Below are 70,344 nucleotides of genomic sequence, written 5' to 3'. Positions count from 1 at the left end.
CCAAGGGACCCCGGGTTTTATGAACCCGGCAGCTGCGAACAAATGTTTGTTCATGGACTGACAATTCCCATCTAGGGTATTCATCAAACCAAACACATCTCTAGTTAAGTGACTATCATCTCCCAGGATATTCACCAAACCAAATATATCCCTAGTTAACTTCTGTGATGTTGTGAGTTGTGATTACTTCTATGTTCTAAGATTCTGGATTGCTTTTTCTTCCAATTACTTTCAGTTTTCACCCCACCTCCGTATAATGACGTGTGAGGTGCAGCTTGGTGAAATATTCGGGCCGTACAATCTCCAAACGTAAAAACCCTTTTGAAATGCGTATCCATATTTTGTCATAGATGTGCCTTTTTATCGTGTTAAAGTTAACATACATACTTGTTTGATAAAAAAAAATGCGTACGGAAATAATAAATTTTAGGAGTGTGTGCTCACGTGCACCTGAAGTTTATCATTCTGTCTGGGTTTTTCTCTATTATTATGCTTGAATCTTAACTTTTGTGGCAAAGTATGTCTACTGTGTTGGGCATCTTCGGTCTGGTTTTTTCACTTTTTCTGTATGTTACAGAGGGTTTATGTTTGCACCGAATTGATAGTTTGCACTGAATATTTTTGCAACTAATTGATACTTTGTGCCGAATATTTTCTCGTATATATCTCTGGCCACCACTATGATTGCCCTGTTCGCTTGACTTATAAGCCGTACTGTTTCAGCTAATGAATAATATTTTTCTCTTACAATAAATCAGTCAACAATACTTTCAGCCATAGTTTATCAGCCAAACGAACAGAACAGATATTTTTCGTATGAGCTCTGTCCATACTCTCGCCATTATAGATATTTACAAGATGAATAAAACGAGGTATATTTACAGGAGTATAGTATAATAATCGGATGATGGTGAACTGAGAAAGCAAACAGCGAAACCTTTGCTTAATTCCGGAGATTGGAGAGGAAACAACGGCTCTGTTCGGGCTGGACTTATTATTGTTGCAGCTGATTCGTAGAGCTGATTTGTTGTGAGAGAAAACACTGTTCCACGGCTAAAAAAAGTAGGTCTGATTCTGGTTTATAAGCTCAAGCGAACAGAGCCAACGACAGTGCGACGACATCAAAAGAGAATAAAATTTTTGCATTTTACTCTTTTTTAAAAACTTTTTTTATAAATAGACCTTCATAAAACTTTTTCTAAAAATAGACCCAATGCAAAGCTTTGACGTATCATCACTCTACGCTGAGATTAGCCACGTCGGCCTTTAATTGATTAACACCGAGGTTGCACCTGCACAGTACAAACTAATAGCTGAGCGCAAGTGCATGTACTTGTCCATTCGAAATTTTGTGAACATTCATAAAAAATTAAATATAAATCGCCTTGACATGAGATCAATTTTATTAGATCAGCAATATTACCCTCTACGTGATAAAAATATTGTTTGCCTAAACGGTTGTTTAGGCCATTTACACACCGTTTAAGCGCTACACGGTGGTACATCATTTTCGTTTAATCGGTTGCTTTGACCGTTTAAATAGCCGTTTTGTTCGTTTAAACATCCGTTTTGTTCGAATAATGAGTTAAACGGCAGGTGACCGACTGTTTACCGTTTAGCGTTTAGAATAACACATCGATTGATAAAATGTTTGCCAGAATTTCTAGAAATAATTTTGGAATAAATCTTGTGCATGAATTTTCAAGTACTCCATCCATTCTAATAAATTATAAGTTGTTTAGATTTTAGATGGGTTGCTTGAATAAACTATGGAACAATGCTCCCAGCACTTTATTGACGGATCTTATAAAACCCAAAAATACAGAGAGGGAGACCCAAGCTAGCAAAGTGCTAACCAAAATTCCTAAGAGAAGAAACCTACCAGTTACAACGTATTATGGATCTTCAAAAGATATTGAATGGACAAGTACATGCATTTGGGCTCAACTATTAGCTTGTACTGTGTGGGTGGTAATCTCCTATCTCCTATATTATACCTAAATATATACCTAAATAAAAAAACCCCACTAGCATATTTTCCTGGCTTCTCAGCATAGCCACGTCACCCCTGTTATTTTCCCTTCCGTTCCCCTATCGTAATTGCAAGAGCTTATTGTTTTCGTGTTGGATCACGTACAAATGCGGTTGGGTTGGACATCAAACGAACAGCCACACATCGATTCATATGCCACCATAAATGCACCTACTGGGTAACTGTGGTTGGCATGCAAAAGGTCATTGCGTAGAGGCATGGTACTGCTCCACACCAGTAATCAAGAAGGCCAACGATCAATGTAAAATCAATGTGTAAACGAGGAGTCTCAAGGCCGGCCAACAGTGAATTAATGCAAGAAAACGATGAGAAATCAACACCACACGGGGACATGAGGCAAACGCCGCTGCGCAGGGATATGAGACCGCTCCTTTGATCCTCAGGCCGCTGCCTGACGTTGATGGCGCCTGCCGCGGGAGGTCGACGATACTACGTGGGCAACGGCCGCGATCGGGACCAGGAGACGCGCGTGATAGGCGTGGGCCGCCATCGACACACAGCCGGAGTTAGGATGGAGGGCGCGTTGGTGTACTGGAGGAGAGGATGCGGTAGAGGGCTAGAGGCGCACCGCCTGGCGCTCGCCGTCCATCTCTGCACGCCGCCCTGCGCTACGCCTCTTTCGCGGAAGACTTCGACCCCATCATGCGCGCTACTACGACTGCAGCCATCGCGTGGTGAGGCCGCTCTTGAGCTCCGTTTCAAGATGTTGAAGAAAGAAGCTTCTGCAGGATAGAATCTGGGGAGCGGTGAAGGATACGAGGGAGACAAAAAAGCGAGTGGAGGAGACGTCATCCGCATGTCTGCGCGTGGAGCTACTGCCTACCGCTGATATCCTTTTTTTAAGGTACGATGACCTTTTTTTTACGAGAGATCAGAGATGGAGGGGGCCTTCACTAACTACCCATGGCCTACTCAATGTTGAAAGTATAGACGGTGCTGTTTCTAACGAAAGCAAATGACAGGACCTAAATAATGTCATTTTAATACGTTATTTTTATTTTCTCCTGTCCTATTTTCTCCTCCTTATTATTATTACTAGGTAGCGTGCCCGTGCGTTGCTACGGGACAACAAAACTTTTATACTAAAAACACACGGATCGCACAACAAATTATATTGCATTTCTACTATTTACAATTCCAAAAATATATATATTCTAACCTCTAAATTTCTTTTTGATAAAATTAATCTGTAGTTTGTTGAAAGATTAAAAAGATGTTGGCCACCATGTACCCTCTAGCTATCAGATTCCGCCGTCCCTTGCCACAGCGTACTTCTAGTTTCATGAGTGTGCATGTGCTGACTCGTGGAGTCTATTTCGCATGTCCAGTTCTTAGCTTAAGTTGTGCCTTGCACTCAGGTCCATCTCCGTCACTCATCTGTCAATACGCATTGGAAACTGGGAACAAATCCAACTATCAAAACGATTCAATAATACTAAAGAAAATGGGAACAAAATATCAACATGCTATGCAATATAACTTCTGTTTTGCCAACATAAAAGAAACTTATCCGTGCTAAAGGATCACAGGTTCATAGTGTACAATGCCAGAAGAGCATCCCACCAGGTTTCAAGTTTCTATATATTATGCCATTGGCATGTAAACAGTCCATTGCACAGTTAATTGCAGTGTGTGATGTGTGTATCTAGTTGGCTAGGCCAATTGCTGTTCAGATAAGTTTTCAATGACATTCCTGGTAGTAGCTCAATAACAATCACTATCAATGGTCCCTTCCCAGTTCCAATGAACTGTATGAGTGCATAAACAGTTGTGAGGTCCCAAAAAATGACAATCTATGTAGCCACAAAAACATGTTATTCAGACCAGGAAGTACCTTGACAAGATTCTCATGTTTCACTTTACACATTATATTTACTTCTCGACTGAAACATGTTTCAAGTGTTGCTTTTTCTTCGGGAGTTTTTCCACGGTTAAGAACCTATTGCTACAATTTGATCACCATACCTATTCAGAGATACAAGGAATACAGGACTACTGAATATGACTTAAACATACTAAAAAACAAATGAAAATAAACTAAAACAACAACTAATGCAGATACTTGAAATTCAGTCCAATAAAATATACACATACATGTGAAAAATTAGGTGCGAGTACGCATGCCTCAAAAGTATCGTTACTTCCCCTTGTGGATCTTCCTAGTTTGTTCCCAACGAACATCAACTTAGGATCAACAAACAGCTCCCTATCTTCAGGATGCCGGAGATCAAAGTAATTAGATTCTACAAAGAATTGGGCATTAGAAGATACAGAGCAATATTATTATTATAATATAATCTATAAATAAAAAGGCAAACCATAAGGCAGCTGTACAATAAACGCTATGTTCAGTTCATATTCAGATCAGAGGAAAACCAAAAAATATTTACCAAGCATGGTTGCTTCAGACATATATTAGTGGAGAAAACTGAACTTGAACCACAACTTACCTTTGAGAGTCAATGCCAATATATTTTGATGGTTGGCTTTAGGACATTAGTAGTTTAAGCAGTACTGGAGCACTACTGTAAAGAATATCGCAAATATCGGCGAAGTCATCATCGTGTGAAGGGTCGAGATGGCGACTAGAGGGGGGGTGAATAGTCTTTTCTAAAACTTAATCGCGTCGGCTAACCGATACAAATGCGGAATTAAAACTATCGGTCTAGCCAAGACTATACCCCACTATATATGTTCACTAGCACCTTGCAAAGATAACAATTATGCAACAAAGGTGCCGGGCTAGCTAGAGCTCTCCTAAACAATTCTAAGAGCAAGGTTACACAAACCTATGCCACTAGTATTTTAAGCAACAAGAGAGCTCCTACACATGCTAGTAAGCCAAAGCACAAAGCCAACTAAGCTCACTAGCAATGCTCAATAACAAGGCAACCAATGCCTAATTAGAGAGCGCAAATACTTAGCTACACAAACTAAGCAATGTGACTAACAAGGTTACTAAAACCAAATTAGCCACGCAAGGGAGCTACTTCTATGCTACACAAGTAAGAAGGTAATTAGCAAGCTACACAAGCTATCTAATTACAAGAGCAACTATACAAGCTTAATATGTATAAAAGTAATTGCAAGCTTGTGTAACAGGGATGCAAACCAACGGGAAGAATAAGGTTGACACAATGATTTTTCTTCTGAGGTTCACGTGTTTGCCAACACGCTAGTCCCCGTTGTGTCGACCACTCACTTGGTGGTTCGGCGGCTAATTAGCATCACCCGCTAAGCCCGCATGTCGGGCGCCGCAAGAACCTACCCCTTGAGTGAGGGTAGCTCAATGACACGCTTTACTAAAGTTGCTCTTCGCGACTCCCGCGGGGCGAGCACAAGTACCCCTCACAAGCACTTCTCCGGAGCGCCGCACAAGCTTCTTGCGGGCTTCGACGGAGACCACCACCAAGCCATCTAGGAGGTGGCAACCTCCAAGAGTAACAAGCACCACCGGCTTGCAACACGACCACCTAGTGCCACTCGATGCAACCTCACGATGCAATCGCACTAGAATCGCTCACTCACACAATCGGATGATCGCTATCAAGTATGTGTGAGATGGAGGGCTCCTAAGCACTCTCAAGCATGGACACAAAGTCCCCCAAGGTGCTCAGCACCAGCCATGGCCGAGGGCCACTTCTATTTATAGCCCCTAGGGCTAAACTAGCCGTTACCCCTTCACTGGGCAACGGTCGGGCCGACCGGACGCTCCGGTCGTGTTGACCAGACGCTGGACCTCAGCGTCCGGTCGCCCGCAGACGACCACGTGTCCCGATTCCAACGGTCACTTGACCTGACCAGACGCAGTAGCTTCAACTGACCGGACGCTGGACCCTCAGCGTCCGGTCGTTTCCAATAAGCTCCCGAGCATGACCGGACGCGTCCGGTCGAACGCAGCACCAGCGTCCGGTCACTCTCTAGCTACTGCTACACTCCACGTCAGCGCGACCGGACGCAGGCAGGCAGCGTCCGGTGCATTCAGATCCAGCGTCCGGTCAGTTGACCGACGCCAGCATCTTTGCGACCAACTCGTTTTCACTTCTAACTTCTTCACCCTTGCTCCAATGAGCTAACCACCAAGAATTTGCATCCGGCGCAGTAGAAAATAGGCATTCCATTTTCCCGAAATCGCCGAATCCCGCCTCGCAAGCTCGGCGAGAGGGACCCAAACCCATCTCACCCCTGCGAACACCACCTCCTTTGTAAATGTGCCAACACCACCAAGTGTACACCACCATGTATAAGTGTGTTAGCGTTTTCACAATCATTTCCCAAAGGATGTTAGCCACTCAACTTGCCACGCCACTCGATCCTAGCGACAATGCAAAGTTAGATCACTCGAGTGGCACTAGATGACCGATATGCAAACAAGTTTGCCCCTCTTGATAGTATGGCCATCTATCCTAAACCCGGTCATAAACTTCTCTACACACCTATGACCGGTGAAATGAAATGCCCTAGGTTATACCTTTGCCTTGCGCATTCCATTCCATCTCCTCCAATGTCGATGCAACACATGCACCAACACGATCAACAATGATATGATCCACTTCATATCATCACGTGATCATATTGGTTCATCGATCTTGACTTTACTTGCTCTTCACCGTTGCCATCGTCCATCGGCGCCAAGTCTTGCTCAAGCTTCACCGCCACGCGGTCCATCACTCCAAAGCTTTCGACTTGCCCTTCACGCTTGCAACCGGTCCATCAAGCCAAGTCTTGTCTTGATCTTCTCCACCTTGATCACATGACTCAATGTCATGTCTCATGTGCATTTAAGCTCCTTCATCATCACATGTGTGAGCTTTGCAACATCTCCAAGCCATTTTCACCTTCATGGCATATGTTGCTCACACATATGTACCTGTGGACTAATCACCTGTGTATCTCACATAAACACAATTAGTCCACCTAGGTTGTCACTCAATTACCAAAACCAACAAGGACCTTTCATCGTGCCATCCAAACCAAGCATCCATCCTAGCATATTCACATGTAGTCGTTACTGATCTACCAGCAAGTAGCAAAATTTATTGAGCACAAGAACTTGTTATACATTCGATTATTTTTTTCATAGTTGCTTTGACAGCCGGTTGTGCTAAGCATCAAGCATCACTATATGAATGACAACCATTGATTCATTGTTATGACCGGCTTAGCCTACAGCCGGAGGAGGCCCATTAGTGGCTGATAGCAGCCGCAGGGGTTAGGGGCCTAAAGGCCCATAGTATTATTTTAGTTATTTCCATTAGCTATAAATATCAATTGTAAGACACTTGGACAATTAAGCAAAGAGTAATCACATTACTCAGCTTCCCTCAAGGAGCCGGGAGTTCTAAAACCCTAACCCTAGCTGTCATCTCTCTCTCTCTCTCTCGTCGTGCGATCACGACACCTCGCCGCCGTACGATGTTCAAGCCCCGACTACCGATCTCTCATAGCTACAACCTCCGATCGACAAGGCACAAAGAGTTGCTGCCTATCAACCTGGTATCAGAGATCACTGGTTCGATGTCGCTCCCTCTGCCCACCTCTTCCACGCCGCCGATCGTGGCCTCCACCTCCGTTCCGCTGCCGTCCACCTCCATGCCGCTGCCACCCCCTACCACCAGCGCCATGATCCCATCGTCATCGATGCCGCTAGGCTCCGCAGGGGCACCCGCTGCCACCGGCGGACCGGCCGTCCTCACCCCCACGGAAGTCATGCAGGCCATCCTCGATCTGGGCCGCGCGGTGGGTGAGATTCGTGCCTTCCTGGGCGGATCAAATCACGTGCAGCCGTCTCCCCAACCGCAACTCCTGCCACGGCCGCCGTAGCATCAACTGCCGCCGCAGCCGTCCCCCGCAATCGCTATGTCAGGGATGGTGCCCCAGTACGGCATGCCGCCCGAAGTGCACGGATCATCGCCACGCCCGTCCATGCCGAACCCATCGGGTGGGGTGCCGATCCAACACATTCAGTTCCCGTACTCCCCGTCCCCGCTGCCGCCCTGGCTGTTCGCGGCACCGCCGGCCTATTCATCCTCCACGACGCAGCCATGACTTCCACCACCAGAGTAGACGATTTAGCAAACTTAAGCCCGTATAACCCGGTAGTCTTTGAAATCACGAAGGATTTCAAACCAACTTCCATTCCAACCAAGATCGTAATAAGTTTAGCGGTCACCATCACATATTACATAAAAGTTCGCAATCTCAGATACATTAGAGTTTTAACATAGTTATTACAAAACAAGTTCGAATAAAAGTAGCGGAAGTCATTTGTTCAAACCACACACACACTCACACGGAGTTTAATATACAGTGCCAGCGAATGATCATCTCCAACAAAAGCATCAGACGAGACGTAAGGAATGACCATGCCCATGGTCCTAAGCATCACCCATCGCAGGATAAAGGCAGTTGATACAGTAGCCGTAATACATCTGCCCATCTGCAACAAGTGGGAATAAAACCCTGAGTACGAGAAGGTACTCAGCTAGACTTACCCGACATAACCGAAAATAAGTGACACCAAGGATTATGAAGGGCTTTATAGTAGGGTAGCTGACTCATTTGCAAAAAGAAGCATTTTTAGCATTTCAAGACCCCTTTTTAAAGCATTATTGTCAAGTTAATTGTTATTAACCTATCGACTAGATTTGCACCTATACTAGAGTAAACATGTGATTAAGTAGATAATGATAACCAATGATCATTAAACAACTTTCATACTGTCATATTCATTATAACTATCCAAGTGTTCCATAAACATTTACTACGATGAAGTAACTCAAGTCAAGTGCTCACTATCCAGGAGCGATGGCGATTCGAATCGATTCCTAACCAGCTGGTGATTTATTCCTTACACAAACCTCACTCACCCGCTAAAGTGAGATATTGATCACCGAGTCAACTATCTAGGAATCTCGAGTTTGCCAGGAACCACATGTACCCGGGGGCCGACCGACTGCACTTTGGTCTTATCATCTCGCCCCCGTGTCCTACCACACCTGCTCCGGCACAGTGCGCTGCGGGCAATCTACTCGGCCCGAATAATCTCCCAGCTTCGCGGTCGGAAGGTACTTTATCCAGCTAGCTAAATATAAGGCATGCGTTCAACATGACTCGAGGCCCAACAACGGTCGGTCCTTAATCGACACAGATGGAAACACTACAGTCCAAAACTCTGCAAGTCTCCGTCCGGTCTCAATTTCATTTAACACTTAGTTATACCATGACTTCATAGTCATCCAAGCAGATCCAGGTAACCACCTATAGCTCACAGGTGACAGGAAATCATCCGACTTCTACCGGTCTAAGCCAGCTAAGCATTGACTCGACTGTGGATACCCGGGTAACAAGGATATAGTATAACAAAGGTAGACAAGGTATAATGCAGCAACGGTTGCAAACAAGTCCTGAACGTAATGCATCAATTAAAGTAAAGCATTGAATTAAAAATTGCAAATCGGGAAAAAATGCTCCGGGGCTTGCCTCTCTCGAAGGAGCTCGGACGGTGATCGGGGCACTCCGAAAGTTCCTCAATGTCCTCCTCGTCGGCTTCGGGCACTTCCTGCAGCTGCACCTCGAACTGCTCCTCGGGCTCCTCGGGTATGACGACTAAGTTCTTGGTTTGCGATCTTATATGATGCAATGTGCGTAAGTGCTTATGCAATCGGTGCATCGGATGAGATGAATACAATGGATATGTTTGAATGCAAGGTAGTCAACATCATCCAAGAAAATATACTACAAGCACATGTCATCTACTGCATTCTCTTCTATTACTAATATGTTAATTCAACCCATTTTATTAAATGCTTCAAAGATACACCAAAGCTTTACTCATTTCTTAATCCCACAAAAAGCAACACTTAATTAAAACCTAATTAATAATAGGTTTGAATAGCAATATCTATTTTTCTTGCTTAGAAAAATCTTAGAAAATTACTACAGCAAAGTACTACCCTAAGTAGTCTACTATCAGATTTTCATGGTATTTGAATGAGTGGATTAGCCTACACAAAAAATAACAGGCTATGGCATGATTATGAACATAAAAATACTTTGAACTGTGAAAAGTGTCCAACAGCAGAGTTAGTATTTTTCCTAGGTTCTTCATAGCATACAATGACTGTACAAAAATTATCACATGCATGTTTTATACAAAGTTTGCTCTCTAGCAAAAATAACAAAAATCAGCCATTAAAGGTACTTGAACTACACCTCAAAATTTTCCCACAGCACATGCATAAAACATATTTTTCCTAGGAAGTACATTACATAAGAAGATTAACAAACTTAGAAATCATATTTTTCTGAAGCCTATAGATTTTTCTACATATTTTTCAAGTTATCAGCAATATACATGATTAAATAAAATTCTACAGCAAAGTATCTCAAAAATAACATGCAATAATTTTTCCAAGTAGATCTGATGATAAGGAACCTAGACAAATTTATTTCAACAGATTTGGAGCAACTTTGAGTATCCAAACATTTTTTAAACCATTTCTATTTTCAAATAATAAAGAATAAATTGAAAACAATTCATCCTACTGCTATTGGGCCAGCCCGCTGGAAGCACTCGGCCCACGGCCACATTTGGCCTGCGCGGCCCGAGCGAAGGGAAGGGGGAGACGGCCCGGCAAGGCGTCGGCCCATGGCCTTTCGGCCTGGCTCGGTCGAGGCGGATGCCACGCCGGTGCTCACCCATCGCTCCAGGTCAAGCACGCTTAACCTCAGAGTTATTTGCAGATGGGCTTCCGAAAAAGAAGTTGCAACTTGTTGGTATGAGTATCATGTTAATCCTATTAAGCTTTGGGCCAGGGTGTTACATCCTCACCCCCTTAAGAGATCGACGTCCTCGTCGATCAATCCCAAGCCAGGAGCGTCCTCTCTTGGCCACGTCCGTGTGTCCAGAGCCAGCGCATGTGCCATGCTGTGTGACCACACCGGATCCACACCAGCCATGCACACCATGCCTACGCAACTGCGACACACGCGCCCGTGAAACAGTGAGAGTCGGCTCTGATACCATTCTGTAACGTCCCGCCTCTCCGAGGCCGGACCCGCTTACATCTGGCAGCTTCTCTAGGATATAGACTGCCCTCATAGACCAACACAGGTCTTTTCTGCACACTTTGTCCTCACTCGTGCGCACCCGGGAAGAACTTCCCAGTTGGTCACCCATCGCTCCAGGTCAGGCACGCTTAACCTCAGAGTTATTTGCAGATGGGCTTCCGGAAAAGAAGTTGCAACTTGTTGGTATGAGTATCCTATTAAGCCCTAGGCCAGGGTGTTACAACCGTCCTCCGCCGGCGTCGGGTCCTCCTATGGGGGTGCTCCGGCCCCGGGGGTCCTCTATGGTGACACCGATGGACTGCTGTTCCGCGGCAGCAGCATGCCATCGTCCCACCCTTCAGCGGCGCCAGTTCTGGACGCGTACGGAGAGGGGCCTGTCTACGGGGGCGTCCCAAACAATGGTGGCGTCACATCCAACCATGGCGGCTAGCCGCCATTCGGCGCATCCAACTATGGCAGCCATGGTAGCCAGCCGCCGTTCGGCTATGATCCGCAGGCCAAGTTCTACAAGCTCGAGTTCCCAACATACGACGACACCGTTGATCCGCTTAATTGGTTGAACCAGTGCAACCAGTTCTTTCGCGGCCAGTGCACGCCGGTGACCAACCGTACCTGGCTTGCGTCCTACCATCTCCACGGGGGCGCACAGACCTGGTACTATGCCTTGGAGTAGGACGAAGGCATGCCGACGTGGGAGCATTTCTGCGACATATGTCGCCTTCGCTTTGGGCCGCCGCTACAGGGCAGTCGGCTAGCTGAGCTCGGGCGGCTGCCCTTCGCCACGACCGTCCAGGAGTTCGTCGATCGCTTCCAAGCGCTCGCCTGTCACGCACCGGACGTCTCTACGCGCCAGCATGCTGAGCTTTTTGTCGGCGGATTACCGGAGCACCTCAGGGTGGATGTCGGGATCCACCGCCCGTAGGACCTGCAGACGACGATGTACTATGCCCATGCATTTGAGCGGCGGGCGGCTGTGACTCCTTCGACGCTTCCTACATGCGCCACCCGACCGGTCCAACGGGCGGGCTTTCTAGCGGCGCGTGCACCAGGGGCCAGGCTGGCTACGCTTCCTCCAGCCGTGGGAGCGGGCGCCCCGGGCGACCGCGCATTCCGGCGACTCACGCCAGCCGAGCAGCAAGAACGGCGCCGCTAGGGGCTCTGCTACAATTGCGATGAGCTCTACGCCCTTGGCCACGTGTGCCCGCGCCTCCTATACCTGGCCGCCGACGACATCATCGAGGAAGCCACGCCGCCACAAGAGGCGCCGGCTCTGCAGGAGGAAGAGGCCGCTCCTGAGGCCGATGTTGCTAATGTCTTTGCGGTCTCCCTCCATGCTTTTGCAGGCATTCGGACGTCCAACACCATGCTGCTGCTGGTGATGATCAAGGGGGAGCGCCTGCTGGCATTGCTTGACACCGGCTCCACCCACAATTTTCTAAGTGGGGCGACGATGCGGCGCCTTGGGTTCGCTCTAGATGGCGGGGAACACCTCTGCGTCACGGTAGCCAATGGGGACAAACTTCGCTGCGCTGGGCTCACCCGAAACGTCCCCATCACCATCGAAGGGGAGACCTTCACCATCACGTGCGCCGGCATCGACTTGGGCTATTTCGACTTCATCCTCGGCTACAATTACCTGCGCACGCTTGGCCCCATCACTTGGGATTTGGAGGCCAAGACCATGGCGTTCTGGCGCGGCGGACGACGGATCCAGTGGCAGGGCGTGGGCGGCCCTAACCCACCCGAGCCTTCCTAGTAGGCTACGTCGGCTGCTGCCGCCATCCAGTAGCCCCTGTTGGATCACCTCCTCGAGCAGCACGGGCCCACCTTCGATGAGCCGCGTGGTCTCCCTTCGGCGAGGCCGTACGACGACCGCATCCACCTGCTGCCTGACACGGCCCCGGTTGCCGTCCGACTGTATCGCTACCCCCAGCTGCAGAAGGACGAGCTGGAACACCAGTGCGAGGCCATGCTCACCCAGGGCATCATCCGACCGAGCACCTCGCCATTCTCCGCACCGGTGTTGTTGGTCCGCACGACGGACGCGTCTTGGCATTTCTGCATCGACTACCGCGCCCTCAACGCCAAGACATCCAAGGACAAGTTCCCGATCCCGGTGGTGGACGAGCTCCTCGATGAGCTCCATGGGGCTCGCTTCTTCACTAAGCTCGACTTGCGGTCGGGCTACCACCAGGTGCGGATGCACCCCGACGACATCGCCAAGACTGCCTTCCGCACGCACCATGGCCACTACGAGTTCTTGGTCATGCCGTTCGGGCTCTCCAACACGCCGGCAACATTCCAGGCGCTGATGAACGACGTGCTTCGCCCCTACCTGCGGAGGTTTGTGCTGGTTTTCTTCGACGACATTCTCATCTACAGTTCGTCATGGGCGGAGCATCTGCAGCACATCGCCATCGTCCTCAATGAGCTTTGGGCACACCACCTCCACCTCAAGCGCTCGAAGTGCTCGTTTGGGGCCACGTCAATGGCCTACCTGGGTCACGTTATCTCCGCTGACGGCATCGCTATAGATGCCGACAAGGTGGCCGCAGTCGCGGCATGGCCACCGCCGCGCTCGACCCGGGGACTTCGTGGCTTCTTGGGCTTAGCGGGCTACTACCGGAAGTTCATCTGGGAGTTTGGGCTCATCACGGCTCCCCTAACGCGTCTCTTGTGGCGAGACGCGTTCGACTGGGACACGGAGGCTGCGGAGGCTTTCCAGGCGCTGAAGCGCGCCCTCACTACCGGGCTCGTGCTCCAGATGCCCGACTTCGACAGGCTGTTCATGGTGGACTGCGACGCTTTGGGTGTGGGGTTCGGCGCTGTCCTTCACCAGGGCGCCAGACCTCTCGCCTTCTTTAGCCGCCCGTTCGCGGCTCGACATCTCAAGCTTGTAGCTTACGAGCACGAGCTCATCGGTTTGGTGCAGGCCGTGTGCCACTGGCGGCCATATCTATGGGGACGACACTTTCTTATTCGCACTGACCATTACAGTTTAAAGTTTCTCTTGGATCAGCGCTTGTCCACCGTGCCTTAGCATCAGTGGATCAGTAAACTATTTGGCTTTGACTTCACGGTGGAGTACCATCCCGGCCGCCTCAACACCGTGGCGGATGCCTTGTCTCGCCGCGACACAGAGCGGGTGGCTGAGGGCATGGAGGGTGCAGCGTGTGCTCTCTCGGGCCCCTCTTTCACTTTCCTCGACGATGTGCGCCGCGCCACCAGGGAGGCCGCGGACGCCCAGCACTTGCTCCAGCAGCTGGCCGCTGGGGCGCTGGCTGCCCCTTGGCACCTGGATGGTGGGTTGCTGCTACATGGCAGCCGGATCTTCGTCCCCGACCATAGTGACCTGCGCCCCTAGGCGCTGCTGCTGGCTCACTTGGCCGGCCATGAGGGTGTCCAAAAGACGCTCCACCGCCTGCGCATCGACTTCTACATTTCAGGCGATCGTGCGCTGGTATAGGACTGGGTGCGCCGTTGCAGTACCTATCAGCGCAACAAGACAGAGACGTTGCAGCCAGCCGGCCTGCTGCAACCACTCGAGGTGCCCTCCCACTTGTGGGCGGGCATTTCCATTGACTTCATCGAGGGGCTGCCCAAGGTGGGCGGCAAATCCGTCATTCTCACGGTGGTCGACCGCTTCTCCAAGTACGCGCACTTCATCGCGCTCGGCCACCCCTACACCGCCACGTCCGTCGCCCGCGCCTTCTTCGATGGCATCGTCCGGTTGCACGGGTTCCCCTCCTCTATCGTCAGCGACAGGGACCTGGTGTTCACCGGGAATGTTTGGCGCGACCTCTTCCGATGCACCGACGTCAAGCTGCACATGAGCACGACTTTCCACCCCTAGACTGATGGCCAGTTCGAGGTGGTTAACAAGGTGATCGCCATGTATCTTCAATGTATCACAGGTGACCGTCCGTGCGCATGGGTGGATTGGCTGTCTTGGGCCGAGTACTGCTACAACACTTCGTTCCACACGGCCCTGCGCGCCATGCCATTCGAGGTGGTCTACGGTCGCCCTCCGCCGCCCATCCTACCATATCAGCCAGGGTCGGCCCGTTCCGAGGCTGCCGCGACGCTTCTCCGAGACCGGGACATGATCTTGGCCGAGGTGCGTCAACGCCTTCTCTAGGCGCAGGAGCTGTCTAAGAAGTACTACAACGCCGGGCACCGCGACGTGGAGTTTGCGATCGGGGATTGGGTTTATCTGCGCCTGCTCCACCGGACAGCTCAGTCCCTTGACCCTCGGGCGAAGCGCAAGCTCGGTCCGAAGTTTGCCGGTCCGTTCCATGTTCTGGAACGCATCGGTTCCATCGCCTACCGTCTGCAGCTTCCGGAGGGCGCACGGCTTCACGACGTCTTCCACGTGGGGCTGCTCAAGCCCCACCGTGGCGACCCTCGTGCAGCAGCCGGCGAGCTGCCCCCGGTCCTCGACGGGCGGCATCTTCCTGATCTAGAGCGCGTCCTGCAGGCGCAGCAGCGTCGCGGTGAGTGGCGCCTGCTGGTCAAGTGGCAAGGCCTCTCCGACGACGACGCCACTTGGGAGTCTCTTCCAGAGTTCCGCGAGCAGTTTCTCGACTTCCAGCTCGAGGACGAGCTGTTTGTGCAGACGGGGAGAGATGTTATGACCGGCTTAGCCTACAGCCGGAGGAGGCCCATTAGTGGCTGATAGCAGCCGTAGGGGTTAGGGGCCTAAAGGCCCATAGTATTATTTCAGTTATTTCCATTAGCTATAAATATCAATTGTAAGACACTTAGACAATTAAGCAAAGAGTAATCACATTACTCGGCTTCCCTCAGGGAGCCGGGAGTTCTAAAACCCTAACCCTAGCCGTCATCTCTCTCTCTCGTCGTGCGATCACCGCGCCTCGTCGCCGTACGACATTCAAGCCCCGACTACCGATCTCTCACAGCTACAACCTCCGATCGACAAGGCACAGAGAGCTGCTGCCTATCATTCATCCTATAAAATTGCAACAATTCTGGGCAACCCAAGGAAAAAAACCATCTTAGTTAACAGATAGTCTCTGATAGCCTGATTCCACCTTTTCGGATTTGCTCATTCTAAAAAAACATCTCTAAAAATTTTTTAACTGGAATCTGGATGTTAGTTTTAATTATTTTGTTTTTCAGATGAAATATGGCAAAACAATATGCAGTATTCATAGTTTCTGAATTAGTTAAAACCAACTTGGATTTAGGGAGGCAATCAAAAAGATGGTATAGAATTGAGTGCCTTACATCCTCTTTAATCTTCAGAACAATCCAAGCTAAGAGGTTGTTGAAATGACAGTCCCCTCGTTGTCTAAAGTTAAAAAACAACATTTACACATAAATAGTGATGGTGACAAAAATTGATTCATCCGTTCCAACAATAATAATCTAAAAAAGATTCTAGTAATGTCTCAACACCGTAACTAATCTATCTGAGCAAATCAAATCTTGCCAACCAAACATTTGGCTTTGACGCCAAAGAATTTTCAACCAACGGCTCAAACACTTTATAAATTGAAAGATACTAACATACAACTGAATTTACGTGTAAGACCATACTTTGTAGACAAGCGAATGTAGTTGAAACGTCCTACTTACCAGAGGAAAATAAGGATCTGTGCATTAGAATCCTGTAGTATATTTGCTAATCCATTTTCGAAAAAACTCACTGTTTATAGAAACTCTACACTGCATAGCGACAAGCAGGACACAACTGACAGATTGATCTAACAAAATTTGTTGTTCTGACAAAAGCTCACTGGAAAAAAAATCTACATGACCAAAATATTTCGAGACTAACCTAAAAACAAACATTGCATTTGCTACACAAACATTGCTTGCTCCTGCTAAGAAAAAAATAAAAACAAATCATTGTTACTAACCCTTAACAACAAAATTGGTTTTACATTGTATCCCATGTTAGTGCTGATTTTTTTTGACACATTGTAATGAGAATATGAGAGTAATGTCATAGCCCAGTGTTCGAAGTGTTCTTGTAGGGGCTCTAGTGCAAGGGACACCTGAGAAAATGACACTCATGGTTTGTTAATGATTTGTTTCTCATGGCACTCATGGTGACTCTGCTACGAAATTCAATCCTTTGACGGTGGCAACTATTCAATTACTGGTCTTTATAGAGATTGTAGGCAAAAATTAAAAAGAAGATATCCGAACAAAATGAAGTGCTCGAAGATGGACCCAGAAGCCTTACCAACCAGCAAGGAAATCTAAAAGCTCCAGATGATTTTCAATATACTACATGCAACAATATGTTTCATCAGCCTTCTGCCTAAGCAAAATGCACCAGTAGTGAACCAGATCTTTCCTTATCTGTAACCACAGAGGTAATAATCAGGCCTACACCCGATAAAAAAACCCAGTTAAACACATCGTTAAATTTTAAAAAGGTCATGAAGAAGATCAAAGGAGAGCTAACGTACTCCCCAACCCAAGGAAGGTAGATTCTGGACTACCCGCTCTTGATTTGGTTCTACTTCTCCATCACTAAAGATCAACACTCTCAACAAAGAGATATTTTTCTCGACCTCGCTCTTCCAGAGCCTAATAAGAAGGTGAATACCAATCAGGCTGCAAGTAGTATTATAATAAATCACTTCATTTTGAGGAGCATAGAACAAGGATAATAATCAATGGCATGCTGACATTACGGTAGAGGTAATATAAAAACATACTATTGCACTTGACTCCTTGTAAATTCCAATGTAGTTCATGTCAACAAAAAAACATGCAGTCCAACAAGAAATAATATGATGGACTGGTTTCCTTAATATATACCTATTGTTGTTATTTTTAGCATAAGAGAGGACATCTAGAAGGCCGGAAGAAATATAAATATGGACATGTGTCATAGAGAAACAGTAGCAAATGCAATTGCTCCTGCTTGCAGAAATTGAATTTCCCCTGCCTAAGTTTTTGTTCATGTCCACTTGTCTAATCTTTGTAATGTGAAATTAAGGGGGATTTCAGCAAACACTCCCATCCAGTACTACATAAGCTTCCCTCTCCTTTGAGATATCATATGCAACCATCTGTGGTTCAAAATTGAAAAGTACCTTAATTCTACTGGATTTCGCAGATATAGCCAAATAACGCTAAGTATTGCATTTAACTTTGCAATCACGTGCACACTCTAGAAATTCAAAGAGATACATATGCTACGTAATAAGAAGCACATCATGTAATTCATCCAAATGAGAACTCACGACTCAGAACAACTTCTCACCTGGCTAGTGTGCGCACGGACAGGCGGGTTTCGAACGGACCATGCTGATCGTCATGGAAGTGCGGGTGCTGCAGTTACTGGAACCGTGTGGTAGGCTGAAACAGCGGTGCTAGGGTGAGGGGTTCCAAGGACACCTACTATGTGGCACCAGCACCACGAGCGAGAGGAATCGCTCCTTCCTGCAATGGAAAAAAACAACAAACATCAATTATACATGCTGAGGAGATCATATGTTATTTAATACTAACATAATTGTCAGGTACTTGCATCGTGTTTGAGAGAGGATGAAGACAACCAGAGATGTTCCCTTGAGCACATGCACAAGATTCTTTATTTGCTATTCTATAAGACAAGCAATATAAAAATGGCATGTGTTAGGTATTTCATCAAATACAAAGAAGACATAGGACCTTGAGTAATGGATGAACAAATAATTAAACAATTTATATATTCACAAATCGTAATGTGTAGAAAACATGGTCTGTTTCTATGGACGAATAATTAAACTGTAGACACTATTGAGATGCCAGATTTAATTAAGTAGTTAGTACATAGTTTAGCTGGAGGCATGGGTACAAATCATTATGTCATTCATGATGAGACAAAATTACCAGCAATTTTTCTATTATAAACTGAGCGAAAGGTGTATAGCAACAATACCTGCTTGCCTCTGCTAGTAGATTTACCAAACTATCCAATTGCTTTTGTTGGATTCGCAAGGTAGTTCATCCCTAAACCCTCCATCACTACGGAGCAAATCAACAAAACCAAGACCAACAGTAGGGGCGGATCCAATAAAAGGACACGGTGGACATATGCACACTTGATAACTTTTGTAGAAAATCAAATTTGGTAGACTTGATATTAGATCAGATCTGAGTACACCAAATAGCTTAGGTTAGGGTTTGGGTCCTCGGCTTCGCACAGAAGAGAGAGCAGAGAAGGGATGGGCGTACCTGTTGGATGCTTGTCACCGGCAAAGGGTCCGCCGAAGACATGGCGAAGGGCCCGACGAAAACCTGGGCACCTAGCATAGGGCTGTCGCGATGGTCTGCGGTCGCCACGAGAGAGAGAGTGCGCACGGGCCCTGCGCCCTGGTGGCCGGCGGTGGGAGGCCTGTATTGCCGTGCCGGAGGCAAGCAGTCTGGCGTCCTTGGCCGGCGCCCTCGCCTGATGGGCGGCTCCCTCGCCTGGTGGGCAGGTGCCTCGTCTGTGAGGGAGACATCGAGGAGGAGGAGTCGCGCGTGTGCGAGAGGAGACGTCGAGGGAGTGGGGGAGTCGCGCGGGGTGGGAGGCGGCGTCGGGGGCGAGGGGGAGGCAAATTTTTTTTTGCACGGACGGGCAGAGCGACGACGCAAAATTTTGTCGCACGGGAGAGGCAGGACGATGAGGCGAAGTTAAATTGTCGCACCAAAAAGTGTCCACGCTTTGTTCTTTTTAATTGTAGGAGATATTTTATATATAACTAATAAAAAGAACAAAACTAAAAGAACGAGATGGTGCGACAAATTTTCGGGTGGTCACTCTGCCTTCCTGTGTGATCCCGCAAGTACCCGACGCGCCGAAGCGTGCGATCCCGCCCGGCGCTTCCTGACCCTTTCCCTGAAAATGCCACTCCATGCGGGACCAAGGAGATCACACCTCATCGTATGCCACCGTGCAATAGATGTAAACTGAGCCATTGAACGCCACCAGAAAAATGGTAGGAATTGATTCACGCCCCCATGGCTACGGCACCCCCGCGGGCGGCGCGCCGGCGAGAGTGGTCCCCGACGGTCCTCCTCCCTCACCCCCCATGCGGGCACAGCCACGGTTCGATCCCAGCGCCATGCAGTGGCGTAGGCAGGATTTGTAGCTATGGTTATCCATTTTCTAAATTTTTTTAATGCTATACCAATTTGATAAGTAAATAGAACCAATGATAAACTTTATCGCTCTTTGTTTCAACAATTCTCCAAGAGAATTATATAATGTTTCAATATATATCCAATACTGCAAAAAATCATATATTGAAATAAAATAATTCAGTGTTGCACTTGCACCTAAAAAATCAGTTTTGCATACCCTATGGCTTGTGCACTTTTCCTGTCTGACTGTCTGTGCAGATCGCAGATCACCGAACCGATCATATATTGAAACTGAAGAAACTGAAAGGAAAAGAAGAAACGTATGTACTTGTGACTAAAGGAGAATAGGGATAGATCATAGACGTTGGCTCAGCAGCCAGCAGGATTTAACGTTGGCTCAGCAGTTCAGTCTTGGAGTCGCTAGGATTCAGAGTACCTGCTGGGCTGCTGCTTTGCGTTTGCCGTCGTGGCGATGCCGATGTCAGAGTCCGATGGGCGATGGCCGACTAGTGCTCGCCGCCGGCAGCAGTTGCATCGCGGCCGTCCACCGATCCCAGTACCCCACAATTGCACCGCACACCACGCGAAAGAAGGAAAGCAAACAATACGATTGGAGACGAACTGACGGCGGCAGCTGGAAGATCCTGAGCGATTGAGCGAGTCCTGACTCTACCTATGGGCTTTGGTTGGGCCGAGCGCAGGGTGGTCCACGGCCCACAGGGACCACCCTGTAGCTCCGCCCCTGGCGCCATGGAGCCGCCACCGCCGCCGGTGGGAGGGGCCGCTGCCACCATGGGAGTCGGCCATCTCGGGGCCTCCCCAACGCCTTTTAGATCCGGCGGTGCTCCCTCCTCAACCTAGGATCCGGTAGCTCCCCCTCCCCATCGCCCTGTTGATCCGATGGCGCCCCGTCCCCATCCCCATCGTCAGCTGCGCCCCGTCCTTTGGTGCTAGATCAGCGGGGTCCAACGCCGCGGCCGCTCATGTATCGCATTTCTCGAGGCTTTTCTCGTCGGCCTAAGCGGCTCAGCGTACTGGGCTTGGATTCACGCGGGGACCGAGTCGGCCCCGGCGCCTGCGCCGCCACAGGAGGAGGAGGACGAGGGCCCGGCACGCTACATCCCCATCAAGGCCTACTTCCTCTCCACCAGGTAAGCACTCAGCGCCGCTCCAGCGCTTGCTCGATAGGTGTTTGATGATTTATCAGCGAGGAAACATTCGGTGCTACCGTGCTATTCTGAAGAGATGCCAATGCCCAATTGGCGCTGCGAACTAAAATGACGTGTTTTTAATTTTTCCTCCTCACCATGGCAGCATTGATCTGAAGAGCATGCAAGCAGAGGATGGGAATGATATTGTACCTCCGCCGACCTGTTCGCTTAACTACATTGCGCTTCGATACTCCGAGTTCCCACCTGAGATTATTTTCCAGTATGGTTCTGCTGTGCTTTTCAGCATTGCTGATCATGAAGCTGAGTACTATCTTGATATAATTAGGAAGCATGCTTCAGGATGGCTTCCAGAGACGAGAAAAGATGGTATGCCCAGTTTGCTCACTGCTAAATTGTGTCTGTTTACTGCTTTTTACTTGCCTCCATTTTTGTGTTCTTCTATAACATTTGCATGGACAGAAAACAGTACAATTGCCTTCTGTTATATTCAAGATCCTATTTGGTAACTGTGAAAGAACTCAACTTAAAGAGAATCATCGCATGCCTAGGCTGTGCGTTGTGTGCATTTTTGTTTAGCAGAAATAAGTTGCCACTGCTTTTTGGTCACTGTGATGCTTTGGCATATGCCCCTTGGAATTTCGCTGGTTGACTCTTTGTAAAGATGCAGTGCCATCTATTTTGCATGGACAGATTATGCAGTGGTTGAGAAACCATCCTTGACAACATTGATGAAAGGAGGTCTTGATTATATAGTTCTTAAAAGTTTGGACACGGATGGGATTTGCATAATTTCAAGCGTTCTTGGTCAAAGTCTCGCCCTTGATCATTATATTCGACAGGTACTAAAATTCTGCGAAGTTAATGAACTTATGTGTTGTGACAGTATCATCAAAGCTTTGTCTAGAAGTTCTAAACTCCAAAAATACTAATTTGATAGGTTGATGATATGGTTGAGGAATTCACTGAAATTAATCGTGTCATGGAAAAAACTGGCAGCTTCACCATGCAAAGAAAAAAACTCTTTCAACTTGTGGGGAAGGCTAATTCGAATCTTGTGGATGTTATCATCAGACTTGGTCTTTTTGACAGGTATGTCTACGACACTCAAGTACTGTGCTTCCTATTTAGGATGGTTCCATCTCTCATACAACATATATGAAGTTAAATATTTTTTATGGATCAAAGAATGTGTGAATCCCATGTGAACGATTGTGAAGGTGTGCGTCGGTGCAGAAAGTGATCAACTAGTGAATATTTGTAGTTTTGTTGTACGTTGTGATCGGAGGTGACCTAGCATTCCATGACACAGGATTTATACTGGTTCGGGCAACGTGCCCTACGTCCAGTCGGTCGGTGACTTTATTCCTGAGCCCAGGTGCTCGAAGTTTGCAGTGGGGTTACAAACGGGAAGGAGAAAGATGAGGTGTACAAGAGGTCCGGTCGGCTCCGACCGGAAGGGCCGAGAGTGACAGGAACTTCACTATGAGCTAAGTGTTCAAGCGTGTGCTTGCGGTCTGAACCTGGCGGTTCTGTGGTTGTGAGCTATCGATCTAAGGAACTCTGGCCTACTGGAATCGGTTTGTCCTTTTTGTTGGAGGAAGCGCACCCCCTTTTATAGATGAAGGAGATGGCTTTTCAAATGAGAGGGTCAGGGTACGTATGCTGTCGAGCCTTGTTGCCCGCGTCCACCGAGCCTTGTTGCCCACACCGACGGGTACAAGATAGTGGTAGGCGCCTACAACACTGTTGCTGTCGCTGTAGAATGTTAGATGCACACGGGAGGTCGTGCTGCCTTTTTTAGGGATGGTGGACGTTGGTACCTGTAAATACTGTTTGATGCCTAGAGGCATGTGAGGAGTCTCGCTATGTTCACCCGGTACGGTAAATCCTGGTGCTCATACCGCTATCGATGTCCAGAGACACGCGGGGGGTCTTACCGTATGGGAGTTTTAGCGGCCCCTACAATACTGTAGAGGGAGATGTCGGCGCCTATAATACTATTTGTGTCAGGTGGCTGCAGAGTACTGTTCTGTGCAAGGTATAGTCCCTGGTACAGTGGTTTTGACTTGTGAGCCTTGCCTTGCCTTTCTCCGCATGTCTTCTGGTTCCTACCGAGCGGGCGTCCCTGGTCGGATGGCTCCAGTTGGCTCTGAGTGCGTCGGTCGGAGAAGAGCGGTGAACAGGGTTCCTACGAACCCCGTTCGGAGGGACGCGGGGTTGGAGTCGGAAGTAGGGCTCGGGGCAGGCCTTCTGATTGGAGAGACCGTCCGGAGGCGGCTGAAGCCCGAATTGAGCGCTCCGGTCGGAGAGGTGGGCCGAAGTAGCTGACGAGCAGGCGTTGCTTTTCTTGGGCCTGGCCTTCCGGTCGGTTGCTGGACCGTTCCTTTGCCCTGTTGTTTTTAGACTCTTGGGCCGAGCATTGGCGCAGAAGCCGGTCCCTGAGGGACCCCGGGTTTATGAACCCGACAGGAGCCCCCGAGCCCCCGGGTGATTCAGGTAGAATCGTCTGGGGGATTTTTTTGTCTTGCCGATGGGTGCGTGCTAGCGCACCCACGGGTGTAGCCCCCGAGCCCCCGGGCGGTTCGGGCAGAACCGTCTCGGGGTGTTGTTTTAGCGGGCGTGTGTGCGTGTTTTAAGTTTGAGATGGATTTTTGTCAACCAAGGCGTCGTTGTGCAGCCGAGGCATTTTTCAACCTACTGATCCCGGTGTCGAAGCGCGCCGTGGATCGGGCGAGGAAGTTAGTCCGAGCGTGAGAGAGCTCACTGATCCTGGCGTTGATGCGCGCCGTGAGATCGGGTGAGGGAGTTGTTTCGGTCGTGAGAGAGCTCACTGATCCTGGCGTCGGTGCGCGCCGTAGTTTTGAAATGGTTAGTTCAGGGGACGGACGAGACCGAGCCTGTGGGTCCTGGTGTCGTGGATCCTTGGCCTTGGCGTAGCCTGGGCAGCCGAGGTAGTTAGTTCAGTTAGTTTTCACGCGAGTTCGGAGTCACGGTCCCTGGATTTTTGGAGCGCAGTCGGAAGTGAAGCCGTTACGCGAGTTCGGAGTCGTTTGGAGCGCAGTCGGAAGTGAAGCTGTTACATGAGTTCGGAGTCGCAGTCCCTGGATTTTTGGCTTGAGCCCTCGAGCCCTGTCGGGCCTTCGTAGGGGTCGATGTGAGTTGTGTGTGTTACCCCATCCGGTTCCTCACAACCAGAGGGGCTGAGTTTCGTCGCTTGTTCCGATCGCTCGGGCTCGAAGACTAGCTCGGTGAGTTCGCTAACGGGTGTGATCGAGTGGAATCCGGGTCCATCATTCGTGACGGGGTCAGCATAGCCCTCTTGTGACATTCCACTACTCCTTTACCTGCAACCCGATAGATGCCTAGGTTGTTCTAGAGGCCGACTCAGGTGGCCTAATGGCCTCCCATCGATGGAGATTCTGTGGGCCTGGTGAGAGGTTCAGGATCGAATAAGAAAGTTGAGATGACCCGGTTTGTCGGACCGGGCAAGGGCCACACGGTGTTCATCCATGGTTTTCTCCCCTGGCTCTGTTGTTTGCTCATGTTGAATGAGGCAACCGCCGCTTCGTGACGCAACACGGAGTGTTCTGGTGCATTTCGCTGCACGTGTGATGCTTAGTTCCTAAGCCCCCGGGCAGTTCAGGGCCCGAATCATCTGGGAGGCGCGGGCGTATGGAATGAAATGTGCGTATGGATGTATGAAATGATTGTAATAAAATAGAGGGGGTTTGATAGTGTTTACCTTGACGACTAGAGTGACAGGGCTCGGAGAGCTTCAGTCGGAAACGTCCGACTGGGACCCGTACTCGTCAATCGTGATGGAGTTGGCATGGCCCACATGGGGCATCCCTTTGCTTCCTACCTTGGTAGCTGCCTCATCTGCATGAGAAGGTCAGGAGCTCCATGTTCTTCTACTGAGCATCTATGGGTGCGATGCCCTTGAGGTACCCGTTGTGCTTGCCGAAGCCGAGGGAGCGGAACCGAGCGGATCCCTGGCGGTCGCAGTGGTATTTGCAGTAGTAGAAAATGTAAAAGGTAAGTTTGTGGGTGAGTCCCCGTGTGAACAGTTTTTTTGTATTAATGAATACATCAGTACTGTCCTTGTGACAGAACCACGATATCCTTTCTCTATTTATATCCTAGCATAACCTTCGTTCTTATCCTTTCTCTCTCGTACCTACCCGTTTGTCCCATAGGGTGCGACCTTGGGAGTCCGGGGCATGGCCCGCGGGGCTCGATTGCTCGTATCTGTAGGGAAAGGCGGGGTGTGTTCGATTGGGACTAAGAACAGAGTTACGTAGGGTAATCAAAGACATGGAATGTGTTTCCATTCGGGGACAAAGTTGTTAATTATGTGATAGTAAAAAGAAAAGGGGAGGTAATCTTTATTATTGTTCCCTTATGGAGCCCCCGAGCGACCCGGGCTGAAAAGTGTTCGGGCTAGGGTGCTCTTTACAGGAGCATGTGTTCAACTAAAAAAAGGTGGTTAGACCAAATTTAGGGGGAAAACGACGTAGTTGTTCAATGTTCCAAGTGTTGGTGAGAGTGTTGCCATTGTTGTCCTCCAGTCGGTAGGTGCCCGGTCGGATTACTTCGATCACCATATAGGGTCCTTCCCATGGTGGAGAGAGCTTGTGTTTTTCCTTCATTGATTGGGTCCTCTGGAGTACGAGATCGCTGACTTCGAGTATCCGTCCCCTGATCTTCCTTTTGTGGTACCTGCGGAGGGTTTGTTGGTAGCGAGCGGAGCGGATGACGGTCGTTTCACGGGCTTCTTCGAGTAGGTCGACCGCATCTTGTTGAGCCTCCATGGCTCGGTCGCAGTCGAAAGCCTTCACTCTTGGTGCGCCGTGGTCGAGGTCGGAGGGCAACACTGCCTTAGCTCCGTAGGCCAGGAAGAAGGGAGTGAATCCCATGGATCGGTTTGGGGTCGTTCTTAGGCTCCAGAGGATCGCTGGAACCTCTGCTACCCATCGCCTAGCGTATTTGTTGAGTCCGTTGAAGATGCGTGACTTAAGTCCTTGGAGGACCATGCCATTGGCACGTTCGACCTGACCGTTAGTTCATGGATGTCCGACCGAAGCCTAGTCGATCCTGATACCGTATCCGTCGCTGAAGTCTAGGAACTTTTTTCCGGTGAAGTTAGTCGCGTGGTCAGTGATGATACGGTTAGGAACACCGAACCGGTAGATGATGTCGAGGAAGAATTTGACTGCCTCCTCCGACCGGATGTTGGTGATGGGTTTGGCCTCTATCCACTTGGTGAATTTGTCGACCGCTACGAGTAGGTGAGTGAAACCATCTGGGGCCTTTTTGAGGGGTCCTACCATGTCGAGGCCCCAGACCATGAATGACCTAGTGATGGGGATGGTTTGGAGCTCTTGTGTTGGTAAATGGGTTTGCCGAGCATAGAACTGGCATCCTTCACACCTGCGGATGACCTCCTCCGCATCTCGTAGCGCGGTGGGCCAGTAAAAACCTTGGTGGAAGGCTTTTCTGACCAGCGACCTTGGGGCCGGGTGATGCCCTCAAATGTCGGCATGGACCTTGAGGAGGAGCTGCCTCCCTTGGTCGGTGGGGATACACTTCATGAGTACTCCTGATGGGCTCCGTTTGTAGAGCTCGTCACCGAGCGCGACGAAGGTCTTTGCGCATCGAGCGGTCCATTGAGCTTCAGTCCTTTCGGGTGGGAGAACCTCCTCGAGGAGGTAGGCGAGTAGCGGTACTCGCCAGTCGGTTTGATCAAGTGCCAGTACGGCGACATTCGCGGGTGACATAGAGGTACTGGGGTCGGAGCCCCCGGGCGCGGCTGGGCGTCGGGGTCGAAGCCCTCGAGCGCCGGCTGGGCATCGGGGTGTGTTCGGGTTGGACCTTCCAGGATGCGGGCGGACGGCTCATGGATGTTGTTGATGATGACCCCGCTTGGGGATGGATCCCGCCTGGCGGCCAGTTTCACGAGGGAATCGGCGGCATCGTTGTCCCTTCGAGGGACGTGATGTAGTTCGATCCCCTAGAATTTGTCCTCGAGCTTACGCACCTCTTGGCAGTATGCTGTCATGAGGGGGCTTTTGCAGGAGGACTCCTGATGAGGACATCACTCCTTCGGATGTACCAGCTGATCCTCCAACCGTCATGCAAGGTCCAATGACCCAGGCTCGAAAGCGACAACTCAATTTAGAGGTGAGCTCGTTCTTAAGCGATATTTTTTATACTTTTGAGAATAGACTACTACCTAATGATGTTATCTTGCTTAAGAACATTGGAGAGGGTCATGAAGGACTTATAGGAAGTGGTGGAGGTGATGATTACCAGCAAGGACATCCAACACAAGCCGGAGGCCCAGTCCAACAAGAATTTGAGTCTGCCTCGGCCTCCAGGACCAGTCTGCCTTAAACTGGTCGCCTAGGACGCATCCGGACTCCGTTTTCGATGATCCACATATGGATGGAAAGCTAATTTGATAAGGAAGCCAATCCAAGTGGTTTCATGTCAAAAGCTGTTCGGAATCAACGGAAATCGTCGAAACAAGTCAGTATCCAGAATCTGCCAGGGTGCTGCGACACCGTCTTTTGGTCCGTTGGACTATGTATCGAGTTTGGGCCTATTAGGGGCGCGTCCAGGGGTCTTGCACGACCCTAGAGTCTTCATAAACAGCCACCACCCCTCCATTAGGGTTCGGGTTTTGCTTAGATTATTCTGTCAAGAATAGTTTCGTCGTTCATCGGTTTGTGAGACCCCAACTCATGAGATTAATCATTCATTTGCAATTTGGTTGCGTTCTTTCTTGTTCTTGCTTGTGTTCTTCATTGCGCATGCAGGGATTAGCCTTCTTGGCGAGGTCAACCTGGTCCATGACTCGGTTGATAACCAGAGGAGCTGTGGTGCTAAGATTGCAGGGTTCGATCTTTCGATCTGAAGCCGGATCGATGTGTCATTCTCCGCCACAACTATAGTTACCATCACCTGACGGAAGATCGGGATCCCCGTGTCCATCAAGTGGTAATTAGAGCTAAGGTATACCGTCAGGTTCACTTTTATTCCCTAGTTTGAGTGTTTCGCATTCGTCCCATAGTCCAGTGCCATACTCGTTTTTCCTATCCTAGAACCTTCCGCGCCACAGCCTTTGCATATTTCAGTTTCATAGTCCGTCGTGTTGAGTTTGTGTCCTGGTCGAGGTCTTGTTGCTGGTTAGGTCGTGTTAGAGTCTAGTTCGTGTGTTTTTCCCCATCGTTTCCATCAAATCTTGGCTGTTGTGACCAATTTTGCACACATTGTTCCCGTTTTGTCCTCTAATTCGGAGCCAATTCTTAAAACTGGTCTAGTTTTCGTATACGAACTTCGTTTTCGACGTTTCATATATGCAAATTGATCAAAAAAATTTTTGGATCTGTCCATCCCCAAGCTTGCTGGGGTTCGAAATTTTTAGATTGCTCAAAAATTGGTCACAAGATCCTTGTTTCGTGGTCACAAGGTTTTTGTCGATTTTGATCCAGTTTTCTAAAAATTCCACAGGCCACTTCTTTCACTTGGTTGAGCTCATATTTTCTGTGGTTACTTCTTTTGTGCTCCTAAGTAAAGGAAAAATATCAAAAAATAAAATAAAAAAGTCAAAATTTTCCAAAAAAAACAACGACAGCCAAAAAAATAGAAAAAAGAGAGGGGCAAAAGAAGAACAATATTTAGAGGAGCACATAGAGAAGACCAAAGTGAGCTATGTTAGCGCGTGTTGTCTGGTTCCTTGTTTGTGTTGTTGTCTCCATCCATCATACTTGTTTTTCTCACACCTATCACCTTGTTATCCACTATACTTTTGTCACACACCTGGTACTTGTAACACTTTAGACCAGTAACGAGAACAAGTACTTTGGACTATAATTCAGCATTACTTTCTGTTACTGACTTGTGTGCCAGATATACATGTTACTCTTTGTCTGCCTTCCAAGCTCCACAAACTCTTCAGATCAGTATAGACAAAGGGCCTTGCAATCTCGGTACCACTGCCTCACAGGTATCACGAACCAGCCGCCGGTTGTACCGCCCACTGTTTGTGTTGGTAAGAACTTTATAAGAGCTTGGTAAGACGCTTCCATTTGCTGTGAAAAGTGACACCACTGCAACCACGTAGTCATTTGGTAGGGATAACTTTCACCTGTTTGTTTCTGTTTTTGTGTTTTCAATGGCAGGAGATGAACAGACTGGAGATAACAATCCTAAGGGTTTCAACGAGTGTGTCAGTCAAGATCAACTACAAGCTGTTGTAGAGGATGCCCAAAAAAGGATGAATGAGGCCGTCAAGAAGGCCGTCACTGATGCACTCATTGAGCTCAACATTGGCAATAGCATGGAGAGATTGGACAAGCAAATTTCCACGCTAACCGATAAGGTTACTGAGTTGGAAACCTTTGTGGCGGGCAACAACGACATCTCCGGCAGCAACACCGATGGTCAAGACATGGTGTATGATGCCAACGGGAACATAGGTCAAGCAGCTATCCGACAAGAGAGATTATGACAACGTCTTCGCCGCAACACGATAGGTATGGGTGGTGTCCACCACCACCACCGTCAAGGTAATAATCACCGTGTGCTCGATGATCCTTATGCTAAAATTAAGTTCACAATACCATCTTTTTCGGGTCATTATGATGCTGAGGGATATCTTGATTGGGAGATGATGGTAGAACAAAAGTTTAGTGCCCACCTTGTACCTGAGCAGCATAGAGTTAGACAAGCTACTAGTGAGTTTAAGGATTTTGCCATTATTTGGTGAAATGGGCTAGCTGCACAGGATGCTTTACCTGGTACGTGGGAAGAACTTAAGGTAGCTATGCGTGATCGTTTTGTTCCTCCTTATTATAGAGACTTGCGTAAGAAATTGATGCGTTTAGAACAAGGAGATAAATCTGTACATGATTACTATGGTGAGCTCCAAAAGGGATTGATGCGCTGTAGTGTTGTGGAGGGAAACGAAGATGCTATTTGTCGTTTTTATTCGGGTTTGAGGCATGAGATTCAGGACATTGTTGATTATAAAGAATTTAACACTGTCAACCAGTTGTTTCAGTTTGCTATGCTTGCAGAAAAGGAATTGCAGGGGCGTGAACAGCAGGGCAAGAGCAAGGTCAGCACCAGCACATTCCCGTACGACCTTTAGATTTAGGTAAAAATTCTTTGCAGGTGCCTACCAAGAGTTCCTCATCCGTTGCATCGACGGGACGCACTTCGGGTATTCAGTGCCACCGCTGCCATGGCATTGGCCATGTGCAGAAGGACTGCCCAAGTCAGTGGGCATATATTGCTACAGAAGATGGTTATATCAGTACCTCTGACATTGAGGATGAAGAAGACCAAGATGCAGATGAGGAGGACGGCGAAGTCCTTGGTGACGAGGCCACGGTGTCCCATAGGAGCATCATTGTACAGCGGGTGCTCAGCTCACAAGTTCAGCAACCTGAGAAGCTACAACGCCATAACTTGTTCCAGATTTTCTTCGTCATCAACGACCATCGAGCACGTGTCATTATTAATGGAGGTAGCTGCAACAATTTGGTGAGTTCTGATTTGGTCAAGAAGCTTGGCTTGACCACATGCCCACACCCACGTCCATACCATATTCAGTGGCTAAATGATTCTGGTAAAGCAAAGGTAACACAAACTTGCAGAGTTTCATTTTTTATTGGTTCTTATGCTGATTCTGTTGATTGTGATGTGGTACCTATGCAAGCTTGTTCACTTTTATTGGGTCGTCCTTGGGAACATGATAATGATGCTACACACCATGGTATAAGTAATAAATACACTTTTGTGCGTAAAGGAAAGAAAATTACTTTGGTACCTTTGACCCCTGCTCAAATTGTACAAGCTGATAGAGAACGCGCTGCTAGTTTGAATGATGTTCAATCTGAAAATCAGCAAGTTGCTAATTCTATTTTCCCACCTAAAAAGGATAAGTCTATATCTATTCCTAAGGCTGAGGGGATTAAATTGAAGGGTGATGTTATGCTTGCAACAAAATGTGACTTTGCTGAAATTTCTGATGATAATTTTTGCTATGCTTTGGTATGCAAACGAGCTATATTTTCACTTGATGATATTATTAGCTCGGTACCTTCTGCTGTCACTAACCTTTTGCAGGAGTATGAGGACATTTTTCCAACTGAGATACCCCCGGGGCTGCCACCTATGAGAGGGATAGAGCATCAAATCGATTTGATTCTAGGAGCAACCTTGCCCAATCGTGCTGCTTATCGAACTAATCCAGAGGAGACTAAGAAAATTCAGCGACAAGTCCAAGACCTTTTGGACCGCGGGTATGTACGTGAAAGCCTTAGTCCTTGTGTCATTCCTGTACTTTTGGTTCCTAAGAAGATAGAACTTGGCGTATGTGTGTTGATTGTAGAGCCATCAATAATATTACTATTCGGTATCATCATCCTATTCCTAGGCTAGACGACATGCTTGATGAGTTGTGTGGTTCTATAATTTTCACTAAGATTGACTTGCGAAGTGGCTACCACCAAATTAGAATGAAACTTGGAGATGAATGGAAAACTGCGTTTAAAACCAAATTCAAGTTGTATGAGTGGTTAGTAATGCCTTTTGGTTTGACAAATGCACCTAGCACTTTCATGCGCTTAATGAATGAGGTTTTAAGAGCTTTTATTGGATATTTTGTGGTAGTTTACTTTGATGATATATTGATTTACATCAAGTCTTTTGATGAACATATGGATCACTTACGTGCTGTTTTTAATGCTTTACGTGATGCATGTTTATTTGGTAACCTTGAGAAGTGCATCTTTTGCATGGATCGAGTTTCTTTTCTTGGCTATGTTGTAACTCCAAAGGGAATTGAGGTAGACGAGATGAAAATTGAAGTCATAAAGAGCTGACCGGTTCCCCAAACCATCACACAGGTGAGGAGTTTTCTTGGTCTTGTAGGATTCTACCGCCGCTTCGTCAAAGATTTCAGCACCATTGTTGCCCCATTGCATGAGTTGACGAAGAAAGGAGTGGTGTTTCATTGGGGAGAGGCACAAGAGGAGTCATTTGACACTTTGAAGGACAAGCTTACACATGCACCATTGCTGCAACTTCCAAATTTTGGTAAGACTTTTGAGCTAGAATGTGATGCTAGTGGAGTTGGCATTGGTGGTATTTTGATGCAAGATGGTAAACCAGTTGCTTACTTTAGCAAAAAATTACATGGTCCTGTTCTTAATTATTCCACGTATGATAAAGAATTGTATGCACTTGTTCGTTCTTTGGAGACGTGGCGTCATTATTTGTGGCCTAAAGAATTTGTTATTCATTCTGATCATGAATCGCTTAAGTATCTTCGCTCTCAAAATAATCTGAATCGTAGGCATGCTAAATGGGTTGAATTTATTGAATCTTTTCCTTATATTATCAAACACAAGAAAGGGAAGGATAATGTGATTGTTGATGCTTTGTCTAGAAGATATACATTGCTGTCTCAACTTGATTGCCGGATTTTTGGTCTTCAATCCATTAAAGAACAATATGCGCTTGATCATGATTTTAAGGATGTGTTGCTTAATTGTAGAGAGGGACGCACATGGAATAAGTTTATGATCAGCGATGGGTTTTTGTTTAGAGCTAACCGCCTATGCATTCCAGTTGGTTCCGTTCGTCTTTTGTTGTTGCAGGAGGCACATGGAGGCGGATTGATGAGATATTTTGGTGCCAAGAAGACGGAGGAGGTGCTGTCCACACACTTCTTTTGGCCAAGGATGATGCGAGATGTAGAGCAGCATGTGGCTCGGTGTGCCACATGTCAAAAAGCTAAGTCACGATTGAACCCACATGGTTTGTATATGTCTCTTCCTGTTCCTTCTACTCTTTGGGCAGATATATCTATGGATTTTGTGTTGGGATTGCCAAGGACTAAGAGGGGGAGGGATAGTATTTTTGTGGTGGTTGATCGTTTTTCTAAGATGGCACATTTTATTCCTTGTCATAAGAGCGACGATGTTGTTCATATTGCTGACCTTTTCTTTCAAGAAATCGTTCGCTTGCATGGTATGTCTTCTACTATTCTTTCAGATCGCGATGCAAAATTCTTGAGTCATTTTTGACGCATGTTGTGGAATAAATTGGGGACCAAGCTGTTGTTTTCTACAACATGTCATCCCCAAACTGATGGGCAAACTAAGGTTGTGAATCGAACATTGTCCACTATGTTGAGAGCCATTTTGAAGCGTAATTTGAAGATGTGGGAAGAGTGTTTGCCGCATGTGGAGTTTGCATATAACAGAGCGAAACATTCCACCACCAAGGTAAGTCCTTTTCAGGTAGTGTATGGTTTTAACCCCCGTGCTCCTATTGATCTTTTGCCTTTACCTACCACTGAGAGAATGCATAGTGATGCTAGAGAGCGTGCTGATTTTATTCGTAAGTTGCATAAAATAACTAAAGCAAATATTGAAAGCATGAATGAAAAGTATAGAATTGCTGGTAGTAAAGGAAGAAAAGAGATTAAACTTGACTGGGTGATTTGGTTTGGTTACATTTAAGAAAAGATAGATTTCCTGAGCTACGTAAGTCTAAATTAATGCCAAGAGCAGCTGGTCCTTATAAGATTATTGAGAAAATAAATGATAATGCATACAAACTTAAGTTGCCATCCGAGTTCAGGGTTAGTCCCACATTTAACATTACAGATTTGAAACCTTATTTGGGAGAAGAAGATGAGCTTGAGTCGAGGACGACTCCAATTCAAGAGGGGGAGGATGATGAGGACATAACTCCTTCAGATGTACCAGCTGAACCTCCAACCGTCTTGCAAGGTCCAATGACCCGGGCTCGAAAGCGATAATTCAATTTAGAGGTGAGCTCGTTCTTAAGCGATACTTTTCATACTTTTGAGAATAGACTACTACCTAATGATGTTATCTTGCTTAGGAACATTGGAGAGGGTCATGAAGGACTTAGAGGAAGTGGTTGAGGTGATAATGACCAGCAAGGACGTCCAACACAAGCCGGAGGCCCAATCCAACAAGAATTCGAGTCTGCCTCGGCCTCCAGGACCAGTCTGCCTTAAACTAGTCGCCCAGGACGCATCCGGACTCTGTTTTCGATGATCCACATATGGATAGAAAGCTAATTTGATAAGGAAGCCAATCCAAGTGGTTTCACATCAAAAGCTGTTCGGAATCAACAGTAATTGTCAAAACAAGTCAGCGTCCAGAATCTGCCAGGGTGCTGCGACACCGTCTTTTGGTCCGTTGGACTATGTATCGAGTTTGGGCCCATTAGGGGCGCGTCCAGGGGTCTTACACGACCCTAGAGTCTTCATAAACAGCCACCACCCTTCCATTAGGGTTCGGGTTTTGCTTAGATTATTCTGTCAAGAACAGTTTCGCCGTTCATCGGTTTGTGAGACCCCAACTCGTGAGATTAATCATTCATTTGCAATTTGGTTGCGTTCTTTCTTGTTCTTGCTTGTGTTCTTCGTTGCGTAGGCTAGGATTAGCCTTCTTGGCGAGGTCAACCTGGTCCATGACTCGGTTGATAACCAGAGGAGCTGTGGTGCTAAGATTGTAGGGTTCGATCTGAAGCCGGATCGGTGTGTCATTCTCCGCCACAACGATAATTATCATCACCTGACGGAAGATCGGGATCCCCGTCTCCATCAACTCCTTCATGACCTGATCAACGACTAGTTCCGAGTCACCGCGGACGTAGAGTTGCGTAGCACCAAGCTCGATGGCGATGCAGAGTCCGTTGATAAGGGCCTCATATTCCGTGGCATTGTTTGAAGCTAAGAAGTGGAGGCGGATGGTGTAGGGGAGCCTACTCCCATCCGGGAAGATCAGAACCACTCCGGCCCCTGAGCCAGGCGCCATTACGGACCCATCGAAGTACATTGTCCAGTACTCATGGGTGACGTCTGGAGTCGGTAGCTGGAAGTCCGTCCATTCAGCAACAAAATCCGTGAGAGCCTAAGACTTAATAGTGGTGCAGGGGGTATATCTGATGTCATGGCCCATGAGTTCAAGTGCCCACTTGGAGATTCGTCCCACGACATCGTGGTTGCGGATGATGTCTCCAAGCGGGTATGAAGTGACGACTGTGACTTCGTGGTCGGTGAAGTAGTGTAGGAGCTTCCTGGTCGCCATTAGTACGGCGTATAGGAGTTTCTGCACCTGGGGGTACCGAACCTTGGGGTCAGTAAGTACTTCTCCGATGAAGTATACGGGTCGCTGTACCTTGAGCTGGTGTCCCGGTTCCTCCCTCTCGACGACCAGGGCGGCGCATACCACATGGTTACTTGCCGCGACGTAAAGGAGGAGGGGTTCTCCCCGTTCGGGAGGGACGAGGATTGGGGCCGACGTTAGGGACGTTTTGAGGCTTTTGAGAGCCTGCTAGGCTTCCTCAGTCTAGACAAAGGCGTCCGTCTTTTTGAGGAGCTTGTAGAGTGGCATCCATCGTTCGCCGAGCTGGGAGATGAAGTGGCTTAGGGTAGCTAGGCAGCCGGTGAGCCTCTGCATGCCCTTGACGTTGCGTATGGGACCCATGTTGGAGATGGCTACAATCTTTTCGGGGTTGGCCTCGATGCCCCGCTCGGATGTATCCGAGCAGCTTCCCCTTTGGAACCCCGAAAACACATTTTTCGGGATTCAACTTGATGTTGAACCTTCGGAGGTTCACGAATGTCGCGGCCAAGTTTGCGATCAGATCGCATGCTCGAGCTGTTTTGACCATTATGTCATCAACATAGACGGCGATCGTTGGTTTCAGCCGTTCGGCCTGATCAGGCTGATCAGGCGGGTCGATTTGGTCAGCGAAGCATTGCTGCATGCACCTTTGGTAGGTGGCGCCAGCGTTCTTCAAGTCAAAAGGCATGGTCACGTAGCAGTACGAACCATACAGGGTGATGAACGAGGTTGCAAGTTGATCGGACGTTTTCATCACGATCTAGTGATAGCCTGAGTAGGCGTCCAGAAAGGAGAGGATCTCGCAACCCGAGGTGGAGTCGATTATCTGGTCTATGCGCGACAAGGGAAAGTGATCCTTCGGACACGCCTTGTTGAGTCCAGTATAGTCAACGCACATTCTCCACTTCCCGGTCTTTTTCTGACAAGGACGGGATTGGCGAGCTAGTCGGAGTGGAAAACCTCCCTAATGAATCTGGCTGCCAGGAGCTTGGCGATTTCTTCGCCTATGGCCCTACGTCTCTCGTCATCGAAACGACGTAGGCGTTGCTTGGCAGGCTTTGAGCCCGGGATAAGGCATAGTGCATGCTCGGTGACCTCCCGTGGTATCCCCAGCATGTCAGAAGGCTGCCAGGCGAAGACATCGCGATTGTCGCGCAGGAAGTCGACGAGCTCGCATTCCTATTGGGACGGGAGCTGGGTCCTGATTCGCATCGTCTTGGCTAGGTCGGTGGGGTCGACACCCACCGTCTTGGTTTCCTCGAGTGGGTGAAAGGCCATCAAGGAGATCAGTTTGTTACAGTCTAGGACTGCTGGGGTTGATGACTCCCTGAGCTGCAGGAGCTCGGATGAGTTGACGACCGCGATGGCAAGCTCATAGTGCTCGCGGTCGCACTCGAAGGCGTGCGAGAAGGTGCTACTCACGGTGATGACGCCGTTTGGTCCTGGCATCTTCAGCTTGAGGTAGGTATAGTTGGGGATCACCATGAATCTTGCGTAGCATGGCCGCCCTAAGATGGCATGGTAGGATCCTAGAAAGTCCACTTCGAAGGTAAGGACCTCTGAGCGAAAGTTGGCCCGGCTGCCGAACGTGATGGGCAAATCGATCTGTCCGAGCGGGTATGCCTGCACTCCTGGGATTACCTCATGGAAGGGGAGCCCGCCAGGCAGAGCTCTGATCGGGGGATGCACATGGCATCGAGGGTGTTGATGTACAGGATGTTGAGGCCGCTGCCCCCGTCCATCAGCACCTTGGTGAGGCGCTTCTTGAGAACGATGGGGTCGATGACGAGAGGGTAGCATCCCGGTCTTGCGACATAGGAGGGATGGTCCCTTTGATCAAAAGTGATCGAGGATTCCGACCAGCTGAGGAAGGAGGGGATGGCCGTCTCGGTGGCGCATGCCTCCCTGTAGCGTACCTTATGCTGGTGTTTAGTCTAGATGGCGTCAGACCCGCCAAAGATCATGATGCACTCTTCGGGTTTGGGGAAACTGTCTCTGTCCTTGCCTATCGCGCCTCCCTTCTTGGCTACCGGCTCCTTGCCGTCTCCCTCCTTTGCCCCGCCGGCCTGTCGGAGGAAACATTTGAGGAGCTCGCACTCCTTGTAGAGGTGTTTGACGGGGTAGGCATGGTTGGGACACAAACCATCCATGAGTTTGTTGAAGTGGTCAGGCAGTCCCTATTGGGGCTGCTTGGCCACGCGATCAGCCACGACGACCAGCGTGGGGCTATCCGACCGGTGTCGATCTTTTTTGCTTTTCTTGCCCCTCTGCGTGGAGGGGCCTTCGTTCGGGTCCGTGCGCTTGGCTTTGACCTTGTCCCGGCCTCCGCCGAAGACCGCTCCAACCACCTCCTCACCAGAGGCGTGGTTGGTGGCGACGTTGAGCAGGTCATGGGTGGTACGGGGTTTCAAGCAGCCAAGCTTGTGGATCAGGGACTCGTAGTTCGTCCTGAAGTGGACGCGCTGAAGACGTCTACGTCGACAACATCGGGGAGGGAGTTGCATCATTGGGAGAACCTATGGATGTAATCCCACAAGGACTCGTTAGGCTCCTGCTGACAGCTCTTGAGGTCCCAGGAGTTTCCCGAGCGGACGTATGTCCCCTAGAAATTCCTGAAGAAGACCCTCTTGAGGTCCGTCCAGTCGCGGATGTTGTCGTGCGGAAGGAATTCAAGCCATGCCCAAACATGTTCCCCCACGCAAATGGGAAGGTATTGAATGATGAAATAGTCATCATCCACTCCTCTGGCCCGACAGGCCAGCCAGAAGTCTTCGAGCCAAATGTCTGGGTTGGTCTCCCTAGTGTATTTAGTGATGTTGGTGGGCGGCCGGAAACGCTGCGGGAACAGTGCTCACCGGATACGCCGGCTGAAGGCCCGTGGCCCCGGGCCCTTAGGGCTAGGGCTCCGGTCGTCTGGTCGGTGACCGCGCCTGGGGCACATTTCACCACTTCCCTCGATGGTTTGGTCGGGGTCCGTGTCACCTGCTATCGTACGGTGGACGTCGTTATCGTGTTGAGCCTTACGCCGGTTGTTGATGATGCTGCGGGCGTCCTAGTGCGGATCGGGCCGCTCGTGTACTGGTGGTTGGTGTGGAGCAGGCGCTAGGTTGGACCGTGGTGCGACTGCTGCACCCCGAGCCAGGCCTGACGGCTGTGGCGGCGAGTGAAAGGAGCGATCCATCTGGTGCGTCCTCGTCCCCCCGGTGGGGAGAGGGCATGGGTCGGAGTCACGACGCGGAGCTTTCCGCCTATTGGACAGCGGCGGCTTCTACTAGAACCCGGAGGTTCTAGTGGACTGCCCGCTCCTGGGGGTCGGTAGGCGCAGGAACACCACGCAGAAGCATTACCGCAACGGCGATGTTCTGGCCAGCTCGAGTGAATTGAGGGAAATCGTTCCCCTCGTTCATGATGTCGTGTTGGACCTAACGGGCGTGACCCCGGGTGCCGCCCGCTGGGCCATGCGCATGGGGCGCAACGGGCTGTACTGACGGCGCCGGCGTAAGCGGCGGCTGGTTCTGCCGTCGTTGTCCTAATTCCTCGGCGTGTGCTTACGCAGACGCGAGGGCCCCCGCACGTGGGTCCAGAGGGGTGTGAGTTTGCGCAGACTCCACAACCACCGGCGGCTGTCCCAGATCGTTCGCCATAGCGCACTCCCGGGATGGACGGTGGCTGAGCGCCATGTCACCGATGTTGTAACCGTTGCTCTCGCCCTCACCATCCGGGAGTTCATGGGAAATGGCAGGAACGCAGCCTGCCATTCCCATGAACTCAGACATGAGGGGGGATGGTGCCAGCATCCTTCGGAGCCCCCGAGCGTATGCATCCGCGGAGGACACGAGGCCATAGGGGAACCGATCGTACGGTGTTTGTGGCGTGGGCGGTACATTCCCTCCGGGTGATTGGTGGGAGATAGTAAATAAAGAGCGAATAGTAGTACGCATATTACTTATAGCGAGGTTTGAGCAGAGAGTTTGCTCGGAATGAAGCGCAGATACCGCGTCGTCGAAGTCGCGCGTCCCGGAGTCGATGGAGGATGTCTCCCCGACGGGTGCAGGGTCGCGAGTCTCCTTGCGGAGGTGGAGTACGCCAAGTCGGTCGGCGACGAAGTCTAGGCTTCCGAAGAGGAAGGCCTAGGATGGCTCGAAGACGGGTGGAACCCACATCCCGGCGGGCAAGAGTGCGGGAAACTCTAATGAGCCGAAGCGAATCGTATCTCCCGAGCTCGCCATGGCAGGGGTGGTGGAAAAATGGGCCATCCGATGACCAAAAAAGTGTTGAACGTATAGCGTCTTCCCCACGGACGGCGCTAACTGTCGGTGCAGAAAGTGACCAACTTGTGAATATTTGTAGTTTTGCTATACGTTGTGATCGAAGGTGGCCTAGCACTCAATGACACAGGATTTATACTGGTTCGGGCAACGTGCCCTACGTCTAGTCGGGGTCGGTCGGTGACTTTATTCCTGAGCCCATGTGCTCGAAGTTTGCAGTGGGATTACAAACGGGGAGGAGAAAGATGGGGTGTACAAGAGGTCCGGTCGGCTCCAACCAAAAGGGCCAAGAGTGATAGGAACTTCGCTATGAGCTAAGCGTTCAAGCCTGTGCTTGCGGTCTGAACCTGGTGGTTCTGTGGTTGTGAGCTATCGATCTAAGGAACTCTAGCCTACTGGAATCGGTCTGTCTTCTTTGTTGGAGGAAGCGCACCCCCTTTTATAGATGAAGGAGATGGCTTTACAAGTGAGAGGGTGAGGGTACGTATGATGCCGAGCCTTGTTGCCCACGCCCACCGAGCCTTGTTGCCCACACTGGTGGGTACAAGATAGTGGTAGGCGCCTACAACACTGTTGTTGTCGCTGTAGAATGTTAGATGCACACGGGAGGTCGTGCTGCCTTTTTCAGGGATGGTGGACGTCGATACCTGCAAATACTGTTTGATGCCTAGAGGCATGTGAGGAGTCTCGCTATGTTCACCTGGTACGGTAAATCCTGGTGCCCATACCGCTATTAATGTCCAGAGACACGCGGGGGGTCTTACCGTATGAGAGTTTTAGCGGCCCCTACAATACTGTAGAGGGAGATGTCGGCGCCTACAGTACTGTTTGTGTCAGGTGGCTGCAGAGTACTGTTTTGTGCCGAATTTTTTACAATTTGGCCCTTTTTTGAAAGTTTCTCACAAATGGACCCCTGGCGAAAAGAATTCAAAAAATGGACCCTTAGCTCGGTGCCATAGTGACTGGCGCCGAGCTAGGCGCCAGCGTCTCTGGCGTCGAGCTGGTGGGCACGATGGCAGAGAGCTCGGTGCCAGTCACTATGGCACCGAGCTCGGCGCCGTAGATCTTGGCGCCGAGCTCGGCGCTGTAGTGACTGGCGCCGAGCTCGGAAATATCTATCCGGCCTGCGCCTCTTCCTCTTCCTTTCTCGCCCAAGCCACCCCTGCCCACGCCGTCGCCGCCGCCCTTGCCCGCTCCACCGCCGCGCCGTGCCGCACCTATTGGGGATACGTGGTATGCCCATGAATGCAATTGTTCAATTCACCTTCTATAAGCTTGTTGTCCGGTTCAACGATAGACACGCCCATGCATTGCAGTTGAGGAGTGATGGAGACATATGGGCTCCGAAACCAAAGGCATATCTAGAGAAGGCAAGAGAAAGGGCTGGCACACATGAGGTTGCATGCTTTGACCACGCCACAGGGACTTATCAGGTCGAGCATAGGGGTGGTACAACGTCCGACGGCGAGGTTCGAGAGTCGAGGATACATGTGGTTGTCCTCCAAGATTTCAAGTGCACTTGTGGTAAACCAAGGCAATACCACTTTGTATGTTCTCATTTGGTGGCAGCAGGTAGGCATCGCAACTATATAATATCGAGAGGAGAGTTTAGTGGCAACACGCTTGTGAACACATGGAGCCCCCGCTTCATGCCTTTCCGGCACCCTGGAGAGTGGCCTCCATATGATGGGCCAAAGTATATTGCGGATCCATCTTACCGTTGGAACAAGCATGGATCAAGGCAGAGGACGAGGCACAGGATGGTTATGGATCAGATACCCGGAAGAACTAGGTGTGGGAGAGGAACTCCATTTTTTACTGATCCCGAGCAGTACGAGTGCGGCAAGTGCGGTAGACTTGGCCACAACTCACGAAGTTGCCGTTGGCAGATTAGTGAGGTAGGACTATTGGTTTATAGTATTATTTTATATTTGTCTTTTTCATATATTTAATTATGCATGTCTCAATTTATGCTTGTATTTGTGTCAATTACTTATACATTTATAAGTTCATGTTTCATTGTACATTGGAATTCTAATTCATTCACTTTTTTGTAGGATGGAGCAATTCCACCTGCTTGACCCGACGTACGAGGAGACCCACCGAGGACGTCTCGTTGCGCTGGGGTAAGTAATAATCTATAAGTTTTATTCGTATATGTGTTCATGAAGTAACATGTGACTATGTTTTATTCGATGCAGGACCTTCCGCACCTTCGTTCTAGGACCCACAGTGGGTTCTTGGACATTCGGTACGACGACAGGTACACTCCTTTCCTGCAAAGAGCTGGTCTGGATGTCATCTCCTTTCAGGTTCGTCGTGGGTTGCCCAAGTTCAACTCAGCGGCGATAACTGCGTTGGTAGATAGGTATTAAAGTGAATCATTGCCTCCATTCATGGCCATTTGTTCATGCGATTGACTTTTTGACAAGTAATCTTGCTTTATCTTAAATATAGGTGGCGGCCAGAGACTCACAACTTCCACTACCTTTCAGGGAGATGACAGTCTCGCTTCAGGACTGTCAGAAGATGCTAGGCCTAAGGATTCATGGGAACCCAGTCACCGAGCAGTGCAGGTCAGGGGCTAGAGAGCACGAGTGGAGGCCTTCCTTGGGCGTGAGCTTGACGAGCAAGGGGCTCACACTTCTGGAGTTCCCATGTCATGGCTACGTGCAGAGTTCGCATAGTGGCCCAAGGAGGCAGATGACGAGACGGTTGGGTACTACTGCTGGGCGTGGATCCTACACCTTTTTGCTTGCATTCTCTTTCCCGACGCCACGGGTGACAATGCGTCCTGGATGTGGATCCACTGCCTCAGTGACTGGGACCAAGCGGGTCAGTACAGCTGGGGCTCTGTAGTCTTGTGTTTTCTATACCGGTAGCTGTGCGAGGGGTGTCGTCGGTCTACGTCCAACCCGTCACTTGGTGGATGCATGTACCTGTTACAGCTGTAGATGTGGGCTTGTTTTTTAGTTGGTCGTCCAGAGGTTCTGGCTCGTCGTGAGTGGTTCCAAGGTCAGCCTCCAAGTCGCCAGCCGATGTGGGCGTACCTTTGGGATCAGGTCAGGGTTCCGCACACAAGGATAGACCGGGCGTACATTGAGTACACGAACAAGCTAGATACGCTGACGACGTCTAGTGTAAGTAAATTTTATTTTCCATGCTGCTTTAAAAAGGATTAGTATACCATCTAACATCTTATTTGGACATGTTGCAGGTGGAGTGGGAGCCGTATGGTGGAGAGGATGCACTTCCTTTTCAGCTGAGCAACGTCTGTGGAGCCGACGACTACTTCTATAGCATGAGGTGCCCTCTAATATGCTTCTATGCTGTCGAGTACCACCTGCCAGATAGGGTTGCATGCCAATTTGGAGTGAGACAGCTTTGGCCTATGCCTCTGTTCTCGACTGGCGTTGACTTACACAAGTAAGTGTTTTGATATTTCAAATGTCTCATGATGATGGTCCATTTCTTATAATATGGTGTCACGTACATGGATTAATGTAACGATGACATACGTGCAGGTTGGATCGTCAGAGGAACAAGAAGATTTTTGACTGGGAGAGGCACCACCAGTCCTACATTGAGGAATGGGAGGAGATGCACGACAACGTGGACGACAACAACGAGATGCACACGAACCGTGAGTTCAGATGGTACCAAGCTTGGTACCGGCGTGCGACACGGTGCAGGCTGAGGCTACAGTGGACCGAAACTGACTACGCCAACATCGAGTCCTCCGACGATGAAGACACGGCGTACGACCAGTCAACTCGTGCAGGAAGGCAGGTAGAGGCACGACTGATCTTGGACAGAGTGGTAAGCCAATCGCCTTATTTTTTTATGTTGAGTTACATAACAATACATTCGGCGTTCTTGGACCGACATTAGGAGTTATCTATTGTAGTTATTGCAACCTTCGAGCCGTATAACCCTTATATTAAGTTAGATTCTTGTACAGAAGAAAACCAAACTAAATGCTATCTGTTCAGAAGTCTTATTATTGAGAACTTTGTTGCAGGGCAATACACCGAAATGCTCAGTTGAAGAGATCGAGCGCGTTCGACCGAGAGTCAATGACGACTACATACTTGGCTTCCTAGACGTAAGATTTAAAATATTCTTTCAAACATATCATTAATACGTTATATTCTTTCAGTCAACATAGTTTTGTACAACAGAGGTTGTCACGTCGTCTACGCCGTGCGGCTGGTCGTTGTGGTTGCAGGACAGACACGACGCAAGACGTGTACGTTCCTTCCGCAGGAAGAGGAGGCTTGGGTTCCTCTAGTCAAGCAGCTATAGGGGATGGGGACGAGGATGAGGAGGACGACGATGACGATGACATGGACAAGAGGCACGGTGAGCTTGGCCCCTCTCAGCTCCATGACGCTCCATCGACTCATCCTACACTGCCTCTAGGCACTAGGCGATGCTGTCCGCGTGACCCTTACACTCCAGGCACCAGCGCTCTGGGTCACAAGGGTAAGGGCAAGAGTAGGAGGCAGTGAGGGACGTGGTAGGTGTTACTATGAACTATTATGAATTTTGTATTTACTTTTCTGTAACTATTTGGGACTGTATGGACATTGTGGACTATTTGGACTTTGCATGACATATTATGTTAGTTGTGATATTCGTTGTGGTAGCATTATGCTCGTTGGATGATTAAATGTTTGGAATATATATTGATGTCTCTGTTTGTAACTGTGGATGCTCCTAATACAAGATTGTATCTTGCGAATTTTTTGCGTGAACCTTTAATCATACTATACTTGTACAAAGGCATAAATGTAGTACACAGATTAACTATAAATTTATTACAACGTGTATAATCTAGGAAATATTGTACATACGCTTTGTACATGAATATAGGATTACCAAGCAACAGTGAACGAATCTATGCTTTTCAGACAATAAACATAGACTTTTCAGATATACGGACAACATCGAATTATCACATCACTGATATAGTACTGGCATGCAAGGAAGCACAACTCCACTCTATCTCCACAATCAATCTTATGACTGTTTGATCCAAGGGCTGAGGTGAAGAGCCACACGGATCGCTGACATGGCACATTGAGAGGCCTCCATTCCTCCTCTCAACCTATAAATAACCACTCACTCCCTCTCATTCACACAAACAACAAGGAAGAAGAACACTCCTCAGCATTTGCTTTTGTTGCAGTACCAATGTTTGGAGGGTCGTCCAGAGGGAGAGGAAAGGGGAAGGAAACTACCTAGGGGTGTGAGGGTCCTCTTGGTCCCGATTTCTTTGAGGAAGCTCTTTATGAGATATTCCCAGTTGAGAGCAAAAGTGATTTCACCAAAGAGACACCACTGAGAGGATACGATGAAAGGAAAGAAGAGTGGCCAAAATACATGCATGGTGAGGACTGCCTAGTGTAGATGTTCACCGAGGGAATAGATGGAGGTCGTCGTTTCTTCAAATGCCCGCGAGCATGGGTAATTGCTATTACTATTTGTTTCTTCAATATGTTTGTCTTGTATATCACTTACACGACATACTTATTGTAGTCTTCCTTGGCCGAAGAAAACTGTGGGTTCAGTAGGTGGGTCGATCCTCGACCTATTTATCCGCATGTAGAGTACATCTACTACCTACAGGACCGTATCTTCGATCTAGAAAGGGAAGTTAGCAGCAGTTACAAGGACGACGAACAGGACGACAACAACAATGGTGTTGATTCATAGGAGGCACTCTGCAATGATCCATATTGCACCTGCCCTAACCACAAGAACAAGGGGCCTCCCCTGTCACCCCCGCCACCACCAACAACAACAACGGGAGGCTACTATGGAGAAGGTGCAACACAATTTGCTATGTGGCCACACTACTAGGATGACTTTATCTTTTTCACATGCACCCAGGTTTAATTACCTAAGGCATGTTTGGTTTAATTACCTAAGGCATGTTTGGTTTAATTACCTAAGGCATGGTTTAATTACCTAAGGCATGTTAGGTTTAGTCAAAGAAAACTCTATACCCAGGTTTGGTACATGTAGTCACGTGCCATTTAATTTGTTTCGTGTGTTGATTTATATAATGTCGTACGTCGTTAAGTTTTTTTGCAACACGTGTTCAAATTTAAATACGTCCGTATCATTAAGCGGAATATTAAGACCATAGATAATAAAAACAACCACATAATGAAAAGTTCCATACTATGCCACATTACACAACATATTAATACTACAACTACGTGCCGACAGTAGACATAGGGGCAAATGCACTTCCAAATCCTCAGTTTGAAACGTACTGAGTAAGCAACTCATCATCCGAGTACCAGTCCTCTACTACAACCCTGTTGCTGTGGCTAGACTCAACTACGTTGCTCTGACCCGCTTGTCGCTTGTAGTAAGCGGCCTCCGCTTCATCTATGGTCGCTGCGGCCTGAGTGAAGAACACGTCGTCATCCTCCTCTGCCTGTAAGCCCGCCTCTACTAGAGCGATGAGCTCGCTCAGTCTGCTAGTGTCGTCGTCAGCCTCCTGCGCCTGAATGCCCGCCTCTGCTAGAGCGATGAGCTCGCTCAGTCTGCCAGTGTCGTCCTCAGCCTCCTACGCCTGTATGCCCGCCTCTGCTAGAGCAATGAGCTCACTCAGTCTGCCAGTGTCGTCCTCATCCTCGTCTCCGTCATCACACAACACAATCATTGATTAAACGGTGCGACCAGCTCGTGATCTATGGCCATTTAACTTCTTCTTCTCATACCTTGCACGAGTCACCTCTACAGCATGTTCCCCGCTACAACCAATCCCTTCATGTATAAAATGCAATCAGTTAGCAACGCGATTATATTACATTTAAAACCAGGCAACGAAAAAAAAGGTTTTCAAGCACTCACTGGCATATAATGTAGCAACATGCTCGTTTAAGACCTGCATCTGTACTCTTGTCTCCTCCCTTGCCTCATTCCTTGCCCTCTCCTCCTCTAACGTCATCCGCCTCTCCAATCCCTATTTGTTAAGCCCAACATCGATCGGGTTACAAATACCCGCGTTGTCTAACAAACTCACGCATCTTTTCTTTGTGATGTTTAACGAATAGGTTGACGTAGTCAGGTCCATATCCCCTCTTCCATGCAATTAGTTGTCTCTTCTTCAGTTCATCCAAGAACTTAGCTTGACCATCATAACATTCCCAACTATATTTCCTAGTGCCCTGTTCAAAAGAAATATTATATCATATATGTCTTAGCAAAACAAACAAAATACGATTTCATGTTTACCAGAAAAATAACGAACCTCATCATACTCAATCATATGGCCGCAATAATGGCCTATTCCAAGCTCTGAAGGGACTAGGCCATAGTTGGATTTTACACCACATTCGCACATGACAGGAGGTGCTTTGTAGATTACCCGTTCTTTCTTCTTTTCCTTAACCCTCCGCGGTTCTTCCGGCCATTGGTTCTTAGGACCATACAACCACTCTTTGAAATGACACTTCGCCATTGAATACACCTAAATAATGAGACATTAGTACATGAACACATATAGCTCAAGATTTTAACACATACACTTTGCACTTACTTCATGCTTGTTTGGACACACAAACTCCAACATATTCTCAGGGTTTATCACAGCTCGATCTCCGCAATCGCACAGAGGAGGTTCCTCGAGTCGTCTAACTGTGGCTAGGTGCTTCTTCTTAGCCGTCATTGCCGGAGGCTTAGGGGGGTGGAACCCACCGCTTGAAGTGCTCACGTGGATGTCTCCCTCTAAACCAATCGTCGAAAAAGAGGTACCTAGGATCAAACTTGTCTGCACCATCGATCCACTGAAAGAAAAAGCACCTCTCATGGTCCTACACAACGAGATTCCAACAAAATATTAGTACCATACTTAAACAAATAAAGAAAAAGGATAGTACAAACAATTTCTTACATTAAACCGACTACATGTGTAGAAGCAACGCATGGCTATGTCCGGATGTTTCGATTGAAAAACATGGACCGGGAAAACACAGTCACTGTTAGGGACAGGAAGGTCAGGAGGGACAGGGGCATCTTTGCTAGACGCGTCGGGGTATAATTCTCGAGGACGACCCCGTTTTCACCAAAACTCCTCCCGAAACATTTCTTGCATCTAATAAAACGGATGTAATTTAAAAACATAAATCAAAACATCACAAAAAAATATCAATGAGAACCATAAATACAATACAACCAATTTCGTTCTAAGAACAGAAAGCAGTTAACATTATACCCTAAACCTAGGGTTTCTCATTTCATCCACAACAATGAACCCATAACATAACTACATGCGGCTTGGTTTGCTAGCTTTTTCCACGCCTTGGATTCAACCTACAGTTGTATAATACATATATTGAGGGATACAATGAAACCCTAAGTGATGACGATTCTTAGGTTCAAAAATCCGACTAATATATACCGAATCGATGCGAAAAAAACAAGGAGGTGAGCGAGTATACCTTGCTCTCGAAGATCTACGGATCAAATCAAGGTTTTCAAGGTCCAATACGTCGATTCGTGAGGTAGGGTGAAGTGGGGAGAGAAAAATCCGAGAGGAAGGAGAAAGAAGAGGAAGAACGCTCAGGGAAGAAGGTTGAGCTGGGGTTAAATGCAGGGAGCTCGGCGCGCCGAGCTCGGCGCCAGTCACTCTGGCGCCGAGCCCTCTGGCAGGTCATTGCCCCGTGCCCAGGAGCTCAGCGCCAGTGACGGTGGCGCCGAGCTCGGCACCAGCACCAATGGCGCCGAGCTAAGGGTCCATTTCCTGAATTCTTTCCGCCAGGGGTCTATTTGTGAGAAACTTTCAAAAAAAAGGGCCAAATTGTAAAAAAAAATCGATGTTCTGTGCAGGGTATGGTCCCTGGTACAGTGGTTTTGACTTGTGAGCCTTGCCTTGCCTTTCTCTGCACGTCTTCTGGTTCCTACCGAGCGGGCGTCCCTGGTCGGATGGCTCCAGTCGGCTCTGAGTGCGCCAGTCGGAGAAGAGCGGTGAGCAGGGTTCCTACGAACCCCGTTCGGAGGGACGCGGGGTCAAAGTTGGAAGTAGGGCTCGGGGCAGGCCTTCTGATCGGAGAGGCCGTCCGGAGGCGGCTGAAGCCTGAATTGAGCGCTCCGGTCAGAGAGGTGGGCCGAAGTAGCTGACGAGCGGGCGTTGCTTTTCTTGGGCCTGGCCTTCCGATCGGTTGCTGGACCGTTCCTTTGCCCTGTTGTTTTTAGACTCTTGGGCCGAGCCTTGGTGCAGAAGCCGGTCCCCGAGGGACCCCGGATTTATGAACCCGACAGTGTGTTATTCAAGTTGCCAGACATTGCAGGTCTATAAGCCCCTGTTAGCATACATTTGATATTCCCTTTTGGAAAAGAAGGGTTCACTTGGGGTTTATGCTCTTTGTTTGGAATTTCTTCCGGGGCTTTGAATAAATATTGATGATTTTGATCGTTGTACTAAGAAATTGGACATTATTATCTCACAGTACTCATTATTTTTAAAAGTATTGTGCTTGCTATCCGTGGATTATATCATATTCTTGTTGGCTCTATTGCATGCACCCCTTGTTTCTGTCTTGACTCACTTGTTGCTTTTATAGTGCAATTTCGCTTCTGGAACCCTGTTTTTTCCTCTCTTTTTTTGCTTCTGGATACATCCACCTTCTATCATTTGACCATGATTTTTTTTTCTGTATTTCTGTGTCTTTTATGAAGATTACCTTTTATCATTTAGAGATTCTCTGGCATACTTTTTACAATCACCAACTAGTTTATTTACTTGATAAGTTGATCCTGTTGTGCTTCACATGCAATTTGTGTCCTATCCAGGTTCTGTAGTTCTCCTTTCGTGCATTGTGTTGGTTGGTCTATTTGCCTTGCAAACACCAGGGTACTAAGAACTGCATTCATGTTTGCACCAATTGTAATCATCTGGCTGCTTTCCATTGGAGGAATTGGTTTATACAACATTCTTCATTGGAACCCAAATATATCAAGCTCTGTCTCCATATTATATGGTTAAGTTCTTTAAAAAGACAGGTAAAGATGGATGGATTGCTTTAGGAGGGATCCTTCTTTCTACGACAGTGGAGTGATGTATCATGTTTCAGCCTGTTCGGGAGGCCGTATCGTATCGTGGATTATTTACTGCTGGCTAGTTTGGTGTGAGAGAAAAACACTGTTTCTGGCTGGAAATTTACGTTCGTTTACGAGCAAGCGAACAGGCTGTTTACCTTTCCCTTCCTGTTTTTTTTATAACCTGTTTGCCATTTAGGATTTAATCACCAGGTCTACTTTCCACTTTTGAGGCAGTGAAGCAATGTTTGCTGACCTTGGTCATTTTACGAGTGCATCCACTAGATGTACAGTTAGGTCCACAAGATATTTGGAACAAGATATGTCCATGCTAATATCCTTTACTACTTTATAGAAAGAGATTTTACTGTAATTGTAATAACATTAACCATGGTCCATGGAGATGGATGAGCCTGCATTTTAGGAAGACCATATCAGCTAACTAAACTTAAGCGGTTATGGACCGTTAAATGGGCACAATAAAATTCTTCAATTTGCTTGCTAGCTGTACAAATGAACACACAATATTAGTTCATTTTCTTTATTTTGCCACAGCTCAACCAGATTTACGTGCTATCAGATTTTATAAGCATTGTAGAATGCATGTGCGTGTTTAGTATGATAGACTTCACTAATCTGGATTTGAATATACAATTATAGCCTTGACAGTTTTGAAGCACAAAGAGATGTACTTAAGACCCATAACAGGTACAATCTTCAGCATGTGTATTTTATCTCTTTATCATACATCTGTTCTTCCTATCTGAATGACTGAGCGGAGTTCCTGTTAGGTGAAGAATCTGGTTGTGTTAGTCCTATTAAATCTGAAGAAGTTCCTGAGAATTCTAGCATGGAAGAGGCTATAACTGAGGAAGGAAATCCATGTCTCACTACAGAGCACGAAGTGCAGGGCCGCCGTCGCTACCGCGCGGTCCTAACCCGTGTGCGAAGCTAGGTTCTCGACGCTGTGGCAGCCCGTAGCTAGGCGAGGTGTGGCCTACGCAGCGGGCGGAGAAGGCGGCATGTGGCGCGCATGGTTGAGGCGCAGCGGCCGGCGGCGCTAGCTGATGTGCCACGGAGGTGACTGAGACGGCGACATGCTCGCGGCGGAGATGACCCGCAACGCAATGACCTGAGGCAATGCGAACGCCAACAATCCCCATGTCGTGCAGAAAGGCCTATACAGTTTGTGAGTCTGCGACGCCGTGTTGTGCGTGACTTTTAATTTCACGAACTTTGCTTTTTGGATTAACATACATATTTAATTTTACAGTATTGTTATCTTATCGTGCGATCCATGGTTGTCCCGTAGCAATGTACGGGCACGCTGTTCTAAGTAAATTGTGAAGTTTTCTCTGTAGTCCTTAAGGTGGACCAATCATATTGACTATGTTTATCTAAATTTATCTCTCAAATTCAGTGGCAAAGCATTATTGTGTTGTAGTTAGATAGTACTATTAATTCTCTTGCATAAATTCTCCCAATGTACAATGCAAGATAATTCCCGCAGCAACGAGATCATCTAGTTGATTAAACACCTACGTGCATATCTTGACATGGGTCCATTTTTAGAAAAGGTTTCATAAAAAGCCCATTTATAAAATAAGTTTTTAAAAGGAGTAAAATGAAAAATTTTCACAAGAGGGATGCAAGTAGTCAGGACGCGTGCATATCTTGACATGGGTCCATTTTTAGAAAAGGTTTCATGAAGAATCTATTTATAAATAAGTTTTTAAAAGGAGTAAAATGCAAAATTCTCACAAGAGGGATGCAAGTAGTCAGGACGCTCACAATATAATTCTCTTTTCTAATCACACCAACCCACCACGCTTACATGCTTTTTGATCTAGAAGCTCGTCACCCCCAAACCAGCGTTATTCTAGATCATTTGGCTCATGCGAAACGGTGTGCCAATTCGACGACATATTCTACACCTTGAGGAGTTGAACGTTGACGGAATGGCAGCACGTTTCCCAACTTTCTGCAACCCGGTCACATTAATCATTGGACTAATGGACCGACGAGCGACGGTGCCGTGCCAAGCCAACCCACGTTGGAGAAGCCTCACTCCCGGGCGTCTCATCCTCACCGGACGCCACCAACCCCGCCATAACTGCCTATTTAACGCCCTCAGTCCGCCACTCTCATGGCAACACTAGCAGAAGCTGCAAAACCACCAGCAGTAGCACTGCCACGCTCAGCGCTGAGCACCTAAGCATCGGCCGACGATCACTGAAGCAATGGCCTCCGCCAACAGCTGGACCCTCGAGATCGCGTCGCCGGTGGCCGCGGCGCGCCTGTTCCGCGCCGCCGTGTTGGACTGGCACACCCTGGCGCCCAAGGTCGCCTCCCACGTCGTCGCCAGCGCCCACCCCGTGGAGGGCGACGGCGCCGTTGGCAGCGTCAGGCAGTTCAACTTCACCTCAGGTAAGTGTCCGCGGCTTGCCCAGACCAACATGTTGTCGCCCTATCGATCAAACAGCTAAGCGCATGACGTGCCTCTTGCAGTCATGCCGTTCTCCTTCACGAAGGAGAGGCTCGACTTCCTGGACCTGGACAAGTGCGAGTGCAAGAACACGCTCATCGAGGGCGGCGCCATCGGCGTTTCCATCGAGACGGCGACGTCGCACATCAAGGTGGAGCCCGCGGCCGACGGCGGCAGCCTGGTGAAGGTGGAGTCGACCTACAAGCTGCTGCCGGGCGTGGAAGTCAAAGACGAGATCGCCAAGGCCAAGGAGGCAGTCACCGCCATCTTCAAGGGTGCCGAGGCCTACCTCGTCGCCAACCCCGACGCCTACAACTAAATCGGTGGATTGGGATGCGATTCCCCTACCCGGAGTTTGGGTTTTCTCTTTCTTTCCTGTTCCTTTTTTCAAACAAAATAAAATAAAGCTGCTCCTTGCAGTGTGCGGTGTATGGACTTGAGATGCTATTAGTGGTATGTACGATGCTGTCGTTGTGCGATCGATTATGTAGTACCCTCGCGGTTTTCTGTGTGGGAAGAAAAACGGCATTATTCTGTTTCGGAATCCTATGCAAGTTTGACAAAGAATTTTGCTCATTTCAACTAGATATATTGGGAGACAGTTCTGGTGAATATGTCATTATTGAAAATTGAAATTATTTTCCAAAAATATGAGGGCTCCAAGACTTATAGTGTTCAATGAAGAGCTAAAGAGGTGGGAGAAGCGGACATCCATGGCCTTCTCCAATGTGTGCCCAGAGCGGTGCTAAAAATGGATAGACAATATTTGGGGTGCCGCTCCTCCCAATGCAGCTAGTGGTGCCAATCCTAAGTGAAGCTAAGAAAACGTGGAGCGAGGCAAGTACGTTCACCGGTTCAAGGTGAAGTCAAGTCAATAAACAATATTTGATTTGCATGCAGCCAGGAGAGAAACGAGAAACATGCAAAAGAGAGAGATGAGATAAAAAGCTAAAAACAAGGGGCCCACTAGTGATGCCTCCCCACTGCGACGTAGAGCGATTCTCGTTCTCACGTGCGGAGCTCACGAGTTGATTTCTGGCATCACCACATTGCAGAAGGCCTAAGGCCTTGCTTGTTTACGGGGTACCTTTTACGCTTTTAACATTAACATAAAAGCTGGTTCTGTGGTTTCTAACTGTTGGTTTTTTTTTATTAAATTTTGTAATAAATTTTTAGCTTCCGGACAAATCAAAAGCCCTGAAACCTCTTCACAGCGGCTTTTAGTTTATTTTCTGAGTTTAGACAAAAGTGATGCTCAACGGCAGCCTCAAACAGTCAAACCCTTATCAACCGAGCTTGCATTTTTTAAGAAATGGCAGGAGCTTTGCTCAATCATGTAAGGAGAAGCTTGCCTCTACTATATAATAGGTAGCTTTCCTGTCTATCCATTTTTTAAAAAAGAGGAGAAAATGCATAGTTTTGCAAACTTGTGTTACAAAAGAATATAACAATGACACTAGACTAAACTAGGTTCGCCAAAGCCTTCTTCCAGAGGGCCAATTCCTCTTTCCCTACAAAGCCCTTCTGTTTTGTTATTTCTAGACATCCAAGGAATTATACACTAGGATTACCATCATTCTCTTTTACAATTCAATTCCTTGGTTTTTCATGACCTATTTAGATACATATAGCTAGTTACTGATTGGGGCTAAAAATTAGCTAAAATTATGGTTGGCTATCTAGTTAGCTAACAACTAGTTAAAGACTTGGCTTAAAAATTAGCCCACCTATTAGCTCTCCTGGGGCATACAATAGAGCTAATTTTTAGTTAAAGCAATTAATCCTTTAGTAAGGATGCCCACCACTCCTTAATTGTCATAGTTGTGTCCTTATATCATAGCAAGTGTCTATAAAAAGCCATAGGTACTGTAGGTATCAAAATTATTAGTACCTAAGGTACCATTGCTTAACTCACATGCATGTTCAATGGTACCCCCTCTGTCTAAAAAAAATACAATTCTCACTTTTCGAGCTAGAGTCAAACATTTTAAACTTTGACTAAATTTATATAAAGAAATACTAGCATTCATGATACAAAATAAATATCATTAGATTAGTTATAGAATATATTTTTATAACAAAATTATTTAAAGACATAAATACTAAATACTATTTACTATAAACTTGATCAAACTTGAACTAGTTTGACCGACACGAAACCCATAATTTTCATTTTCTTTCCTGGAGTTTTCCTCTTTTTTCATACTACAAAACAAAATAAAGCTGCTCTATGCAGTGTGCGGTGTATGGACATGAGATGTTATAAGTGGTATGTACGATGCTTTGTTTGTGAAATACTGTGATTATGTATACCCTCATGGTTTTCTATGTGGGAAGAAAAAGGGCATACATAGTTTATACGAGGTATTCTGTTTTGGAATCTTATGCAAGTTTGACTGAATATGGAATGTTTGCTCATTTCTAATTGATATTCGGAGACTTTCATTATGGTGAATTTGTCATTGTTGAAATTTGAAATTATTTTTTGAACAAAATGAAGACTCCAGGGGTTATAGCGTTTAGTAGAGAGGTGAGAGAAGTAGGCATTTGTCATGACTCCGCGGGATATGCATAGATGGCGTCGGAAGCAGGCCCGGAAGCGGAGGTGTTTGGGATCCGACAAGAGAGAGGAACATAGTGGCTGACTAGTGGACCCAGAAGCCAAAGGGAATGACAGTGAACCCAAACTGGATGGGGCCCAAAACGGCATGTAAATGAACATGTTCCGTTAATTGAAATCCAAACTCTAAAACTGCGGTTCCTCCCGCCGCACTGAAATTCCTCTGATTCCTGTCCACTTCTTGCTAAATCTACCTCTGATTCTTCCTCAGCTATCTTAGTTCATCACAATTGGTACGCAGAGCAGGTTGATTCTAGGCCAAATTTTTTTCATCGCCATGGTGACTCGCTCTAGCGCCGAAGATGAAGCCGAGAAATGTTGAATTTTTCATGGCGGTGAACGCGGAGGCCACCAACAAGTACTTAGAGGGTATCAAGCTACTTCTTGAGCAGCTCCTCGACAAGTTCTCCGGCCTCGAGTTGTGGAAGACCACCGCAGATTCATCATTGGGGTCGCTGCTGCAGACCATGGCAGGACGGGTACAGAAGTTGGAGGCGCGACCACCACCGCTGCCGCTGCCCTCGGCTACCATGCTTCAACCGCGCCCACAGCAGCAATGGTGACAAGAATAGTTAACTCATTATATCTATTATTTAAAATTAATAACTATATACTAATAAATATACTATCTTATTAGTAATTATAATGACAAAAATAGTGCACATTTGTCATGATAAATATACTAACACGTTAATTAACACAATTATTATCTTAATTTTCACATAGTTGTGCATTAATCAACATAGTATTACTTATCAAAACTAATCCTGTCATCATAATTAATAAATAATAATGTAACATGCAAATAATTATTAATTTATTTATTGATGTCAGAGATTGGAAAACTTGGACAGAGTTGTTCAGCAGATCTTTATTTACAAGCTTATCCAGCATCTATCGAGGATATTCCTATCCAAGTCACCCACGAACCAAACATTGTTTGTCCATGGACAGCTAATTTATCCCTTGCTATCCCACGTCGTTTTCTACGATTGACCCGCTCGAATTCGCATTTTCGGATGAATTCGAATTCGGTACAAAATACGGAATACCAAACTCGAAAAATGAACAGAAATTGTTTAGGTGTTTTCCGACCGTTTTCTACTTTTTCGCTTTTTATTCGGAATATCCGGATTTTGAAGTTTGGTTTATACTATTTTTGGAACGAGAAGTCCAGCCTTAGAAAAATTATATCTTTTTTTCATAAATATGAATTTTGTATGCAAATTGTAGCTCTCGACAAGATCTACAACTTTCTAGTTTTCAATTTTTTCATTTAAGGTCATTAAGATGTTTAAAAAATTAAATAATTTTTTTAGCAGAATATTAATCACGTACAAACCCTCGTTGCCTTAGAAAAATCATATGTTTCTTATATAGTGTCAAATGGAGATACTTTTTATATGAAAGTTGTAGCACTTGTTAATTGTTATGCACTTGATACTATGGATCAATATTCTGTATTGATTTTTTTATACCGACCGTGTTCAACTTAATTCCGTTCGAATTAGTTCGTTTTCGAAATTCTCGATATTTTGTAAGTTTGTGTTTGTTTTCGTGTCCGGCTTTATCGCTTTCGCTTCGTAATCAAATGTAGAAGTATGAAACGGTTGAGGGGTTTTCCGACCGTTTTCATCAAACCGGCATGTCCCGTCTAAGGTATTAGTCAAATCAAACACATCCCTACTCCCTCCGTCCCAGAATATCTGTCGTTCTCGCTTTCCGAGAAACAACTTTAACAAAATATATATTAAAAAATATTATTATTTATGATACATAATTAGCATCATTGGAAAGATCTTTGAATCTAGTTTTTTAACAAATTTATTTGGAGACACAAATGTTGCACATATTTTGTATAAATTGAGTCAAAGTCGTGGCACGGACACCGAAAACGACAGATAAATTGGGACGGAGGGAGTAGTTGTTTTCACCGGAACTCCATCTAGTGATGTGTGATGTGCAACTTGGTGAAATGGGCCATACAATCTCTATATATTAAACGTGAAAACACTTTTTTTTTAAAAAACTTACTAAAACGTTTTTTTATATGATGCATATGAGCATATCCATATTGTATCCGTAGATGTGTCTTTTTATCGTGTAAAAGTTAAGATGCAAACTTGTTTAATAAAAATGCGTACGGAAATGGTAAATTCAGGATCTGTGTGCGAACGTGCACCTAAAGTCCGGAAACGATATATTCTACATCATTTGGCTCACGTCAAACGGTGTGCCGATTCGACGACATATCTACACCTATAGGAGTTGAACATTGACGGAATGACAGCACGTTTCCTGACGTGTCTCTGCAACCCCGGCCACATTATGGTCACTCGAGCGACGAGCGACGAGCGACGGTGCCGTGCCAAGCCAACGCAAGTGGGAAAAGCCGCCGACGACTCCCGGGCGTCTCATCCTCACCGGACGCCACCAACCCCCGTCATAACCGCCTATTTAAAGCCCTCAGTCCGCCACTCTCATGGCACAACACAAGCAGAACCTGCAATCCTGAGCTGAGCACCTAAGCATTCAGCTCGCACCGTTTAGTCGATCGGCCGACGATCACTGAAGCAATGGCCTCCACCAGAAGCTGGACCCTCGAGATCGCGTCGCCGGTGGCCGCGGCGCGCCTGTTCCGCGCCGCCGTGTTGGACTGGCACACCCTGGCGCCCAAGGTCGCCTCCCACGTCGTCGCCAGCGCCCACCCCGTGGAGGGCGACGGCGCCGTTGGCAGCGTCAGGCAGTTCAACTTCACCTCAGGTAAGTGTCCGCGGCATGCCCAGACCAACATGTTGTCGCCCTATCGATCAAACAGCTAAGCGCATGACGTGCCTCTTGCAGTCATGCCGTTCTCCTTCACGAAGGAGAGGCTCGACTTCCTGGACCTGGACAAGTGCGAGTGCAAGAACACGCTCATCGAGGGCGGCGCCATCGGCGTTTCCATCGAGACGGCGACGTCGCACATCAAGGTGGAGCCCGCGGCCGACGGCGGCAGCCTGGTGAAGGTGGAGTCGACCTACAAGCTGCTGCCGGGCGTGGAGGTCAAACACGAGGTCGCCAAGGCCAAGGAGGCAGTCACCGCCATCTTCAAGGGTGCCGAGGCCTACCTCGTCGCCAACCCCGACGCCTACAACTAAATCGGTGGATTGGGATGCGATTCCCCTACCCGGAGTTTGGGTTTTCTCTTTCTTTCCTGTTCCTTTTTTCATACAAAACAAAATAAAGCTGCTCCTTGCAGTGTGCGGTGTATGGACTTGAGATGTTATGAGTGGTATGTACGATGCTGTCGTTGTGCGATCGATTATGTAGTACACTCGTGGTTTTCTGTGTGGGAAGAAAAACGGCATTATTCTGTTTCGGAATCCTATGCAAGTTTGACAAAGAATTTTGCTCATTTCAAATAGCTATATTGGGAGACAGTTCTGGTGAATATGTCATTATTGAACATTGAAATTATTTTCCAAAAATATGAGGGTTCCACAACTTCTAAAGAGGTGGGAGAAGCGGACATCTATGGCCTTCTGCAATCTGTGCCCAGAGCGGTGCTAAAAATGGAGAGAGAATATTTGGGGTACAGCTCCTCCCACTGCAGCTAGTGGTTCCAATCCTAAGTGAAGGTAAGAAAACTTGGAGCGAGGCAAGTACGTTCACCGGTTCAAGGTGAAGCTAAGTCAATAAACAATATTTGATTTGCATGAGAAACATGCAAAGGAGAGAGATGAGATAAAAAGCTAAAAACAAGGGGCCCACTAGTGATGCCTCCCCACTGCGACGTAGAGCGATTCTCATTCTCACGTGCGGAGCTCACGAGTTGATTTCTGGCATCACCACATTGCAGAAGGCCTAAGGCCTTGCTTGTTTAAGGGGTACCTTTTACGCTTTTAACATTAACATAAAAGCTGGTTTTGTGGTTTCTAACTGTTGGTTTTTTATTATTAAATTTTGTAATAAATTTTTAGCTTCCGGACAAATCAAAGGCCATGAAACCTCTTCACAGCGGCTTTTAGTTTATTTTTCTGAGTTTAGACAAAAGTGATGCTCAACGGCAGCCTCAAACAGTCAAACCCTTATCAACCGAACTTGCATTTTTTTTTAAGAAATGGCAGGAGCTTTGCTCAATCATGTAAGGAGAAGCTTGCCTCTACTATATAATAGGTAGCTTTCCTATCTATCCATTTTTTAAAAAAGAGGAGAAAATGCATAGTTTGCAAACTTGTGTTACAAAAGAATATAACAATGACACTAGACTAAACTAGGTTCGCCACAAGCCTTCTTCCTGAGGGTCAATTCCTCTTTCCCTACAAAGCACTTCTGTTTTGTTATTTCTAGACATCCAAGGAATTATACACTAGGATTACCATTGTTCTCTTTTACAATTCAACTCCTTGGTTTTTCATGGCCTATTTAGATACATATAGCTAGTTACTGATTGGGGCTAAAAATTAGCTGAAATTATGGTTGGCTATCTAGTTAGCTAACAACTAGTTAAAGACTTGGCTTAAAAATTAGCCCACCTATTAACTCTCCAGTTGGATACAATAGAGCTAATTTTTAGTTAAAGCAATTAATCCTTTAGTAAGGATGCGCACCACTCCTTAATTGTCATAGTTGTGTCCTTATATCATAGCAAGTGTCTATAAAAAGCCATAGGTACTGTAGATATCAAAATTATTAGTACCTAAGGTACCATTGCTTAACTCACATGCATGTTCAATGGTACTCCCTCTGTCTAAAAAAATACAATTCTCACTTTTCGAGCTAGAGTCAAACATTTTAAACTTTGACTAAATTTATATAAAGAAGTATTAGCATTCATGATACAAAATAAATATCATTAGATTAGTTATAGAATATATTTTTATAATAAAATTATTTGAAGACATAAATATTAAATATTATTTATTATAAACTTGGTCAAACTTGAACTAGTTTGACCGACACGAAACCCATAATTTTCTTTTTCTTTCCTGGAGTTTTCCTCTTTTTTTCATACTACAAAACAAAATAAAGCTGCTCTATGCAGTGTGCGGTGTATGGACATGAGATGTTATAAGTGGTATGTACGATGCTTTGTTTGTGTAATACTGTGATTATGTATACCCTCATGGTTTTCTATGTGGGAAGAAAAAGGGCATACATAGTTTATACGAGGTATTCTGTTTTGGAATCTTATGCAAGTTTGACTGAATATGGAATGTTTGCTCATTTCTAATTGATATTCGGAGACTTTCATTATGGTGAATTTGTCATTGTTGAAATTTGAAATTATTTTTTGAACAAAATGAAGACTCCAGGGGTTATAGCGTTTAGTAGAGAGGTGAGAGAAGTAGGCATTTGTCATGACTCCGCGGGATATGCATAGATGGCGTCGGAAGCAGGCCCGGAAGCGGAGGTGTTTGGGATCCGACAAGAGAGAGGAACATAGTGGCTGACTAGTGGACCCAGAAGCCAAAGGGAATGACAGTGAACCCAAACTGGATGGGGCCCAAAACGGCATGTAAATGAACATGTTCCGTTAATTGAAATCCAAACTCTAAAACTGCGGTTCCTCCCGCCGCACTGAAATTCCTCTGATTCCTGTCCACTTCTTGCTAAATCTACCTCTGATTCTTCCTCAGCTATCTTAGTTCATCACAATTGGTACGCAGAGCAGGTTGATTCTAGGCCAAATTTTTTTCATCGCCATGGTGACTCGCTCTAGCGCCGAAGATGAAGCCGAGAAATGTTGAATTTTTCATGGCGGTGAACGCGGAGGCCACCAACAAGTACTTAGAGGGTATCAAGCTACTTCTTGAGCAGCTCCTCGACAAGTTCTCCGGCCTCGAGTTGTGGAAGACCACCGCAGATTCATCATTGGGGTCGCTGCTGCAGACCATGGCAGGACGGGTACAGAAGTTGGAGGCGCGACCACCACCGCTGCCGCTGCCCTCGGCTACCATGCTTCAACCGCGCCCACAGCAGCAATGGTGACAAGAATAGTTAACTCATTATATCTATTATTTAAAATTAATAACTATATACTAATAAATATACTATCTTATTAGTAATTATAATGACAAAAATAGTGCACATTTGTCATGATAAATATACTAACACGTTAATTAACACAATTACTATCTTAATTTTCACATAGTTGTGCATTAATCAACATAGTATTACTTATCAAAACTAATCCTGTCATCATAATTAATAAATAATAATGTAACATGCAAATAATTATTAATTTATTTATTGATGTCAGAGATTGGAAAACTTGGACAGACTTGTTCAGCAGATCTTTATTTACAAGTGTAGGGGACCGTGACACCTAAGAGGGGGGGTGAATTAGGCAATTTAAAAATCTAACTCTAAACTATGGCCTCTTTTTTTAACCCTAGCAAAACCTATATAAAAGATAAACTATCTAAATGTGCAACTACGGTTTTACTAGTGTGTTGTTATCTCTACCGTAAAAGGAGTATTACAATCAATGTAAATACGGAAGCTAAAGAGTAAGGTAGAGAAATACAAACTCCCGTCGACGACTTCGATATTTTTACCGAGGTATCGAGAAGCGCGCAAGCTTCCCCCTAGTACTCGTTGGAGCCCCTCGCAAGGAATCCCTCGCAAGGGCCAAGCTCCCGGTCAGGTAACTCCGTGGATAGCCTTGGGCCTTCCCCACGCGCAAATGGGTCTTCGACGTGCCTTCCGACAAGCCTCTCCCGGATGCTCCCCGCCGTCTTCACTATCAAGCTTCCGGTCGAAACGCCGCGGGCCTTGTTCCCTCCGGTACACGGTGGCGGCCACACCACAACCACGGCTGGTGTGATCTCGCAAGACTACAAGCCCCTCCGATGTATAACAATGGTGCGCGCAAGTACCGGGTAGTAAGAGGTATGCAAACCTTACTAAACACTAGGCCTAAACCTAGAGTAAGCGCATAAGCGGTGGTCTAATCAACCTAAGCACTTCGCAAAGCACCTATGCTAATCACCTAATGAATCACTAAGCACTATGCAAGTGGAGATCACTAAAATGGTGTATCAACACTCTTGATATGTTTCCTCAGCTCCACACACTTCAAATGGCCGGTTGGGGGGTCTATTTATAATCCCCACTGAGAAAGTAACCATTGGGGATGAAATCCCGCTTTTCTGCTACTGACTAGACGTTGATCACGTCCTGACCGGACGTGTCCGGTCATCCCGGCCGTTAGAGCCGCGATCAACTGATCAGACGCTGCCAGCGTCCAGTCACATGCCACCGGACGCGTCTGGTCGCAATTTCGCCACTCTGGAACCTCTCTGTACTTGATCGGACGCTGCAGTCCTGCATCCGGTCGATTTGTCGCCAGCGTCCGGTCGCGCCTGCTGTTGCTGAGTCTCTTGCTTATGGTGTTGATCATCGAATCATCACGTCACCATCATCCATGTCACGTTTTGCACCCTATTAAACTATAAAACAATCACTTGCAAATTCATTAGTCCAACTTGGTTGTGTTGGCCATCAAACACCAAAATCTAAAGTAAATGGACATAGGGTATATTTTCCTTACAACAAGCTTATACAGCATCTATCGAGGATATTCCTATCCAAGTCACCTGCGAACCAAACATTGTTTGTCCATGGACCGCTAATTTATCCCGTGCTATCCCACATCGTTTCCTACAATTGACCGGCTCGAATTCGTATTTTCGGATAAATTCGAATTCGGTACAAAATACGAAATACCAAACTCGAAAAATGAACGAAAATGGTTTAGGTGTTTTCCGACCGTTTTCTACCTTTTCGCTTTTTATTCGAAATATCCCGTTTTTTGAAGTTCGGTTTATACTATTTTTGGCAAGAGAAGTCCAGCCTTAGAAAAATTGTATCTTTTTTCATATGAATATGATTTTTGTATGCAAATTGTAGCTCTCGACAAGATCTACAACTTTCTAGTTTTTTAATTTTTTCATTTGAGGTCGTTAAGATGTTTAAAAAATTAAACAATTTTTTAGCAGAATGTTAATCGCGTACAAACCCTTATTGCCTTATATAGTGTCAAATGGAGATACTTTTTATATGAAAGTTGTAGCACTTGTTAATTGTTATGCACTTGGTACTATGGATCAATATTCTGTATTGATTTCTTTATACCCACCGTGTTCAACTTAATTCCATTCGAATTAGTTCATTTTCGAAATTCTCGATATTTTGTAAGTTTGTGTTTGTTTTCGTGTCTGGCTTTACCGCTTTCGCTTCGTAATCAAATGTAGAAGTAGGAAACGGTTGAGGGATTTTCCGACCGTTTTCATCAAACCGGTATGTCCCATCTAAGATATTCGTCAAATCAAACACATCCCTAGTTGTTTTCACCGGAACTCCATCTAGTTATGTGTGATGTGCAACTTGGTGAAATGGGCCATACAATCTCTATATATTAAACGTGAAAACACTTTTTTTTAAAAAAACTTACTAAAACGTTTTTTTTAATGATGCATATGAGCATATTCATATTGTATCCGTAGATGTGTCTTTTTATCGTGTAAAAGTTAAGATGCAAACTTGTTTAATAAAAATGCGTACGGAAATGGTAAATTCAGGATCTGTGTGCGAACGTGCACCTAAAGTCCGGAAACGATATATTCTACATCATTTGGCTCACGTCAAACGGTGTGCCGATTCGACGACATATCTACACCTATAGGAGTTGAACATTGACGGAATGACAGCACGTTTCCTGACGTGTCTCTGCAACCCCGGCCACATTATGGTCACTCGAGCGACGAGCGACGAGCGACGGTGCCGTGCCAAGCCAACCCAAGTGGGAAAAGCCGCCGACGACTCCCGGGCGTCTCATCCTCACCGGACGCCACCAACCCCGTCATAACCGCCTATTTAAAGCCCTCAGTCCGCCACTCTCATGGCACAACACAAGCAGAACCTGCAATCCTGAGCTGAGCACCTAAGCATTCAGCTCGCACCGTTTAGTCGATCGGCCGACGATCACTGAAGCAATGGCCTCCACCAGAAGCTGGACCCTCGAGATCGCGTCGCCGGTGGCCGCGGCGCGCCTGTTCCGCGCCGCCGTGTTGGACTGGCACACCCTGGCGCCCAAGGTCGCCTCCCACGTCGTCGCCAGCGCCCACCCCGTGGAGGGCGACGGCGCCGTTGGCAGCGTCAGGCAGTTCAACTTCACCTCAGGTAAGTGTCCGCGGCATGCCCAGACCAACATGTTGTCGCCCTATCGATCAAACAGCTAAGCGCATGACGTGCCTCTTGCAGTCATGCCGTTCTCCTTCACGAAGGAGAGGCTCGACTTCCTGGACCTGGACAAGTGCGAGTGCAAGAACACGCTCATCGAGGGCGGCGCCATCGGCGTTTCCATCGAGACGGCGACGTCGCACATCAAGGTGGAGCCCGCGGCCGACGGCGGCAGCCTGGTGAAGGTGGAGTCGACCTACAAGCTGCTGCCGGGCGTGGAGGTCAAAGACGAGGTCGCCAAGGCCAAGGAGGCAGTCACCGCCATCTTCAAGGGTGCCGAGGCCTACCTCGTCGCCAACCCCGACGCCTACAACTAAATCGGTGGATTGGGATGCGATTCCCCTACCCGGAGTTTGGGTTTTCTCTTTCTTTCCTGTTCCTTTTTTCATACCAAATAAAATAAAGCTGCTCCTTGCAGTGTGCGGCGTATGGACTTGAGATGTTATGAGTGGTATGTACGATGCTGTCGTTGTGCGATCGATTATGTAGTACCCTCGTGGTTTTCTGTGTGGGAAGAAAAACGGGATTATTCTGTTTCGGAATCCTATGTAAGTTTGACAAAGAATTTTGCTCATTTCAAATAGATATATTGGGAGACAGTTCTGGTGAATATGTCATTATTGAAAATTGAAATTATTTTCCAAAAATATGAGGGCTCCAAGACTTATAGTGTTCAATGAAGAGCTAAAGAGGTGGGAGAAGCGGACATATATGGCCTTCTGCAATGTGTGTCTAGAGCGGTGCTAAAAAAGGAGAGAGAATATTTGGGGTACCGCTCCTCCCACTATAGCTAGTGGTGCCAATTCTACGTGAAGCTAAGAAAACGTGGAGCGAGGCAAGTACGTTCACCGGTTCAAGGTGAAGCCAAGTCAATAAACAATATTTGATTTGCATGCAGCCAGGAGAGAATCGAGAAACATGCAAAAGAGAGAGATGAGATAAAAAGCTAAAAACAAGGGGCCCACTAGTGATGCCTACCCACGGCGATGTAGAGCGATTCTCGTTCTCACGTGCGGAGCTCACGAGTTGATTTCTGGCATCACCACATTGCAGAAGGCCTAAGGCCTTGCTCGTTTAAGGGGTAACTTTTACGCTTTTTAACATTAACATAAAAGTTGGTTCTGTGGTTTCTAACTGTTGGTTTTTTATTATTAAATTTTGTAATAAATTTTTAGCTTCCGGACAAATCAAAAGCCATGAAACCTCTTCATTGCGGCTTTTAGTTTATTTTCTGAGTTTAGACAAAAGTGATGCTCAACGGCAGCCTCAAACAGTCAAACCCTTATCAACCGAGCTTGCATTTTTTAAGAAATGGCAGGAGCTTTGCTCAATCATGTAAGGAGAAGCTTGCCTCTACTATATAATAGGTAGCTTTCCTGTCTATCCATTTCTTAAAAAAGAGGAGAAAATGCATAGTTTTGCAAACTTGTGTTACAAAAGAATATAACAATGACACTAGACTAAACTAGGTTCGCCAAAGCCTTCTTCCAGAGGGCCAATTTCTCTTTCCCTACAAACCCCTTCTGTTTTGTTATTTCTAGACATCCAAGGAAGTATACACTAGGATTACCATCGTTCTCTTTTACAATTCAACTCCTTGGTTTTTCATGGCCTATTTAGATACATATAGCTAGTTACTGATTGGGGCTAAAAATTAGTTGAAATTATGGTTGACTATCTAATTAGCTAACAACTAGTTAAAGACTTGACTAAAAAATTAGCCCACCTATTAGCTCTCCTGTGGGATACAATAGAGCTAATTTTTAGTTAAAGCAATTAATCCTTTAGTAAGGATGCCCACCACTCCTTAATTGTCATAGTTGTGTCCTTATATCATAGCAAGTGTCTATAAAAAGCCATAGGTACTGTAGGTATCAAAACTATCAGTACCTAAGATACCATTGCTTAACTCACATGCATGTTCAATGGTACTCCCTCTGTCTAAAAAAAAATACAATTCTCACTTTTCGAGCTAGAGTCAAACAGTTTAAACTTTAACTAAATTCATATAAAGAAGTACTAGCATTCATGATACAAAATAAATATCATTAGATTAGTTATAGAATATATTTTATAACAAAATTATTTGAAGACATAAATACTAAATACTATTTAGTATAAACTTGGTCAAACTTGAACTTGTTTGACCGACACGAAACCCATAATTACATCCTTTTGTGAACGGGGGAGTACATCTTGTTACCATTTCAAGAACGGTAAAAGATCTCGCTAGAGCGAGAAGGGTCATTGAAGAAAAAGAGGGCGGGTTTTTGATAAATTAAATGGTTTTGTTTACAAGATGTTTCTCGTAAAAGATCCATAAGAGGTGAGATAAGAAGAAAAGGGTGATATCACAGCAAGTGAGACCCTGTGTTGGCAGTTTGGCATAGCTTCACCGACAACTTCATTAGCTGTTGTGAGATATTTTTTGTCAAACATCTTTTTTATGCTCTCACAAAGGAATCGAGAGAGGTGAAGCTAAAAAAACAGCTTTTTATAACTCTCTCATTTTCCTCTCTCAACCATGTATAAAGCAGTTGGTGAAGCTGTTTTGCCAAACGGTTTTTCCAAAACAGCTCAACTTCACCAAAAAAGCTGCTCGTAAAACTATTAAAAAAAACAGCTTCAATGAAGCTAAGCTGTGTCAAATGGGGCAATAGTTTTCCCATGTCTAAATTCAAGATGATGTATTCATGTTAGTTAAGGCATATCGTTCTGTTGTAAAAAAAAGGCATATCGTTCTAGAATAGATGTCATCCTATCATGCAGACATGCAGTCAAATATCTGGAACTTTGACCGTCATTACATAATACATACTACCAGTATATACCAACCCAAGTGCGAACAAATGGCTTGCTTTTGCGGCCTTAAGGTGGCGCCGATTCCGTCAACACATTCCTCGAATCCTCGTGTTTTGACAAAGAGCGTGCAACAACACTTTCTGACGTGTGTTTTCGACGCCGGCCTTATCAACAAAGCTCACTCCACCGACAGAGCCATCCATTGTGGAAAAGCCCGACGACTCGCCCAGCAACTTGAGGCCTCACCAGTCACCACCGGACACCAACGGGAGCAAAGCGTCACCGACCCCGCGTTCACGGCACTCTATTTAAATCCCTTGTTGCCCGTGACGAATCTAGGATTTTTAGTTTAGAGTGTTCCGCTCAAAATTTTTTATATACAGTTCGGTAAATTTATTTTAGCAATTCGATAATAATTGTAAATTTTATAATATGATTCGATAAATTTAAGGATTAGATTTAGATCATCCACTAAATACAATATAAATAGTTCAAATATAGACATAAAAGAGTACCAGAGACTTACAATGCTATTTTTCTCACTGATTTATTCGACGCTTACGAAAGGATATGAATGTCTTGACTATATCATTTTCATCGACTTAAAAAAAATATCTCGCTCAACAAAAGTGACTAGATAATCATTCAAAAGGCTAAACAATAATTTTCTATAAAATCTAAAGAACAAAGATTAAATTACCGTAAATATTACAGTAAAGACGTGCAAGAAATAGACGGCGATTCTCCAATTCAGAGCAGGGCGGAGGGCGGCAGCCGGCAGGCACCAGGGGCCAGGGCGGCACCAACTCGACTCACCCGGTCAGAGCGTCAGGCGCAGGCGGTGTGTTCCTCCGTGGCTCCGTACTCAAATTAGGAAACTAAAACGTCGTGGACAGAGTCGGAGACTCAGAGCGCGCATACCGTATGTGTTCACTTGTCGAGTGAGCCTCCCATCATCAAGCGATAGTGTCCAGGTATGCTTTTTTTTATTTTTCTTTTTTATAAATACAGCGTATACACTATATACTGCTTGCCGCCGGTTTTGCAGGGTACGTCGATGCATACCCGGCGTACCTGTGGCTCCGCCACTGCTGGTTGCCCGCTCGTTCCAGCAACACACGCAGCAGCTCCAGCTACTTGCAGCAGCTAAGCAAACAAGGCCTAGCAGGCAACGAGCCAACAAGCTCATCGCAGACCACCAGCCATGGCCTCCACTAACAGCTGGACTGTTGAGATCGTCTCGCCTGTCGCCGCGCCGCGCCTGTTCCGCGCCGCCGTGATGGACTGGCACACACTGGCCCCCAAGGTCGCCTCTCACGTCGTCGCCAGCGCCCACCCCGTGGAAGGCGAGGGCGGCGTCGGCAGCGTCAGGCAGTTCAACTTCACCTCAGGTATGTGTATGTTATGTTCCTGCGAGGATGCCCTGTTCAACTTCGCCGATTGATCAAGCGAGCTCGTAATGTGCCACTGCTCCCTGCTGCAGCCATGCCGTTCGGCTTCGTGAAGGAGAGGCTCGAGTTCCTGGACGTGGACAAGTGCGAGTGCAAGTCGACGCTCGTCGAGGGCGGCGGCATCGGCGTGGCCATCGAGACCGCGGCGTCGCACATCAAGGTGGAGCCCGCGGCCGACGGCGGCAGCGTGGTGAAGGTGGACTCGACGTACAAGCTGCTGCCGGGCGTGGAGGTGAAGGACGAGATCACTAAGGCCAAGGAGTCGGTCACCGCCATCTTCAAGGCCGCGGAGGCCTACCTCGTCGCCAACCCGGACGCCTACAACTAAACCATATGATCGGGAATGGATATCTTTTCGTCGTCTTTTGTGTTTTCTACGGCTAAAATAAAACTTCTCTAAGTTGTCTACAATGAGAGGAGAGATCGGAGAGCAGAGCACCGAGCGGAGTACGGAATTGACAAGTGTCAAATGTGTGTGGGTATGTTTTGTAAGCTGCTTTTTTTTTTTTGTTGTTGTGAGTTGATATTACGATGCTTATAGAGTATACCTATATCTATAACTAATACTTAATTAAGAGCCAAAATAGTTTCGTCTCTCTCACTCCCAACACAACCGTCCATCTTGTCTCTCACCCCCTCGCCTCTCCTCTTTGGTTTATCGTGTCTCACTCTCACCGTACCCCTCTTTCATACGTCCCGCGCTATCTCCTCCTCTTCATGTTGTCGTCTTACACTTTCGTCATTCTCGTTTTTAGTTTAGAGCCATAAAACCTTTATTGGCACCGCACCACTCATGTCATGACCTGGCCGTCGAGCTAGTGCATGTTGCGGTGCCCATGCTGGCATGTTCATCTTCCACATTTCGTAAACTCACAATAAGTGCATACTGCAGCAGCCACTCATTTAAGTTGAGTCAATCTCCTATCATTTTTTACATGTGATTAATGCTTTACTAAACTAGCATTTATTATGGGCCATGCCACGATGGCATCATAGGGACTTGAGCGAGGTCGGAGAACTGTAGGCAGTGGAGGCATCCGACATCAGTGGCGACGCCATTCTTCATACAATGTGTTTTCCTATCACTTTCTCCTTTACAAGTTAGAGCAACATGTCAAGCATGGTGCGAAGTCTGATCCTAAACGAATCGAAATGCATGATGTGATCTGTAGAGTACAATCCTAAGACGAATTAGAACATCTAATGTAAAGATTGAATAAGTATCCATGTCTCGAATGTTCATACGAGTTAGAGTAGCCTAATGTAAAGATTGAATAAATATCCATGTCTCCAATGTTCATTCGAGTTAGAGCGGTACACATCTAGCAACAGTATAGGATCTGATTTAAGACCAGTTGGAACATATGAAGTTTTTATTGAATAGATTTCTAAGAGCCAAAATCAACGAGAACTCGGAGTGAACACATCTGAACAAAACAGGAAAAAAGAAGAACAGAAAAAACATGCAACAGAGAAGAAACAGAAAGACTAAACACAACAGAACGAGTGTACGTCCAAACACTATATAAAAGTTTGATTAAAGATGAATTTAAACATATGATTCAATCTCAAACACTATTTAGAATTCGGTATCAAGACAAATTGAAATACACAGCCGATCATTGGATAAATGTCCAAGAAGCACTGAGCACCACACGTTTGTTGGATAGATTTTCGAGCTGCAAATCATATAGATAAACTACGCAGTAAGTTATACTTCTGGTTGCGACGCACAAATATGTTTGCTAGTTGTGGCAAAAAGAAAATTGTTCCTATTTTTTAGGAAAATATTTGTTATAGTTTACGCGATTTTTTTTTGTTTGTAAAATTGTTATATGTTCATGTGAAAATGGTTTATAGCTTCGAT

At 46.9% G+C, this 70,344-nt stretch overlaps 6 protein-coding genes across 13 annotated transcripts; all 6 read left to right on the top strand.

The window, feature by feature from the left end:
* Window positions 1-20,966: 20,966 nt before the first annotated feature.
* Window positions 20,967-51,102, top strand: LOC136540084 (protein RETARDED ROOT GROWTH, mitochondrial-like). 8 transcript variants are annotated; one of them, XR_010779862.1, is made up of 7 exons: window positions 20,967-21,366; window positions 21,530-21,753; window positions 22,078-22,226; window positions 22,325-22,476; window positions 49,646-49,855; window positions 50,552-50,599; window positions 50,683-51,102. XR_010779862.1 is itself a non-coding variant. In XM_066532074.1 (6 exons), exons 2-6 carry the CDS (start codon window positions 21,546-21,548, stop codon window positions 50,684-50,686), a joined length of 561 nt encoding a protein of 186 aa, XP_066388171.1. In that variant the 5' UTR covers window positions 20,967-21,366; window positions 21,530-21,545; the 3' UTR covers window positions 50,687-51,102. The 8 variants fall into 8 exon arrangements, 2 of the variants coding, with proteins under 2 accessions (XP_066388171.1, XP_066388170.1); XR_010779860.1 differs by having other exon boundaries at window positions 50,105-50,599; XR_010779861.1 differs by having other exon boundaries at window positions 50,091-50,599; window positions 50,689-51,102.
* Window positions 42,874-44,729, top strand: LOC136513624 (serine/threonine-protein phosphatase 7 long form homolog). The gene is made up of 4 exons (XM_066507598.1): window positions 42,874-42,975; window positions 43,053-43,261; window positions 43,360-43,624; window positions 44,676-44,729. Exons 1-4 carry the CDS (start codon window positions 42,874-42,876, stop codon window positions 44,727-44,729), a joined length of 630 nt encoding a protein of 209 aa, XP_066363695.1.
* A 1,000-nt stretch (window positions 51,103-52,102) lies between the features above and the next one.
* Window positions 52,103-52,960, top strand: LOC136540083 (pathogenesis-related protein 1-like). Its single transcript, XM_066532072.1, has 2 exons — window positions 52,103-52,318; window positions 52,400-52,960. Exons 1-2 carry the CDS (start codon window positions 52,132-52,134, stop codon window positions 52,693-52,695), a joined length of 483 nt encoding a protein of 160 aa, XP_066388169.1. The 5' UTR covers window positions 52,103-52,131; the 3' UTR covers window positions 52,696-52,960.
* A 4,513-nt stretch (window positions 52,961-57,473) lies between these two features.
* LOC136540082 (pathogenesis-related protein 1-like) lies at window positions 57,474-58,280 on the top strand. Its single transcript, XM_066532070.1, has 2 exons — window positions 57,474-57,759; window positions 57,841-58,280. The coding sequence occupies exons 1-2, from the start codon at window positions 57,573-57,575 to the stop codon at window positions 58,134-58,136; spliced, it is 483 nt and encodes a 160-aa protein (XP_066388167.1). The 5' UTR covers window positions 57,474-57,572; the 3' UTR covers window positions 58,137-58,280.
* A 5,611-nt stretch (window positions 58,281-63,891) lies between these two features.
* On the top strand, window positions 63,892-64,828 carry LOC136540081 (pathogenesis-related protein 1-like). The gene is made up of 2 exons (XM_066532069.1): window positions 63,892-64,164; window positions 64,246-64,828. Exons 1-2 carry the CDS (start codon window positions 63,978-63,980, stop codon window positions 64,539-64,541), a joined length of 483 nt encoding a protein of 160 aa, XP_066388166.1. The 5' UTR covers window positions 63,892-63,977; the 3' UTR covers window positions 64,542-64,828.
* A 3,375-nt stretch (window positions 64,829-68,203) lies between these two features.
* LOC136540080 (pathogenesis-related protein 1-like) lies at window positions 68,204-68,805 on the top strand. The gene is made up of 2 exons (XM_066532068.1): window positions 68,204-68,417; window positions 68,510-68,805. Exons 1-2 carry the CDS (start codon window positions 68,231-68,233, stop codon window positions 68,803-68,805), a joined length of 483 nt encoding a protein of 160 aa, XP_066388165.1. The 5' UTR covers window positions 68,204-68,230.
* Window positions 68,806-70,344: the final 1,539 nt, after the last annotated feature.

This window comes from Miscanthus floridulus, chromosome 2 (assembly GCF_019320115.1).
Source record: "Miscanthus floridulus cultivar M001 chromosome 2, ASM1932011v1, whole genome shotgun sequence".
NCBI classification, from domain to species: domain Eukaryota; kingdom Viridiplantae; phylum Streptophyta; class Magnoliopsida; order Poales; family Poaceae; genus Miscanthus; species Miscanthus floridulus.
This window is presented reverse-complemented; position numbering and strand designations above follow the sequence as displayed.

Excerpts from the sequence above, each read along its gene's own strand:
- LOC136540084 (XM_066532073.1), top strand. The coding sequence starts at position 21,546 with ATGCAAGCAGAGGATGGGAATGATATTGTACCTCCGCCGACCTGTTCG. Across the intron at positions 21,754-22,077 it reads TCCAGAGACGAGAAAAGATG|ATTATGCAGTGGTTGAGAAA; the intron begins GTATGCCCAGTT and ends TTGCATGGACAG. Across the intron at positions 22,227-22,324 it reads TTGATCATTATATTCGACAG|GTTGATGATATGGTTGAGGA; the intron begins GTACTAAAATTC and ends CTAATTTGATAG.
- LOC136513624 (XM_066507598.1), top strand. The coding sequence starts at position 42,874 with ATGTGGGCGTACCTTTGGGATCAGGTCAGGGTTCCGCACACAAGGATA. Across the intron at positions 42,976-43,052 it reads ATACGCTGACGACGTCTAGT|GTGGAGTGGGAGCCGTATGG; the intron begins GTAAGTAAATTT and ends GACATGTTGCAG. Across the intron at positions 43,625-44,675 it reads CAACTCGTGCAGGAAGGCAG|GAAATATTGTACATACGCTT; the intron begins GTAGAGGCACGA and ends TGTATAATCTAG.
- LOC136540083 (XM_066532072.1), top strand. The coding sequence starts at position 52,132 with ATGGCCTCCGCCAACAGCTGGACCCTCGAGATCGCGTCGCCGGTGGCC. Across the intron at positions 52,319-52,399 it reads GCAGTTCAACTTCACCTCAG|TCATGCCGTTCTCCTTCACG; the intron begins GTAAGTGTCCGC and ends TGCCTCTTGCAG.
- LOC136540082 (XM_066532070.1), top strand. The coding sequence starts at position 57,573 with ATGGCCTCCACCAGAAGCTGGACCCTCGAGATCGCGTCGCCGGTGGCC. Across the intron at positions 57,760-57,840 it reads GCAGTTCAACTTCACCTCAG|TCATGCCGTTCTCCTTCACG; the intron begins GTAAGTGTCCGC and ends TGCCTCTTGCAG.
- LOC136540081 (XM_066532069.1), top strand. The coding sequence starts at position 63,978 with ATGGCCTCCACCAGAAGCTGGACCCTCGAGATCGCGTCGCCGGTGGCC. Across the intron at positions 64,165-64,245 it reads GCAGTTCAACTTCACCTCAG|TCATGCCGTTCTCCTTCACG; the intron begins GTAAGTGTCCGC and ends TGCCTCTTGCAG.
- LOC136540080 (XM_066532068.1), top strand. The coding sequence starts at position 68,231 with ATGGCCTCCACTAACAGCTGGACTGTTGAGATCGTCTCGCCTGTCGCC. Across the intron at positions 68,418-68,509 it reads GCAGTTCAACTTCACCTCAG|CCATGCCGTTCGGCTTCGTG; the intron begins GTATGTGTATGT and ends TCCCTGCTGCAG.